We start from the raw sequence: 72,089 nt of genomic DNA on the forward strand, positions 1-72,089 counted from the left end.
GCTAGCGGGTAATACTCTGAGGGGAAAGAAAAGGGGTTGAGTATGTTGCACCCATCTAAGATGCAGCTTCATATCATCCCCAGCGTGGGCCACAGCTTCAGCACAGAAAAATACAGGTTTCCAATACTGTTTGTAAGGTGCAATTGTTCTTATTGTGAATCAGCTGATAAAGAAACACCCAAATGGAAACCAGCTTGAGAACCCAAATTCTGGATCCCAACACCTACAAAGCTTGGGAGTGTTTGAAATCCCACCTTAAATCCTAGTTAGAATTTTTTGCATGGCTCCTTTCTTTATAAGGGACCAAACTAATCATCGCTAAAGATTGGGGTGTTGGAATCTCGATCCAGATCTAAATGTGGTGGCTTGATTCCTTCTTTCCTGGTTAATAGAAATTACAAATACAAATAGGTTAATAGAAATTACGAACCTGCAAACAGTCGTGAAAATCAATGGGCAACTTAAAAACTTTATCACATTTAAAAAACATGGGTAAATAATGAGAGATGGGTCCGGATAATCGTTTTTTAAAAAAATTCTTCCTGTCCTACCATATTTGGCTTTTGCTCGCATGAATGGCCTGTCATCTAGGAGTGTTACTACATTGTGAAGTTATTAAAAAGCTAGAAATATTATTATTAATTTAGAACTGAGAATGGAAGATGTAATTTTGATCACACACTTATTCCACTTGTTGTAAAACTACGTGCTGAACTAGACTGAATAATATAATTATCCCAGATTTGCAGCCATGTAATTATCTTCTCTTGACAGAAGTCAATTTTATACATCAATTTGTAGCATTTGAAAAAGTGCTTTAAAACAAATTGTTTTATTAAAAAAAATCACCACCAGAAGAAAGGCACGACTGAGACAGAGAAAGTGAACTGAATAGTTTTTTGTTTTCTCTCTCATTTATTTTCTTTTCCTCTGTGCCACACAAAGCATAAAATTCACCCCTGTGAATTATTCTTTACTATTAAGGTTCCTATAGCACTCTTATTACCATGGTACTGAAGCGCCTTCCAGAAGTGTATTAAGAAGTGTGCTAAGACTATTACAGGGTTCAAAAAAGAACTAGATAAGTTCATGGCGGATAGGTCCATCAATGGCTATTATCCAGGAATGGGTGGGAGAGATAGATCAGTGGTTTGAGCATTGGCCTCCTAAACCCAGGATTGTGAGTTCAATCCTTGAGGGGGCCATTAAGGGATTTGGGGCAAAAATTGGGGATTGGTCCTGCTTTGAGCAGGGGGTTAGACTAGATGATCTCCTGAGGTCCCTTCCAACCCTGATATTCTATGCTGTCCCTTGCCTCTGTTTGCCAGAAGCTGAGGATGGATCACTTGTTGATTACCCGCTCTGTTCGTTCCCTCTGGGGCACCTGGGATTGGCCACGTTGGAAGACACGATACTGGGCTAGATGAACCTTTGGTCTGAGCCAGTATGGTGGTTCTGATGTTTATGTTCTTAAGCAAAGTAATTAGTGTTTGCAACGTGTGATTCTGCCCCATTTTCTCTCCAGTGGAACATAATATGAGGGCATTTGTTTGTTAATTTATTTATGTTTGCTGTGAATGTGTGTTTAATACTGAAGGCAAGGTCAAAGAGGGGAGGAGAATTAGATACACTGGAGGGTAGGGATAGGGTCCAGAGGGACCTAGACAAATTGGAGGATTGGGCCAAAAGAAATCTGATGAGGTGCAACAAGGACAAGTACAGAGTCCTGCACTTAGGAAGGAAGAATCCCATGCACTGCTACAGGCTGGGGACCGACTGGCTAAGCAGCAGTTTGGCAGACAAGGACCTGGGGATTACAGTGGACAAGAAGCTGGATATGAAATCTTGTTGCCAAGAAGGCTAATGGCATATTGGGCTGCATTGGTAGGAGCATAGCCAGCAGATCAAGGGAAGTGATAACTCCCCTCTATTCAGCACTGGTGAGGCCCACCTGGAGTATGCATCACTGTCAAACTCTGGAACTCCTTGCCAGAGTGTGTTGTGAAGGCCAATACTATAACGGGGCTCAAAACGGAGCTAGATAGATTCATGGAGGATAGGTCCATCAATGGCTACTAGCCAGGATGGGCAGGGATGGTGTCCCTAGCCTCTGTTTGCCAGAAGCTGGGATTGGGTGAAGGCCTGGATCACTTGATGATAACCTGTCTGTTCATTCCCTTTGGGGCACCTGGCATTGGCCACTGTCAGAGGACAGGATCCTGGGCTTGATGGACCTTTGGTCTGACCCAGTATGGCCATTCTTATGTTCTTACTGCGTACACTTTTGGGGCCCACACTACAGAAAGAATGTGGACAAATTGGACAGTCCGGTGGAAGGCAGTGCAAATGATTAGGGGCTGGGGCACATGACTTATGAGGAGAGGCTGAGGGAACTGGGCTTATTTAGTCTGCAGAAGAGTGAGGGCAGGATTTGATAGCATCCTTCAACTACCTGAAGGGGAGGGGGGTTCCAAAGAGGATGGAGCTCAGTTGTTCTCAGTGGTGGCAGATGACAGAACAAGAAGCAATGGTCTCAAGTTGCAGGGGGGAAGTCTAGGTTGGATATTAGGAAAAACTATTTCACTAGGAGGGTGGTGAAGCACTGAAAAGGGTTACCTTGGGTGGTGGTAGAATCTCCATCCTTAGAGGTTTTTAAGGCCCAGCTTGACAAAGCCCTGGCTGGGATGACTTAGTTGGGCTTGGTCCTGCTTTGAGCAGGGGGTTGGACTAGATGACCTCCTGAGGTCTCTTCCAACCCTAATCTTCTATGATTCTATTAAATTGTGTGCTTTGCCCCTGTCATGGAAAGTGGTGATGTTTGAGGGGGTTCTGAGGTCCTGTGGGCCTTTGTTACACAATCCTGGACCAGCTGTCTGAGAAACTTACATCCTACTTAAGCTTTTGAACGCTCAGGGAGCAAACACCACTGCCATAACAGTTTGGAGGTCTAGCTACAGGCTTATGAGAGACTTAATTGGTGTATTGGTGTTGTGCTGAGCCTGTGCATAGAATTTCACCCAGGGATTAACTGGAAAAGATAGGGACCACTGAAAAAAGTGTTCTCTTCCCATGCATCATAGTAAAACTCTTCTGATATGTATTGCAGGAGGTTAGGAGTGAGCTGGGAGCCTGGGTGCAATGGACTTAAACTGATTGCAACTTTGTGGCATTGTAAATTTCTGCATATGGCATTTTTCAATGTTTTAGATCTTCCAGGACCAAACTGCCTCCTAAAATGCCACCCCCCCTTTCTCAACAGGTGGGGGAACTTGATGGGGCCAGCAGTGAAAGGGGACAGTCCTAGCAGGAAAGGAGGGAAACACTTGCTGAGGTACACCAGGTAGCTCTACATGTGCAGGTGGTGGAGTCTCCCTCGGTGCGTCGGAGGCTGGTCCTGGCAGAAACCACCAGAGTCAGAGACCTCCTGGACTATGACGGGGGGACTGGGTGGCGCCCCGCGTGCTTGGTCGACGCATGGGGCTTTCCACTATTCCAACCCCAAGGCGCATACTCCAGGAGGTGGAGGCTGCCTTGTCACCAGATTCTCTCATTTTCCTGCAGCAAGCCCTGCGAGAGGGCGCTCCCCGCCCACCCCTCTCCCTTGGCCCTCCTGACATTTTTCTTCGGCCCCTGTTCCGTGAGCCCCCCGTACCTCCCCGCTCCCACACTCCGAGCTGGTTGCACACCCTGCAGCTGGTCCGGTTTCGAACCGCCCCCAGAAACCATCTGCACGCTCGTGCTCCACACACTGCACTTTCTCACCCTCGCGTCCCGCCCCGACACCAAATGGCAGGACTATCTTCCACCTAAAGAGGATGAGGAGCCCCGGTGGGCCAGCCTTTATTCCACCTTGGTCCCACGGCCCGCCGGGGACATCAGTTGGCGGCTCCTTCATGGGGCCGTGAGCACGGGCATGGATCTGGCGGCATTCACCCCTATATCCGAGGCCTGCCCCTTTTGTGGCGTGAGGGAGAACCTGGCGCATGCCTATCTCGAATGCACCAAGTTGCAGCCCCTATTCTGTCTCCTCCAGAACCTCTTGTTGAGGTTCTGGCTGCACTTCTCCCCGCATTTTTTCCTCTTTGTACACCCTATGCGTGGCCCCACAAAGTCGCGAGACCTCCTTATCAACCTCCTCCTGGCCCTGGCCAAAGTTTCCATCTCTAATACCAGGAGGACGATATTGGACGAGGGGTTGCTCTGCGACTGTGGGGCCTATTTCCGTTCCTCCCTAGTTTCATGCATCCGGGCAGAGTTCCACTGGGCAGCGTCCGCTGGCTCCCTTGACAGCTTTGAGGAGCAGTGGGCGCTGTCCGGGGTTCTCTGCTCGGTGTCCCCATCCGGTATCCTCATTTTGAACCTATGACCTTCACTCCGACCCCTGTTTTTCATTAGTTGTCTCCCGCAATCAGTTGGTCCCTGGGTCCAGTGGTCCCTCCTGCTAGGCTGGGGGAGGGGCCTTTAGAAGTGGGTGGGCTTGTGTCCGCCCACCTCCAGGGTTTTCCAATATGACACCAGGTAGCTCCCCTCTCCCCCCTTGGAGTCTCTGGCACCCATTGGCCAGCTGGGGAGGAGGAGGGCTGACTGGCCAGCATTCCCCAGCTCCCAGGATTTAACGTGGAATGGGAGCCATGTGGCACTTCTTTCAGTTCCATTCCAGCAGCCCCACCCTGATTTAGGAACAGGAGTCTGGCCTGACAGATCACCTGTGTAGGGATCGGGAAATAATATTTTCTGCCATGGGCCCATTGGCAGAGGACCAGGGAGCTTTTCTCCTTCCTTGCCACACCTTTAGGCTTCAGCGGGTTAAGCAGGAATGTGTTTGGTACCTAACTGAGATCTTTGGTGGAATTATTAATTCATCGCTACTTGCAGCCAGTTTCCAGAGCTGTTAAATAGATAAAATGAACAGTTCCCAGAGGCAGAAGACCTGGGATTTTAGTGATGGATCATGGGCTCATGGGATATGGTCAGACCTTGTGACCTTCATGAGCCAGGGTCAGAACTTGTGGCATTCATGGGCCGAGGTCCTTACCCTTCTGCACCTTCGGACCCCCTTGCAGAGAGGGTGGCTGTAGGACTGATAAGAGTGAGTTGAGTCCTTGGGGATAGGCTGAAGAGAGCCTAGTCTGAGTTACCGGTTATAAAGTAGGAGCCCTGGAATCCTGCACTGGAACTAACTAAATGCCTGGTCTAGGAGAGTATGGGTGATGGGCAGGTAGCACCTCTCTCCAGTGCAGAGGTGGCGAATCGGGGGGCATGACCCCACATGCCATCCCAGATTTGCTGCTTGGCTTGTACTGAGCATGCCCACACTGATTGAACATGCTCAGAAACATCTGCTGAAGCTGCTGCCCTCACTCTACTCCCCCCCCCCATCGGCAGGTATGGGTCGTCTCTGCCTCAGTGTTAATGTTTAATAAAAGTTGTGGCCTGCCACTTAAAATCCATCCATGAGTCTGTCCTCAGTTTGCTATTGGGTCCAGAGCAAATCCCCGATTCTCCTGACCTGCCATCTCATCTTCTTGGAGAGAGGGCCTGACACGTTGTGCACACCCTCCAATGTTTAAACTAGTAATCCCTTTGAAGCTCGTTTCAAGCCACTGTAAGATTTACCTGTCCATGTAAATTTTAGGGCTGAGTATAAAGAACAGAAGAGCAATATCATTTGGCAAAATTAAAAGCATCACTATTAATCAGCTGACCTGCCTGTTAATAACTGCAAGTCACTTGTGAACTGGATAATCTAAGCAAATATCAAAGCATGAATGTGAATTTAGCTAATGCCTTCATTCTTCACATCATCATCTTAGACACAGTCACCCTTTGGTCCCTGAATGTCTTTTTCATCTAAGTGCTGGAACTCTCCCTGTATGGATTATTTTAATGACTGCAAGACAAGGGAAGCTTTTCAGGCAATACTGAGCTTCTGTTTTCAGTTATTCCTTGCTTAGCTTTGGGAATGTGTATATATTTCACTAAAATAAACAAGGTATGTTACAATATCAAAGTTGTACTGGGTGAGACAGCATGCTCTAGTGGGTAAGATTCTGGACTAGGAGACAGGGAAGTAAATTTTGTTCCCAACTCTGCCACTGATCTGTCGTGTGACTGGGGCTGTCACTTCACCACTCTGGGGCTCTTTTCCCCTTCTCACTCTTTGCCTCTCTTGTGTATTTAATCTGTGAGCTCTTCGCGGTCGTGCCAACCTTTCATTGTGTGTAAATTACTTAAGAACTAAAGTGAAAATATTCCTAAAGCTAAGGCTGCACACACTCTTGACTCCACCCTCTAGTGAATAGATCTTAAAATAAAACTTTTAACTATGCAATCACAAGTGATTTCTTAAATATGGCATTATGATATCAGGTGCATTTTTTTGCAGCTTTAGATAAATGTGCAGTATTTTGTATTGCACTTTTTAAAATTGTTGTATTTTTTTGACTATTTTTATTGTCCCAGTGGTCCAATGTATCTTGGAGGGAAATTCCCCTCCCAACAGGAGAGAACCAGCATGGGGGGAAAGGAGAGGAGCGATGCTGCACTTATGTTCCCACAGAGGACTTCAGCTAGGCATTGACCTTTGGCTGGGAACTATATTACTAGGGAACTATAGACTGGAATATTACTCTTTATAGAGGGATTTTCCCCACATCAGCAGATAAAAATTCTAGCCCAAATCTAGCCTTCTGGTTACCTCACTGATTTCAGTGGTGTTACCTCCAAGATGAATTTAGCCAATTGTCTGAGGGCAGAGAATTACTAATCCATTGCATTTGATAAAAGTCATCCCTAAAGGAGAATTACTCTGGTTATGGGAAAGTTCAGATTTACAAGCATTTGATCATGAGGCAGTAAATATGACAAAATAGATTTTCTCAGAGTCTTTATGATAGATCAATGCTGAAAAAAGTGTTTTCTTTGTAGATGCCAAAAATGTTCATCTACAGATTTTATTAAAACTATCTAGCTGAAAACAAATACGGTGACATAGTCTTAGTGGATTTCACAACTACATTCTTCTGGAAGACTGAAGCAGTTAAAAGGATTAGAATATAGAATATTCTATATTCTAATCCTCTTAACTGCTTCAGTCTTCCAATATATAATATTATTTGCTTCTGACAAATCCTAAACTTCAGAATTCAGTGGGGTGGAGCAGCTAGATTTTCATGTAGAAGGGCTACTAATTTAGGAGCCTTAATCCTATATAAACTCTATTAATCTGAGAAAGGGGGTTGCTGCAAAAGCACCTAATTAGCCCCTGCTCAGCCAGCTCCAATCAAGAGAAATAGATTGGGGCTGGTGTAACAGGCATGGTGCCTGGCCTGGGGACTGGTTTCACCTGTGGGCCTGACAAGCCAGCAGTTATAAGGGCTGGGAACCTGTATGAAGGGGAGGGCTGCCAGGAGAATGGATAGTCTTCTGGCTGTGGGCTGACTGCTAGCTAAAGAGGGAACTAACCCTGTAAGCCTTGTAAATAGCTCAACATTGGTGGTGGGAAAACTGTGTGTGTAAATAAAGCCATGGGTGCTGCATAAAAAGCCTCTCTGAGCTTTATTGGGCAGTCAGCAGGCCCCAGGAAGAGGGGTGGGCAGAGGACCCTGTTACACCATCCTAATGATCAATCAGCACAGGTTACTGTGTACCTGGGAGGGACATACAGGGCTCTACTAAGCCCCCATAACTGGGGAATGAATCAGGACAGGGCATCTTTTCTTTCTGTGCTGCAGACAGGCGCAAAGGTGGGAAGTGTAGCAGAAGGACGGGAGTGGTAACTACACAGTCCACCTCTGATGTCTACAGGAGGCTATCTATGGGGATAGCACACAGGTGGAGTTCTGCAGAGTTGGTGGGAGAAGTGGCCTGCTTGCTCCACTTTGCCTGGCATGCTGCCTTCTAAATTGAGCAGATTTCTACTTGGAAATTTGCATGGGAGTGGAAGGAGTTTGGAAGAGCATTAACTAACCCTCCAGCACCCACCCCTCAGAAGGAAGGCCACAGATAATAGAGCGAGCTAATAAGAATAAGCCAGTTGGAGAGGCTCAGTCCAAAGAAAACAAAGGGAAAGAGTTAATGCTCTTCTGAGAGGAGGAGTTATGCAAAAAAACCCAAAAACCATTGAAAATAATTTGTTCTGGATTTTTCTTTCAGGACAATAGCCCTAGATAGCCTGTTTGTATATTTTGTTCTGCATTTTCCGTAATAAAGGAAATACAGAGCTTTCCCAAGGACTAGCAAAGAGCTAGTATCCGATCAGAAGTTATTCTGGTGTTGAGAACTCAGTCCCTGTTTTATGCCCTGTTTTTCAGTGGTGCTCTGTAGTAGGTGTTTCCCTGTGTGCTCTGCAATTTCTGCTTTTCATAATATGCTTTTGGTGTGTTTGCAATAATAAGTATTAGTGGTGAATGTTTTTTCTTAGATCTGGTGTAGATTGTTAACCATTTCACTGAAACAGAGGAGTGCTTACTCCTTAGCTGTTAGTAGGACTAGTTATACAGCCAACTACCACCACTGACACTAGTTAGTACCCTTGTTAGTACCTGGATACCTGAAGGTGGTCTCTTGGGATCAGAATGGGACACTTGGGCAGGGCAGCATGGAAAAGCCTGTGTGAAGCTGTCTGCAGTGACTCAAGAGCATGAGTACCAAACTTAGGGCAAATTGCTAGGAAGCAAGGCACAAACCCCAAATTGGTGGTGGGCTCTATACTGAGATTTCACCAACCAGTTACAATGTGTAAACTCCTCAGGCAATATAGCAGCCTTAACATGGAACCGCAAATAGGCAGATTGGGGTACCCAACGGGACTATCCTGTGACCCAAGTGAGCATACCTTTGTAATAGATGGTCTCTTACATCAAGAATCACGGCAGTATTCAGGTTACTTCCAGTCCCAGAGGACCAATCACTTACATCTGGCCATTGTTGCCAAGAAGGCTAACGGCATTTTGGGCTGCATTAGAAGGACCATTGCCAGCAGATCAAGGGGAGTGATTATTCCCCTCTATTTGGCACTGGTGAGGCCACATCTGGAGTATTGTGTCCAGTTTTGGGCCCCCCACTACAGAAAGGATGTGGACAAATTGGAGAGAGTCCAGCGGAGGGCAACAAAAATGATCAGGGGGCTGGGGCACATGACTTACGAGGAGAGGCTGAAGGAACTGGGCTTGTTTAGTCTGCAGAAGAGAAGAGTGAGGGGGGATTTGATAGCCGCCTTCAACTACCTGAAGCGGGGTTCCAAAGAGGATGGAGCTCTGCTGTTTTCAGTAGTGGCAGATGACAGAACAAGGAGCAATGGTCGCAAGTTGTAGTGGGAGAGGTCTAGGTTGAATATTAGGAAACGCTATTTCACTAGGAGGGTGGTGAAGCACTGGAATGGGTTACCTTTGGGAGGTGTTGGAATCTCCATCCTTAGAGGTTTTTAAGGCCTGGCTTGACAAAGTCCTGGCTGGGATGATTTAGTTGGTGTCGGTCCTGCTTTGAGCAGGGGGTTGGACTAGATGACCTCCTGAGTCTCTTCCAACCTTAATATTCTATAATTCTGTGAATTGCACCTTAGATCTTACACCAAAGACAACTTTTGTAGCCAGTCGTATAATCAGCCATATAAAAATTTATTTTGCAGGAAAAGCAAACAAGAGTTATTTATAAGGTGAAAGCAGGTAAACATATATGAACAAATGAGTTACAGTCTTAAGATTCAATAAGTAATAGTAGCTACTATAATAAGTGAGCTCTAACTGTCCTTTAGGGATAACCAAAGCTAAGCCCTGGAGATCTCTTGCTTATGCCTAGTAAACCTTGTCCTCCAGAATCCAAGCAGCATAGAGATAATCAGTTCCTTCTGCTTGCGTTTGTATCCTCCTCCTGCCATGTGTTTTGAGCTGCAAACACAGCTGATGGGAGGAATCCACTGGCACGACTCATCTTCATGGATGGGGGGGGGCAGCAGAACAACAAAGTATTTTGTCCTCTTTAATGTTCCACAATAGTTCATCTGATGTCAACAGACCTTTCCTGTTGCTGATCAGAACTTCACACCAGTTAATGTCTCCCTCCTGTCTGGTAATTTACATAGTCACAAAGGCTTACAATTTAACCGCTCAAATATTACCTTACAATATGGGATACAGATGTAATAAGTGAGATAAAGCACACAGCAACTCACAAGCCTTCAATAAAGTTTAAGCACTGAACACATTCTTATTCTAATACCCATTTTAACAATGCCAACATACAAGTGAACCAGACAGATCCCAGCTATGTATTTGTCAGGGTTCCATTGAGGCATGGGGACCTTGGTATGAGCTGGCACCTGGTCTGCCAGCATCACGGCCTACACTGCCCCTCTCCTTATACTTGCTCTAGGGATAGACAAAGAAGTTTAATTTCCTGGTCTGTCCATGTGGCACTAAGTATACACCAAACTACGGTAATTGATATCTGCTGGCAAATGTCTCAATAACTATGTCTGTGCTTTAAAGTGCAAATAAATCCAACCCCCACCTCTGCAGCTGGGGGGAGTCCTCTTGCTGCAGAACTGATGTGATTCTGCTGCACAAATGGTAGCTGGATGTGGGGAACTTTGCTGTGTATCCTCAAAGCCCTGCTCCATGCCAGCCCCTCTGCAATGGCACATAGGGTACAGGGTGGAGAGGGCTTGGGTGGGCCAGGGGCTCTGCTTCTTCATAGATCTTCACATATCTATTCAGGGGACACCATCATAGGGCCTAATCACATCAGCCACACTATCAGAGGCTCGTTCACCTGCACATCTACCAATGTGATATATGCCATCATGTGCCAGCAATGCCCCTCTGCCGTGTACACTGGCCAAACTGGACAGTCTCTATGTAAAATAATAAATGGACACAAATCAGACATCAAGAATTATAATATTCAAAAACCAGTCGGAGAACACTTCAATCGCTCTGGTCACTTGATTACAGAACTAAAAGTGGCAATTCTTCAACAAAAAAACTTCAAAAACAGACTCCAATGAGAGACTGCTGAATTGGAATTAATTTGCAAACTGGATACAATTAACTTAGGCTTGAATAAAGACTGGAAGTGGATGTGTCATTACACAAAGTAAAACTATTTCCCCATGTTTATTTCCCCCTTAATGTTCCTCACACGTTCTTGCAAACTGCTGGAAATGGCCCACCTTGATTATCACTACAAAAGTCCCCCTCCCCAGCCCCGCTCTCCTGCTTATAATAGCTCACCTTAAGTGATCACTCTCATTACAGTGTGTATGGTAACACGCATTGTTTCATGTTCTCTGTGTATATAAATCTCCCCACTGTATTTTCCACTGAATGCATCGGATGCAGTGAGCTGTAGCTCACGAAAGCTTATGCTCAGATAAATTTGTTAGTCTCTAAGGTGCCCCAAGTACTTCTTTTCTTTTTGCAGATACAGACTAACACGGCTGCTACTCTGAAACAGATCTTCCTGACCTTAGCCTCTGTGGCAGTACAGGGCTCTGTAAGTGTCTGCAGAACAGATTCTAGAAAGTGAGAACAGGCATTCGCACGGCATTTTTGTAGCTGGCATTGCAAGGGATTTACGTGCCAGATATGCTAAACATTTGTATGCCCCATCATGCTTCGGCCACCATTCCAGAGGACATGCTTCCATGCTGATGATGCTTGTTAAAAAAATAATGTGTTAATTAAATTTGTGACTGAACTCCTTGGGGCAGAATTGTATGTCCCCTGCTCTGTGTTTTACCTGCAGTCTGCCATATATTTCCTGTTATAGCAGTCTCGGATGGTGACCCAGCACATGTTGTTCATTTTAAGAACGCTTTCACTGCAGTTTTGACAAAATGCAAAGATGGTACCAATATAAGATTTCTCAATATAGCTACAGCATTCGACCCAAGGTTTAAAAATCTGAAGTGCCATCCAAAATGTGAGAGGGATGAGATGTGGACCATGCTGTTAGAAGTCTTAAAAGAGTGACGCTACAATGAAGAAACTACAGAACCCGAACCACCAAAAAAGAAAACCCCACCTTCTGTTGGTCTAGGGTGCCAACTTTCTACTTGCACAAATCTAAACATGCTTGCGCCACCCCAACCCCTCCGCTGAGGCCCCGCCCATGTCCCACCTCTTATCCGAGACCCCGCCACCATTCACTCCATCCCCCCTCCCTCTGTCACTCACTCTCCCCACCCTCACTTACTTGCTCATTTTCACCAGGTTGGCTAAGGGGGCTGGGGTGTGGGAGTGGGTGAGGGCTCGGGGTGGGGAGCCAGAAATTAGGATTTCAGAAGTGGGAAGGGGCTCCAGGCTGAGGCAGTGGATTGGGATGCAAGAGGGGGTGAGGACTCCATCTTGGGGTGTGGCTCTGGGTGGGGTCAGGGATGAGCGATTTAGGATGAAGGAGGGGGCTCCAGGCTGGGGGGTGCAGCTGAGGGGTTCGGAGGGGGATCAGGGCTGGGGCAGGGGGTTGGTGCACGGGGGGAGGTGGGAGGACTACAGCTGGGGGTGTGGGCTCTGTGATGGGGCTGGGGATGAAGGGTTTGGGGTGCAGGAGGGTGCTCCAGGCTGGGATCGAGAGGTTCGGAAGGTGGGAAGGGGATCATGCCTGGGGCAGGAGATTGGGAAGTGGGGGTGGGCTCAGGGGTGTAGGCTCCAGGCACTGCTTACCTCAAGCTGCTTCCGGAAGCAGCAGCATGTTCCCCCTCCGGCTTCTACACAGAGGTGCAACCAGATGGCTCTGCGCGCTGCCCCGTCCGCAGGCGCGGCCCCCGCAGATCCCATTGGCCGCGGTTCCCAGCCAATGGGAGCTGCAAGGTCGGTGCTTGGGGTAGGGGCAGTGTTCAGAACCCCCTGGCTGATCCTTTGCATAGGAGCCGGAGTGGGGACATGCCAGCTGCTTCCCGGGAGCTGCGCAGCATGGAGGCTAACAGGGAGCCTGCCAGCCCTGCTGCACGGCACCACCAACGCCACCAGTCAACGGCCTGGTCATCGGTGCTGATTGGAGCTGCCACGATCCTTTTTCGACTGGGTGTCCTGGTTGAAAACCGGACATCTGGTTACCCTATGTTTGTGGCATCTGACTCAGATGATGAAAATAAAAGTGTGTGCTTTGGATTGTTATTGAGCAGAACCCGTCATCAGCATGGTTTCTTGTGTGAGCCTTCTGCACACAATGTTAACACTACTCTGGCAACTCACGCCAGGCACAGGTCTGGATTTGGACCTAAAATCTTTCTCTCTATTGCTCAGTAGGTCTATTAATTGAGCAGTTTGTAGATCATTTTTTACACTTCTTGTTGTTTGGATTTCTGAAGAAATATAGTCTACCTCTGATGGACGGTCATCTAATTTTATCTTTTCCCTGCATCCTGAAGTCACTTGAGTGGTGTTCTTTGTTTAAATGCCATCACTGATTACAATTCAGGAAGATATGCACTGCATGAAGACCCTGTTCATATCAGTGCTTGAAGAATTAATTATGCTGGTAATGCCAATGATTAGAAGCAGATTTAGAGGTAAGGTCTTTTGCTGGGGCTACGCGGTAGTTTAAAGTGTGCAAAAGTTATCGTAAAATGCATAGTGTTTGTGCTGGTTTTGCTTAATTGTTTGCATAAAAAAATCTGAAAAAAGTGAAACATTTTGATTCTACATTTTTAAATGAAATGTTTCTACATTTTATTCAAAATTTCCTTCAATTTTATTTCTATAAAATTGCAACAAAAAACCCCCCAAACTTAAAAATGTTTTAAATTGAAACAAAGCATATCATTTTAGGTAAGAAAACCCTTTTAATTCAACCCTTTGTATGTGTGTGTGTTTATTTTATATATATACATATACATATATATACATTTACTTTTCTATTCACCCCCAAATCCTAACGTTTTCATTTTCAGTTTGACCCTGAACAATTCCCCTCCCCGCCATCATTTCTCAGACTTACCAGCAAAACAAAAAATCAGCTATTTGCACAGCTCTCCTTATGCGTGACATTCTCATACTGTTATTCGCGTTCAGTGGTGTCTTACAACAAAAGTAGCTCAACTGATTTCAGCGGGGGTACTTGTGGAATAAGGTGCTACGTAGGCTCTGTCTACACTTGGAGCGAGGGGTGCGATTCCCACCTCTCGTAGACATACTCGTGCTAGCTCTTATCGAGAGCTAAATATAGCCCAGGCAGTGGCAGCAGAAGCGGAGATTACACACCTGCCCGGACCCTGCGGGTATGTTCTCGGCATGCCTAACCGCTCACCGCTACTATTTTTAGCACACTAGCTTCATGAGAGTTAGCGTGAACATGTCTATATGAGCTGCGAATCATACCCTCAGCTCCAAGTGTAGACGTAGTCTTAGTGACAGTAAAGGAATTGGAATCTGACCCTTAGTGAATTTCATTTTTTCTGAAACTTGGTGGCATTTTGCTCCTTATTGTGTTAGATGATAATACTGTGCTTTACTATCATAGCATAATGTCATCAGCATTTCACTTATGCATATTACAGCTGCCTGAGCCTTTTAAGAAGGAGCTATAAAATTTCCGTGCCAAATCAGCCCTTGACCTCTGTTCACACTGCCATCAGTGATGTTAATTAGCACCACTCACTGTGGTAGGTTTTGCAATAGGTACCCTGTTAAAAGTATTCTTAATGGGCCATCATTTTTCATGGCTTAAAACCATCCAACTTTGTACTGGACCTTAATTTTAAATGACCATCTGAACACTTATTTGCTCTTCTCTGGTAGCACTGGGATCAGATCCTGGTCATGCAACTCCATTATAATTGTTTATAATAATAATAATTAATAATTAATAATGTCACTTTCATGTAAATAGAACCCTCCAATTTGATTTTTATAATGAGCCACAAAGCAGGCAATTTGGCTGCGCATCACTGCCTCAGCTCCCTGCTTGGCTGTATATTATTTCAATATCAAAATCCTCAATGCCACTCCAGTCGGCTACCATCAGCTGCCAGCCTTTTATTCCCCATCGATCTGCATTTTTTATTTTCCAGCAAAGCAAAATTATAAAGTGGTGTCTCCCTGTGACCACGCCCACATGCAGTTATTGTAAAGATACAGCAACATAAGAAATATAAGAAACATAAGAATGGCCATACTGGGTCAGATCAATGGTCCATGTAGTCCAGTATCCTGTCTTCCAACAGTAGCCAATGCCAAATGCTTCAGAGTGTATGAACAGAAGAGGGCAGTTATCAAGTGGTCCATTTCCTATTGTCCAGGTCCAGCATCTGGCAGTCAGAGTCTTAGCCATCTTGGCTAACAGCCATTGATCGACCTATCCTCCATGAACTTAGCTAATTCTTTTCTGAACCCAGTTCTATTTTTGGCCTTCACAACATCCCCTGGCAACAAGTTCCACAGGTTGACTATGTGTGGCATGAAGAAGTACTTTCTTTTGTTTGTTTTAAACCTGCTGCCTATTAATTTCATCAGGTGACCCCTGGTTCTTTTGTTATGTGAATAGGTAAATAACACTTCCTTATTCACTTTTTCCACACCATTCATGATTTTATAGACCTTTATGATATCCCCCCTTAGTCATCGCTTTTCCAAGATGAGCAATCCCTCACTTTTTAATCTCTTCTCATATGAAAGCTGTTCCCTACCCTGGATCAATTTTGTTGCCATTTTTTGTACCTTTTCCAATTCTAGTATACCTTATTTGAGATGGAGCAATGAGAACTGGATGGAATATTCTAGGTGTGGACATACCATGTATTTATATAGTGGCATTTTGATATTTACGGTCTTATTATCTGTCCCTTTCCTAATGCTTCCTAACATTCTTTTAGCTTTTTTGATGGCTGCTGCACATTGAGCAGATGTTTTCAGAGAACTATCCACAATGACACCCAGATCTTTTTCTTAAGTGGTAGTAGCTAATTTAAACCCCATCATTTTGTATATATAGTAGGGATTATGTTCCCCAATGTGCATTACTTTGTATTTATCAAAACTGAATTTCATAGGCCATTTTGTTTCCCAGCCACACAGTTTTGTGAGGCTCTTTGTAATTCTTCGCATTTTGCTTTAAACTTAAATATCTTGAGTAATTTTGTATTGTCTGTAAACTTGGCCACCTCACTGTTTACCTCTTTTTCTAGATCATTTATAAATATGTTGAACAGTACTTTTCCCAGTATAGAAACCTGGGTGACCCTGCTATTTACCTGTCTCCATTGGGAAAACTGACCATTTATTCCTATCCTTTGTTTCCTACCTTTTAAGCAGTTACTGATCCATGAGAGGATCTTATCCCATAAGCGCTTACTTTGCTTAAGATCCATTGGCGTGGGACCTTGTCTAAGGCTTTCTGAAAGTGCAAGTGCACTATATCAACTGGATCACCCATGTCCACATGTTCTTTGCACCCTCAAAGAATTCTAATAGATTGGGGAATCATGATTTCCCTTTACAAAAGCCATGTCAACTCTTCCCCAACAAATTGTGTTCATCTATGTGTCTGATAATTCTGTTCTTTGCTACCAATTTGCCTGGTATTGAAGTTAGATTTACTGGCCTGTAATTGCCAGGATCGCCTTTGGATCTTTTTTTAAAAAATCGGTGTTAAATTAGCTATCCTCCAGTCATCCAGGACAAAAGCTGGTTTAAATGGTAGGTTACATACCACAGTTAAAAGAAAAGGAATACTTGTGGCACCTTAGAGACTAACAAATTTATTTGAGCATAAGCTTTCTTGAGCTACAGCTCACTTCATCGGACGCATCGGACAAGTACTCCTTTTCTTTTTGCGAAGAAGATTAACACGGCTGCTACTCTGATACCACAGTTAGTAGTTCTGCAATTTCATATTTCAGTTCCTTCAGAACTCTTGGGTGAATACAATCTTATTTTGGTGACTTATTTGTGTTTAACTTATCAATTTGTTACCAAACCTCCTTTACTGACACCTCAGTCTGGGACAGTTCATCAGATTTGTAACCTAAAAGAATCTCCAAGCTCCAGGAATCTCCCTCACATCCTCTGCGGTGAAGACCAATGCAAAGAATTAATTTAGCTTCTCAGCTACACCCTTATCTTCACTGAGTGCTCCGTTATCATCTTGATTGTCCAGCGACCCTGCTGATTGTTTAGCAGTATGATATGGTAGCTGCCCCTCACTGTAGGTAAGGGGTTAAAGCTACCCTGTGGAGGCTACGTGGGAGGCAGCCAATGAGGAAAAGGCTTATAGTGCCAGCCAATCAGGAGAAGCTTTATTGGAACAGCCAGTCAGGGCCAGGCTGGCCCATATAAGAAGGGGCTGCTGAGCAGAGGAGGATACAGTCACTCCCTGATGGGTGAGGGAGGAGGACTGGCTGCTTAGAAGGCTGGAGCACCATGGACAGAGCAGAGCTGGGCAGGGTCAGCAGAGTAGGAGAAAGCTCCAGGCTGATAATTGGCTGCCAGACTGAGGCCCTAATGCAAGGGTGGAGAAGCTAGGGCTGCGGGGAAGCAACCCAGGCAGAGTTGGAGGAGGGGCCCCCCTCCTTTGCCCCCACTTGTCACTGATGGGAGTGGCTGGTAAATGGACCACAGTTTGCCACTGAGGCAAGTGGTTGGACTAAGGACTGTTGGTCCCCTGGAAGGTGGGAAAGGACTGACTGGGACACCGCCCGAGGGCTGTGTCCAGAAGAGGACGATGCAGTTCAGGGAGCGACGCGGGTCCTGGGGGTAGAGACAGATGAGATGATGGGTTAGACACCACCCGAGAAGGACATACTAGCAACCCCTGAGCTAATTCCCAGGACGGCCAGCAGGGGGCACTACGGCGGTGAGTCGTGCCCCTTTACAGGCAGACTTCCTGCTTCTGATGCACTTTTTTATTTTTTTGCTGTCATCGTATCTTGCTTGTTATTACATTCCTTGGAAGATATCCTCCATCGCTTGCCTGATTTCGGTGACTGACATATCTCTGGCACTTCATGCTACTGTTTGTTATGAAGATCATCAAACAGTAACAATGTCAACAGCAACAACGAAAGAGAATCAAGTGAAATCTATTGCCTTTTTGGGTATCTTTCTAGGGGCCTCCTGTGCTACTCTCTAGGTTTCCTGTAGAGGTGGTCAAAACTCAGAATTTCCATTCCATGGGAAATCCTGACATTCTGAAATTTGTTTTTGTTCTGAACCAGAAATGACTGATGTTGAAATGTTTTGCTAAATGAGCCTATGCACTGACTTTGTTTTGACAGTATCTAAATGTTGGTTTGGATTTTGACTTTTTTCAGATTGTATATTATAATTTAAATTAAATTCCAAAACAAGGTCATTTCAAAATGAAAATGTTCCAATTTTTTTTCAAAACAAAATGTTATCAAAATCAACATGTTCTCACAAAAAACGTTTCAATTATGAGGAAATAGCATTTTCTGAAAGAAAAATGTTCTGCTGGAAATTTTTTGACCAGCTCTAGTTATGTGTGTAAGGGGGTTATCACCTTCCTATGAAATCATACGTAAAATATAAAGGTGAGATTTTGGATTTTCAGACATCAACACTCTCCTGCCTCTGGACATCTCTTAATGGTGCTTATAATTAATAAGACCATGTTATTGCCGAGCTCTCAGCTGCTCCAACAGACAGCACTGGTACAGTGTGTTTTATAGGCAGTTAAGTTCATGGTTAGTTTAATTGCACTATGCTACAAAAAGCACTTCAATACCATTTTGAGAGACATCTAGTGCTTGACCATGTGGTTGTTCTGAAAGCCTGATGCTTATTGACGTCAATAAGAATTCTGTGTGCAGAAGTACCCATGGCTTCTCCCTCTTCTGCCATATTGCCCTTTTGTATGGGAAAACTCCCTGTCCAGACCTGTAAAGCCACTGCTTTCAACTCCTTAACAGACACCTCTGCAATGCAGCCTTCAAAACGATATGAGCTGGCAAAGACTGGAAGAATGGCACAACATTTTACTGTGAGCTCATCCACACGGGACATCCTCCCTTTTCGTCAGTTTCTCCCAGCTGTGGAGTCTTGTCCTAGGTTAGAAGGTGAGCCATGTGATGCATAGACTGTTGTTGTTGTTTTTTTTTCGGGGGGACAGGACGGCTGGGGAGATGTTCAGCACTTAATACAGTAGGGCCCCAATCCTGATTAGGCCTCTAGGTGTGACTGCAATATAATGTAGGCACCTTTTACTAGAGGGGCCTCTGAACTTAATTTGGAGTGTTCCAGTTGGGAAGAACCTGAGTGCAGCATTCCAGCATATTGGAGAGTACAGCTCCCATGATGCCTTGGGGAAGAGAGAGGGATTTCCTCTGAGGGAGTGCAGGGACAGTATGTGGTGGGTTCCCTTTTGGGAGAGGAGCTGAGATTGTTTGTGTGTGGAGCTTTGTCCAAACGAGGAGCTGCTGCTACTGAGAGCCTCCTGGGGCTTTGATAGAGCAGGAAGCCTCAGAGGTGGTTGGTGGCTTCACTGGAACCAGGGCAGGGACTGTTGCTGTGCCTACATCTGACTGAGCTGGGCTTGCAGCGAAGGCAGTGTGAGTAACCACCACATATAACCACCACCAGTATAATGGGGCCCTGATCTCAGCCCCTAGGCACTCCTGTAATATAGGTAATAGTAATAAAGTTAATAGAGGGGTTGGGTGCATGGAGAATTCAGGGCTGGGTCTAAGTGTGTTCCTTTCTTTCTCAGCTCATGCTGCAATACTAATAAAGTATATCTGCCAGAAAGATCTACAGGAGACATAGGTACAATGTAACCTTCACGTTCACTGGCTTTTAGCAACAGAATGCATGATTTAGCAAGGCAACAATTTCTATATTTGTTTTATGATTGATATGAGCCTTATGATGGATAGGTCTAGTTTGTTAATAATTTCTATTCGCTGAAGTAATATGTTCAAGCATACAGGACCAGAGTTGTCCCTATTCTTAAAAGGGAAAAAAAAGCCATCTGTTTTTTTCTTTATGATTTGCTAAAGATTACGCCATTTGCCATTATGAAGAAAATAGTTTTTGTGTGCGTGTAATTTATTGACCCAGGACAGCTCAGCTGAGATGCAGCAGCTGGTTGTTCAATGAAGTCTTGCATTTTACCCAATTTTCCAGCTGGGTTGACTAGAAAATATAAATCTAAACTTGATAGATACCAACCACAGTTCCTATGTCTGAGAAATTAATTTCCAAACTCCATTGTGAGATTGCATAGCAATCAAACACACACAAGCAGCAAAAGTAATATTGGTTCACTGTATTACACTGGCAGCAAGCAGCTCTCACCTCTAACTGTTCTGCCTACGATTTCATCTGAGGAATATGCAAATACGAGATTGTTAAAGTAACTGATTGCAGAAATATGTAATCAGTAGGCGTGTTAGCTTTGGTGTCCTGGCTAAATTACAGTTGAGGTAATTACTTTGTACCTACCTAAATTCCCCTGTTGCTTTAGTTGGACTATATTCTTCTTCACTTCTTAACCTATTGTGTAGAGTTATTGGTGCCATTATAATTGTTGTTACTAGCATGAATAGCAAGGCAAATTCTTCAGACATTCAGTGACTTCTAAATAGAATTTTGCTTTGAGTGTAGTTCAACCCGTCTTTATTCCCTTCCCTGGTGGAAGTCAAGTTTTGTTCAAATGAATATTTGCCAAGAGTGAGTCATTTCATCCAAAAAATTATTTTTTGGCTAAAAGAAAAAAACTTGTTTTGGTTAGAAGCAATTTATAGCACTTAAGTCACCCAATCAGGCAACAGGAACAATTGTCGTGTGACATAAGTGACCAGTCACCAGGCTTGAATGTTGAAATGCGGTTATTGGAGACTCAGGTTCAACTTCCCCCTCTGTATGATGGGGAGCAGAGATTTGACCATTAATCTTTCACTCCTCAGGCAAGTGCCCTAAGCACTAGGCTGTAGTACTCTCAATCTCATGTTGAAGCTGCTTCATTGTGTATAAATAAATATTCAGTGGTACAGGGATTTGGAATTCCCACATCCCATGCAAATGCCCTGCTCACTGGGCTATGGAGTCATTCTAATGCTCTTTCTGGCCCAGTGCTGGGTGGGAGGTTGGGCAGAAGAGTCAGAGCTCTCTACCTCTTAGGCCCTGGAGCTGCGAGATTGGTGGGGAAGCTGAGTACCCCTGCCCCTCTAGCAGGTGGGCCGGAAAACTCTTGTCAGCTTCAAGTAAAATTGCTGAAAGTATATGAATCTTTTGTCAACTTAGCTTTAGTTTCCATATTTCATACATAATTTTCATGTTACATTTTTTCTTTTTCACCACACTAATCATATAAAATACAATAAAACCAGACCTGAGGTTTTGAGCTTGAGCAAGCTTCCAGTAAAACCTATTTTCTGTGGCCTCGTTTTTAATTACCAAAGCAATCAGGTCTTTTATCCCTGGTAGATATTTTACAGTTGACTTACTTAACCTCTAGACCCCCTAATTCCAGCAAAATCAACTTTTCACATTAGAATATAGAACTGCAATAAATATGAGAACTAATTGGCTTGAAAGACTGCATTAGGAATATACTATCGGGTCATTAATCGGTGCCTGAGTTACTAGAAATGCAAAAATACTCAACTGACTTGTAAACCACATATGAATAATAAATAGTCTTGGCTCTGCTATGATAAAACTATCATGCACTTGCCAACCTGACATTTAAGGAATATGTCAACAATTTAAAAGCTTCCCATATAACAATGAGAGATTTAGTCCTTCATAATCTAAGATGCTGACACATTTTTTTATTATGCTCATCTTCTGCAGGTTACAGCTTCCTGTTTATTAGTTTAATCAGTTTAGAGTAAAATAAGCCTGTTCTCTGCATGCAGCAAGACCCTGCATTTTATTAGTCGGTAGCCTGTATTTTAAAATTTGCAACAGCAAAATTTGTCAGGTTTTTGGTAATCTTTCTTTTGTCTTCCAACAGAAATCATCGTAATAAAGAGGATTAGGAGATTTCCTATCACCAAGGTTCTGTTATTTTTCATATACGGTTGTATTTGGTTTGCTTGTCAAATGTACGTGACCCAATACCCCTACCTAGTAGGTAGATGGATACGTTTTCACCATCTCACTGTGCATTTTCAGTGTCCAACTTTTAGGGACAGCATAGGACTCGCAGGCTGAATTTTTTCATTTGGAAAATGTTCTGCTCAGCATACAGCTAGCCATGTTGTAATGTCCTGGCTAGTGCTGGACAAGCTATATGTTCATAGAATCTCAAGGTTGGAAGGGACCTCAGGAGCTCATCTAGTCTAACCCCCTGCTCAAAGCAGGACCAATCCCCCATTTTTGCACAAGATCCCTAAATGGCCCCCTCAAGGATTGAACTCAGAACCCTGCGTTTAGCAGGCCAATGCTCAAACCACTGAGCTATCCCTCCCCCCAATGAAACGGTCAGTTCATTTAGCTGTTTCTCCCACCTTCTGCTCTTGAGCTACATGCATACATTTTTTGTTTGTACCTGTTTGCCAGAAAATTAGCTTTTTGTTTTGTTTGTTAAACTTTTGTCAAGTCTGGAGTCCTTTCAATTATTGCTACAAAAACAAATGAACACATAACATAAATGTGAATATATTTCAGCCTTTGTTAATTTCCATTATGTACTTAACACTACTTCAGCTCAGGGGGGCTGGACTAGATGACCTCTTGAGGTCCCTTACACACCTACCTTTCTATGATTCTATGTTTTGGACTATTCACTGTACGGAGTGTGTGACTGTTATTAATAATGAATTGTTTTGTACAGTGTGGACAACTCTTGCGATTTTATCATGAATCTCATGATGTTTGGTGTTTTTCTTAAAGTCCCAGCTGCTGGAATCAGTTGATTATCAGAGAATCTCAACTTCTTTTAAATAAGAAAGGAAGTTTCTAGCCCCCATGGTTGCTGATAAAAACGTATAAGCATGAAACTTAAAGGCCCCCAAACAGAAGTCAAATAAAAAAAAAAGGACCCCAGATTTATTATTTGTAAAGTATCATGGTTTGGGGAGGCCTGAATCATGATTTTTGAATCTTTGGAGATTGACTGGAGGCCCTAGCTGACACTAGAGACCCACTGTGCTGGGTGTTGTATAAAACACAGGGGAAGAGGTACCTGCCCCAAATACCAAACTGACAAGAGGGTGGGAGGAGAAACAGAGGCACAGAGAGAGGAAATGGACTTGCCCAAGGTCACACAGCAGGTCAATGGCAGAACCAGCAATTGAATACCTCTGATTCCTGACTCCCATTCCAAGGCACTGTCCACTCAGCCAGGTGACTGATTACTTAGAAATCACATGGCATTCTTTCTGTTTCTGAAAGGAATGGCTAAAAGGTTGTCATCAGGGGTAAGCAATACTTTCATGCATAGAACTTCCATCATTCATGTGCAAATGCCCTTGGCAGCATGTGAATACCGGCATTTGCACAAAACCCAGCCATTCTGTAGTACAGGCATGAAAGGACAAATTCACTTGAGCAATTGTTCATGGAAATTACTGTTTACTTGTATTGTGCTGGCACCAACAATGTGCTAATCATATACAAAACATATAATAAAACAGTCTGGGTGCCAGACAGCTTGTAGTCTAGGAAGACAATAAACATATGAAGTGTTGGGGGGGAAAAGGATAAAACATACATTCAGTTATTTTATAAAGTTAACGGTACCTATCCTTCCTGGCTTCCGCCTAACCATTATTAGTTGGCAATTTCTTGGCGGGATCACACCTGAAGTGGGGCTTTGGAAGGATTTGTAAAAGGCAGGATTAGTTCAGAGAACTTTTTCCGGGTCTCAGAGGAAGCAAAGGAAAAGTGGACAAACTGATACTCAAGGCTGACATCACTGGTGGAATGGAAGAGGCAAGGAATAGAACACCAAGGGCCTGATCCAGTGCCTACTCTAGTCAGTGGGAGTCTTTCCATTGATTTAAGTGGATTCAGATCAGGCTGTAGGAGACAAGACTAGATAGCTGGGGTGAGAAGGAAAGACCTAGAGAGTGAGGACAAGAACGGATCTATAGGATAGTGATTCTCAGACTTTGGTGGTTTGGGAACCAAATTAGTGATCAGCATTACTCAAAAGAGCCACAGTAGGGTGCATTCATTGTTTCATTTACTATAGATTCATATTTAAACAGCATGATGGGGAAATATATAAATATAAAATTCTCACAGCAAAATGACTGACCAAGTATTATTATTTTATCAGCTACACTTGGTTCATACCATAGTGAATAGCAAAAGCATCATGATTGGTTAATAACTTAGATTGGTTAATTAAACCACACAGTATTTCAATATCGTGTGCTGCAAAGAGCCACAGGAGACACATTAAAGAGCCATTGCGGCTCAAGAGGTATAGTCTAGGTATCACAGGTATAGGAGTGTTTTTACCTAGGATTAGTAAACTACCTTAAATCGATGTATGACAGTAAAAGGGTAGGGCCAGGTTAAAATTATGAATGAAGTGTGATAATAGTGGGGTTTTTACTCATATACTTTCCTTCCCTGTGGGGTGGTAAAGTACTTTCTGTACAAACTCTGATACTGATCCCACTCACCTTACTCACACAAAGTCCCACTGAAGTCAGGCCCTATATATGGATAACACCATATACAGGGAGAGCAGCCATCAGGATAGCAGGAAGAGGAAATTTCAAACAATGTTGCTGGCAAAAAAACCCTCTACTCATACTGGAGAGTTTGTTGAATTGTTAATGGTCCACATCCAGCAGCTCTGGGGCTGATATTCAGCAGGTGTAAATGGGTGTAGCTCCACTGAAGTCAAGTTATCCCATCGGTTTACACGAGCTAAAGATCTGGCACGCCATCTGGAAAGGGGTCTTAGCCTCTTTTTACACCAAAGTAACTCAATTGACTTTAAACAAATTCCTGTTTTGTACCAAAGTACATGGGTGGTGGTGGGGGGGCAGGGAGTTAGATCCAAGGACTTCTTTATACTAAGCTACATTCAGCTCAAACAACTTACCACAGGAGGAGAAAGGACTGGTTTGGACTCTGCCAGTCTGTAGAATCAGGTGGGCAAATGCTGCTCTTCTTGACTCTGTGGTAAACCCAGAGTGGCTGTGTTGAGTCCAGTCCCATGACTTCAGATTTAGACTGCTGCAAATCAGAGAAGATTTTGGTCCTATGTATTTCATGTCAAAACTGACATATAAATCACTGACTCAGGCTCTGTAAAGTACATAGAGAATAAACATGTTTGATAAAATAAACCAAAAGCCCTAGCAGTTTAATGGGCAGTCTAAATTAAGCTCTGGAGCTCTCTTCCTAAACCTGAATCTGTTTTTCAGCTGAGAAATTCTCTGGAGTGAGGCAGGTCATCCATCACTGAAAAACTCATGTGACATAAAGCAATCAGAGAGTGGCTGTTGTCCTGAAATAATGAAGGAGACAGCAGGACCGATCATATTCATCCATAGCTGAATAATGAAATATAAATGGCTAAGGTGCTGGAAAAGAAAGTTGGATGATAAAGAAAAGAGCTTCCTGGCACAGCTCAAAGCAAAGGTGGTTGGCCCATGGGCTCTTGCTGAATGTGCCACAAGTACTCCTTGTATTTTTACGAAATTGTGAGTCACTGTAGCTTGCGTTCTTAACCCCCCAGGCCAGAGGAAACCTATACTCATAGATGTATTTGTTATAGGCAGTGCAGGTAGCTTCTGCCTTGTAGATCCTGTGAACTGAATGAGGAAGGGGTCACATGCAAAAAAATGATATGTGATTTTGTAATTCAGACTCTGTTATAATGCATAAGCAAAAAGGGGCTGAATTAAGGTGGCACAGACAACCTTAATTCTGGCACTTTGTAACTTTGTAATGTTTCACGTTGCAGCCTTAATGTTCTTTTAACATAGGGTTGCAGGGTGGGGGGGGTTGGTTTGGGTTTTTTGGGTGTGTAATTAATAATGTATTGAATAATGAATTGTAACACCTTTCATCATGAAGGTTCCTGAAGCACATTACAAACTTGTACATCTACTGTAATCACTTGGCTCACCACTGACATGCTGCCACCTCTGAAGGGGAACAGCAAAACAATAATAATAAGAAAAATGTTTAGAGAGCCTGTTCCTATAAAGTGTCCAGCCTGCTTCTAGACCAGAGGACTTTAGATATATTTATCTGCTTAGGAAAATTGATCCTCCAAACTTTTAGAGGTCTGGTCAGGCATCACTATTGATTGGGCCCTTGTTTTTTTGTGACAATATATGAGGGGTAGGGGAACATTTGTGAGGCAGCTATAGAATAGTTACTGTTGTCATTAAAACATGAATGATGTGTGGGGTGACAAGAATGATTGTCATCAACTTCTAGAAGGTTTGATTCAGATGACTGGCTTAAGAAAAAGACTTTGTATAAGCATAGATTTAAATTTCAGAGGGCAGATCTTCAGCTAGTGCAAAGTGACTTCAATTTATACTAGCGTGTGTTAGGGGGCTTATTCCTTCACCCACTTACTTCTCTGGTCCTTCTCTCATGAACAGAGAGCAACAATACCCAAAGTCCAAAGGTGCAAACAATTTGATGTTTGTTGGGGTGAACTTCCAGCAAGCATGATTCCAGTTTCCTTCCTTGGTGTCCCCCTTCCCAGCTCTGACACCACAGAGCCTTACCTGTGTCCTGTTCCCATTCCCCCCCCTTAGCAAAACATGATTCCAATTTCCCCACCCCCATTCCCTGTTCCCATTTCCCCCCACTTACTTCCTGATTGACTGCAGACTATATAGAAAAACTTTGAGTTCTGCTTAGCTATACCTTAACCAATCATTTTACTGAAATTTAACTAACCAATCCTAACATATTGTAACATGATTATTTAACCAATTATATCCTATCACCTTAATTAGTTTACACCCAGCAAAATTAATTATACATCCGACAGAAACAATCACAGAACCAGACAGAGATTATACAGACAAACAATAGCAAAGTGGGAACTATAATGACAAAACAATACAGAAGTGAGGATTTCACATCCCAGCTATTGATAAGTGAGTTCTTGCCAGACAGGATGCTATCAAACTAAGTTTCCTTTTACATCTTCTAGGCACTTCCCTTTCTCTGGAAGTGATTATCAGGACAGGAGTGTATTCCCAATAGCACCTTATTTCAATGTGACTAGTTTGGGATGTGAGGATGTGACCGGTCGCTTCCCAGCTTATGGCTGCCTCTGCTGCTTAGTCAAAAGCCTTAGCCTAAGAACAGGGCCTCAGACAGTCACAGTAAGAGAAGGCCCTTACACCGGCAGACAGTGATTTTGATTCTCTCTTTTATACCTCTAGAACTAGCTAAGTGATAAGAATACACCTACATTCTTAGAGTCTAGGCCTTTACAGACAGGCCTGAATATCTATATCCTAACAGCCTGCCCCAAGAAATCGTGCATTACATATGTCTGTGTTCCATGTGCAGTGCTCTACATGCACTCTTGGAGCTTAACAATAAATAATAATGACAATATGTTTTTGGTTTATTTTACAATTTATCTACTTGGAGCCAAGGGCCATTCTGTGGTTTCTACATGGCATTAGGTACTGATGGTATTCGGTAAATAATAAGCAACTGTCATTTTCAGATGGAAAGGGCTGCTTCCTTCCGACATGTGTGATTACAGTATGGAAGGATAGGCATTGTCTGAAGGACAAAGAAAATTGACCATATGTTCTAATATTAGGAATCTGTTGCAATTTTGAAGCACTGTAGTGGCCAGGTGCTTTGTTAGTTTTAAAATGCAATGATGTTATTCTCACACGAGGCCACTGGGTTCTTACACAATCCCATCTCTCATGATCTGGTGAGCATGTTCTCTTTGGTACACACTGTGTCGAGCACCATATTCCGCAATTAAGTGCTTCTATGAGTCGTCTTCCTTGGGAAAGACTCATCAAGGCCTCAGTCCTGTAAACTGCAGTCCGAGCCCAAACATCCACACAACAGTTGAACAGCCCAACCCCTGCAAGCGTGAGTCAGCTGGCATGGGCCAGCTGTGGGTTTTTAATTGCAGTGTAGACATACCCTTGATGACGGTACTCAACAGTACCCAGAGAGGTGGCAGATTTGTTATCCTGTTGCAGGCAACAAAACCATTGGGCACAGAAACTCATTTCTCCCCCTATCTCCAAAAATCTTCCCCTGCTTGGCTGATCAAGATCATTTCCCTTTGAGAGAACTGGGAGCCTTGGAGAAGTGTACAAATCTATTTCCTTATCTGCCTTTCTCTTGGTCCCTATCGCTACATGGTCAACTTTGATTGGGCATCCATTAAAGAGGATGTGATCATTTTAAAAGAAATCTTGCTGCCCTCCTCCCCCAGATCTGCCTGTTTAATTCCAAGAACTAGTGAGCAGAAAACACTCATTTCCTTTTTGGAAATATTACGGTTTTGTTTGTTACAAGCTATCACGAAGAGGCCTAATCCTGATGACCTTGCTCATCCAAAACATTCAATTTTACATTTGGGTGGTAAACTGCCAGGGAAGTTAAATGGCAAATTCACTGTTGGTTCCCACTGGGTTACAGGCACCTTTACGGCTCTTTCCATTGGGGATGGTTTTCTCCTTCTGCTTGAGTTTCAGTTTCAAATGCATATCCCAAAACTCAAAACAAAACTCTTCCCAAACCCCTTCATTTCTCCTAGTTTTTTTATGCAAAAGAAAAGGGCAGGTGAACTTCACTCAACTCCTTCACCAAACCTGGTCTGATCTGCCGAGTGCTAGCCTCTGCTAAGTCTATACGAGGCACAGCACAGAACTCACAGCCCAGGGGGAGGTGAAACTATGGCTGCTTAAAGCCACTGTTGAGCCCTCCCAACTCTGGGCTGCTCTGAAGGCTAGAAAGGCCCTCAGCATAACCTGGATAGCCCTGGGGACCTGTCTAAATTATAGCAGCTTCCCCAGTCTGTCCTGTGGGCTGGAGCACTGCCTGGAATCTCTGCACTGACCATGCCTTCGCGACCAGCTCTGGCCCTCGCACACTCACTTATGCAGGGACTTGTGAGGTGCTCCTCACGATACAGCTTGACAGCTGTTTGTTTTTTGTAGTGCCCGTCCCTGGAAAATCCCCCTCCCGCCCCCAACAGGAACTGAAAAGCCCTTTATGCTGCTCTGATCCTTTTATGTGCTGTAAAGGAGCCAGAGAGGGGGGTGAAGATTTCACCTTCAATATGTAACAACTAACAAATCATAATGGGCATGATTCTCCTACTGAGTCAAAATGGTAGCACTTTAAACCCATTTTGCACTAGGCAACGTGACTGACTAGTCAATTAAGCGCCAATCTGAGCAAGTTTTACAATGAAACTTTCACACAGCTCTCCCAGGTATTCAACGGAGGAGCCTGAAATAGGATACAGAAGCCTGGACCCTCATGTCCTTGTTCCTTGACAACAGAGGTAGTACTGATATCCCATAAAATGTGGTGACATATTAGAGCTGAGCAAATAGCTTATGACTTATCCGATGAAGTTTGATGTTTTTTTCTTTGCCATCTTAGTCTAATGATATAGCAACCAAATATTCAATAATAGATATTTTTGGTGCTACTTTTGGATATATTAAAATAACTTTAGTGTGTTTTTTCAACAATTTGTGTAGAGAACATTGTGATTCTGAACTGAAATCTTCCCAGGTAAAATGGCATCTCTCTGTCTGTCTCTTTTTTTAATGTGTTGATGACTGGAATGTTAATGCAATAATTTACAGTTGCATGATCTTTATGGTTGTATATTATAATAAGTTAATGGAGCAGAAATGCATCACCTGATGGACAGATAAAGGCTCTCTGTGAAAATTAGAGGGAGTAGAAGCAGAATCTTTTGGTGTATAGAATGTGCTGTGCTGGAAGTAGGGGTAGGTAGGAATATTATTATGATAGGATAAGATTTGTTTTTTCTATAGAATCTTTTATATTCCAGTTATCTCAAAATGCTTTAGAAAGCAATAGGTTAGATACAGGCAATGCAGTGACTGAAGGAAAATGCAGCGATCGTTATACGCTCAGCAGTAGCTCACACAAAGTCTTCGCTATTAGCACCTGTTTTAATGAGAGACAGAGCATTCACCAGGACATCAGAATTACTCCTCCTTTTTCAAAAAGGGCCACTGGATCTTTAACTTCTACAAGGGAAGCAGGTAGGATGTCACTTGAATGTCTCATTTGACAGGATGACACAGGTAAGACCATACACAGAATACTGTGTTCAGTTCTGAGCGCTGCTATACTGAAACAGTATGGACAAAATTGAGAGAGTTTGGGGAACCCAGCATGACCAATGGGACGTAGAGATTAACTTATGAAAGAAGACAAAATGCTATCCTATTATGGTTTGTATTACAGTCCCTCATACAAACTGCAGCTAAGAACGGTGCCCCACTGAGCCAGGCCCCATATACACATGGTAAGAGACTGTCCCTGTCACAAAGATCTTCTAAGCTAAATGTATAAGACAGAAAAGGGGAAAGAGGGGCACTGAGAGGTAAAGTGACGTACTCTAGGTCTCATTACAGGCCAGTGGCCGAACCGCGAAAAGAACGTAGGTCTCCTACTTCCCAGTCTGGTGTCTCCATCCACAGGTGACAATTGCCTGTCAATGCTTCTATCTCAGCCAAAACCCTCTAAAAAACAATGACCTCCAGTCCTCACTTCCATTTGTTGCCTTCTCCAATTCATGTCTCCTTTAATTATTCCATGCTGCCCTTATGTTTGGAATGGCCTCCGGGTACATTTTCACCAAGCCACTAAGCTCTGTTCATTCCAATACCTGCTCAAAACCCATTTCTCCTATGCCTACAATACATTGTAAAACATTTAAGCCAAACTCCAGCAGCAACAGCATAAACAACTCTATGGTGTTTCCTTCTCAGGGACTTCTTAGTGAAACAGGTTTGTTAGGATATAGATATTCAGGCCTGTCTGTAAAGGCCTAGACTCTAAGAATGTAGGTGTATTCTTATCACTTAGCTAGTTCTAGAGGTATAAAAGAAAGAATCAAAATCACTGTCTGCCGGTGTAAGGGCCATTTCTCACTATGATAGTCCGAGGCCCTGTGCTTAGGCTAAGGCCTTAGACTAAGCAGCAGAGGCAGCCATAAGCTGGGAAGCGACCGGTCACATCCTCACATTCCAACCTAGTCACACTGAAATAAGGTGCTATTGGGCTGTTAGGAATACACTCCTTTCCTGATAATGCCTATCGCCTCCAGAGAAAGGGAAGTGCCTAGAAGATGTAAAAGGAAACTTAGTTTGATAGCATCCTGTCTGGCAAGAACTCACTTATCAATAGCTGGGATGTGAAATCCTCATTTCTGTGTTGTTCTATCACTGTAGTCCCCATTTCCCTATTGTTTGTCTGTATAATCTCTGTCTGGTTCTGTGATTGTTTCTGTTGGATGGATAATTAATTTTGCTGGGTGTAAACTAATTAAGGTGGTGGGATATAATTGATTAAATAATCATGTTACAATATGTTAGGAGTGGTTAGTTAAATTTCAGTAAAATAATTGGTTAAGGTATAGGTAAGCAGAACTCAAGTTTTTCTATATAGTCTGCAGTCAATCAGGAAGTAAGGGGGGGATGGGAACAGGTAATGGGGGTGGGGAAATTGGAATCATGTTTTGCCAAGGGGGGGAATGGGAACAGGGACACAGGTAAGGCTCTGTGGTGTCAGAGCTGCGAAGGGGGACACCAAGGAAGGAAACTGGAATCATGCTTGCTGGAAGTTCACCCCGATAAACATCGAATTGTTTGCACCTTTGGACTTTGGGTATTGTTGCTCTCTGTTCATGCGAGAAGGACCAGGGAAGTAAGTGGGTGAAGGAATAAGCCCCTAACAAGGTCCCCTGCTGTATGTGCCAAATTCTGCCCTGGCATATGGTCATGAGACAACCCTTTTCCCTTGAAATTAGTGGGAGTTGTGCAGGACAGAATTTGGGCCTTTGTGTCTGTCTCTTTGACTGTAAACTCTTTGGGACAAGTGTTAGAAGGCTTTCTCTTCACCTTCTCCCTTGGTTCTTGTCACACAGACAGAAAGCAGAAGAGCAGAAGTCCGAAGTGCAGGCAATGTGATGTTTATTGGGGTTAGTTTCCAACAAGCATGTCCATAACTCTGATGCCACAGAGTCTTGTTTCCCAGTGTCCCATTCTCCCCACTCCTTAGCAGGCATAATCATACCTGAAATGCAGCCCTCAGTCCCACCCCTTACAATGTAAGGTCATGTTTCGTTTTGGAGGGTCATGAGTCTGAGGTCTTCATCCCACCTCTTTTGTATCCCATAGGAGGGGTAAGGAGTGAGGTTGTGCTATGGTCAGGAACAGGCATTTCTTTGGCCTTTTAGTGTTTCTTATACCTTCCCTGCCACCTCCATTGCCCCTCCTAACTGGTTGCTTGACCTTGCCTTGAGATAGGAGTTGAGCAAAGTGTGTGCTTGTATATTACACTCCCATCATGCCCGGTAACACTTTGACTGTTATCGTCTGTTCTACACTTTAACTCTTCTTATCTGTTCCCATTATACAACAAACCCATCTGGCCAGGCAAAAACAACATACACAGTGTCTTTGTCCTTTGTTCACACATATTAGTAAGAATATAAGTGTATCAAGAATCAAACGGGCAGACAAGACCCAAAATTCTATATCAGGTGAAAATATAGGCTTGAATCCTACATTATCACTAGCACTCCTAACAACACAGATTGATGTTTGCTTTTGCGTTTTGTACAGCAGCAAACACGCCGTTAATAATGATAAATAAGTAATTGCTGCTACTAATGCAGTAGTCTGTAAATGTGCATACAAACATCCAGAGAAACTAGAAGCCTGTACTGTCTCATTTCAGTTATATGGCAATCAAACCCTGTTGTTAGATTATACAGTATATGTGGTAGGGACATGGAGGCTATTAGACATTTCTATTCTTTTTTTATACATACTAACAAATCCAAAGAAAATGAGAGATGAGAAATGAACTCTGAAAACGTCAAAAGGAAATGCAGAGAAGTCGAGACATTTTCAACAGCTCTGAACTGGTGATTTAGAAACACTAATAGTAATACTCAATTACCTCTTGTATAGTGCTTGTCATCCATACAGATCAAAGTGTATGGATTTTACAAAGGAAAGAAAGTATGATTCCCATTTTATAGATGAGAAAGTTGAGATGTCCACATTCACACAGTAGATTATGGAATAGAACCCAGGTCTAAACATTCCTGGTTATCCATGGGAAAAAGCATTTTGGGAGGGGGAGGGAATCTATCCCTACTTTTCTTTTCAAAAATGTTTACTCTCTGAGCCCAAGAAATAAACGGATTAATCCAAACATACCATTTGTCAACCCCCTCCCCCACAAAAAAGGTCATATAACAATTCTCAAACTTGAATAGGATTGTCATAAATATAAAGGGAAGGGTATCCACCCTTCTGTATACAGTGCTATAAAATCCCTCCTGGCCAGAGGCAAAACCCTTTCACCTGTAAAGGGTTAAGAAGCTAAGATAACCTCCCTGGCACCTGACCAAAATGACCAATGAGGAAACAAGATACTTTCAAAGCTGGTGGCGGGGGGGAACAAAGGGTCTGTCTGTCTGTGTGATGCTTTTGCCGGGAACAAATCAGGAATGTAGTCTCAGAACTTGTTAGTAAGTAGTCTAGCTAGAAATGCGTTAGATTTCCTTTGTTAAATGGCTGGTAAAATACGCTGTGCTGAATGGAATGTATATTCCTGTTTTTGTGTCTTTTTGTAACTTAAGGTTTTGTCTAGAGGGATTCTCTATGTTTTGAGTCTGATTACCCTGTAAGGTATTTACCATCCTGATTTTACAGAGGTGATTCTTTTACCTTTTCTTTAATTAAAATTCTTCTTTTAAGAACGTGATTGCTTTTTCATTGTTCTTAAGATCCAAAGGTTTGGGTCTGTGTTCACCTGTACAAATTGTTGAGGATTTTTATCAAGCCTTCCCCAGGAAAGGGGGTGTAGGGCTTGGGATATTTTGGGGGGAAGACATCTCCAAGTGGGCTCTTTCCCTGTTCTTTGTTTAACACGCTTGGTGGCAGCATAGGGTCCAAGGACAAGGCAAAGTTTGTACCTTGGGGAAGTTTTTAACCTAAGCTGGTAAGAATAAGCTTAGGGGGTCTTTCATGCAGGTCCCCACATCTGTACCCTAGAGTTCAGAGTGGGGAAGGAACCTTGACAAGGATGAAATAAGAAGTCTGAGAAATATGAACATTCATATATTATGTTGAAAGGTGCTAATGGCTCACCATCAGAGATCTTGGATGCAAGACTGTAATGGGGTGCGTAGCCCACACTGGCTTTGAAAGGGTTAATGCAGGCCTGAGGGGCCACTTAGGGCACTTGGCTGCACCTGGTGGGAGAGCCAGGCCTAACTGAACTAGAGGCTCAGTGGGGCCAGAGTAGGTTGGATTATAAAGCTAGGGAGTTTGCAGCAGAATGAGGCTGCAAGGAAAGGCTGCAGTCACTCTCAGGGAGTGGAGCGGAGAGGAGGTGAAAACCCAAGAAAAAGAATAAGCTCCAGGATTCTAGTCTTAGTAGAAGGGTCAACCCCAGAGGAGATGTGTACAAAAGGAACCCTGAGAGGGCTAGATAAGAAGAAGCACAGGAAAACAACAGCTGCTTATTATATGGTCCTTGGGCTGGACCCCTGGGTTCCCCTACCAGCCAATGGGAAGTGGCACAGGAGCATTGGAGAGGTGAGCCACATAGCTGGTCTGGAGAGACTTTGTTACCCCGGAAGTGGATGACTATAGTGGTGTGGCTAGAGGACTGAGTCATGAAGAAGCACCCTGAGTCCTGGAGAGGGGGGGGCATGGTGTGAGGAAGGGGGCATCTGACCTAAGTGGGGCTAATCCCCAGACATGGCCACAAGGAGGCACCCTAGAAGTCAGTGAACCCCATGACAAAAACAATCACAGACTACCTTAAAATGAATGTGTATGCCCAGAGAGACAAGGTGGGTGAGGTAATAACTTTTATTGGACCAACTGCTGTTGATGAGAGAGACCAGCTTTTGAGCTCATACAGAGCTCTTCAGAGAAATGTACGCAGGGTGTCACAGCTAAATATAAGGTGGAACAGATTGTGTACTATAAGCAATTAACACACATTTCAAGGGACCATTCAAGGCAATGCACCCTGTTAAAATCCCTCTAGTCATGGAGTGGGGGAAAGGAGGAAGGCAGCTTAGGGGGTAGGTTGTTAGTGGGTTTCTTAGTGGGTTGTTAGTGGGATTGTTGTAATAAACCATAAATCCAGTGTCTCTGTTCAGTCTATGATTTTTAGTATGTGCCAAAACATTCTCCTTTGTACCTAACAGTAGGGGGAGCCGAGACTCTTTTGTAGAGTTGCAAAACAGCAGGACACAAAGGAAGGGGCTGATGCCAGAAGCCAAACCCATGAGGCAAGGGTAGTGTGAAGCTAATTGCTCTTAGATTCCAAATGCAGGGAGTAGGAGTTGGTTCCAGGCTTTGTGAGTGTGTGAGCAGAGGCAGCTGTATAAAACCCTTAAAGGAAGCAGAGGCAGAGAAAGGCACTTCTTGTGGCCAGGGCTGAAGTGTCTTGTTTGGGTTTTCTGCAAATGCTTATTGCTATACGTTCTTACTGATTTTCAGGGAAACAGGACTTGTGTATGTTTCTGTAAATAAACCGATTACACCAAGAGTTATCCTGACTCTGTGTTACCATTCCTCATCCAAACAGAATCACTGCACAAGGCCCCAGCCTCCAGTGTTCCGCTTGGCCAGAGAGGGAACTACCTAGACATTTAGATATTGATATATGTGTATTCTTAGATTTCTATCTTGTGAGAGAGTCTGGGGCATCTAGATTTAGATCATCTAATTCATGAGAGGAGTGAGTAAAATGAGGTGAATTTAGCACTTAATGACTTATTTTTTAAACATGAAAAAAATTCCTCTCTGAACGCACTGAAATCCTCCCACAGTGAGCCTGGGGCCAGGAATCAGAAAATGCAGTAGATTTCCCAATAGACCAGCATAAAGTGTCAAAAAGGAGCTATCTCCTGGGCAAAGCACTAGACTTGGCAGCTCTTCCACACCTTTAGTTTGGAAGTATCCAAAAACATTGTACTATTCTGGTAGACAGACTTATCTACTCCCACCACTGAGGCTTGGTCTCCTGCCCTACATACTTACCTTGGTATAACTACATTGCTCAGGGGTGTGAAATATTTACACATAGCTACATCCTCTCACGGAGCTCTCTCCCGTCAGCTTACAGCATCTTCTGTGGATGGGCTACAGTGGCGCAGCCGCATTGGTGTAGATGCACCAGTGTAAATTTCTAGTGTAGACCTGCCCTGAGATGCTTCTGCTTTTAAGATGAAATGCAGCAGCTCTTTTAAGAGCATATAGTAATCAGCATTTTAGGGGAGGGTTTGGAGACAAGCCCTCCAAGAAACACATAGTTGTTTGCTGGAAGTTGTCCTTGCAGTTCAGCAGATGCCAGTAAAATGCATCCATGTGTTGCAAACAACAGACCCAATGACTCGATAACACTCACAACCATGTGGGCGTGGGACTAGGACCCTGCCTCATTCTTCAGCTCCACAACTACAGGCCTCTTGAGCTATAGGAAAGTAGGTCACTCAGCCAAGGGGAGTAGTATTGCATCTCTGCTGCTGTGAGTAGGAAATATGTGTCAGGACCAGGTTATGGCTGGCCTGTGGGCACGGAACACTGCTTTGTACTGGATCTGGAGGTCAGAGATCAATCCCGGCCAGGCCAGGTCAAAACTGCAAAGTCAGAGTCCATTACCAAATTGAGAGCATGAAGTGAGAATTGGGGTTGGGTCGGGCCAGGGTCTTTCACGAGGGTCAGTAATAGCCTTAAGCCGAAGACAATAAACCAAGATCATGGTTGGGGGGTGAGTCTAGATCTAGAGCTGGGAGTCTGGGATCTAGGTGAGTGACAGCAAGAAATGGCAAGCAGAGTCTAAGGCAGAAGCGCATGGGAGGCCGGGGGCGGGGGGTGGGTGGGAGGAGGGGCTGTGTTGCTCAGACAACCTCCAGAAATGGCTTCCTGATTTATATGGGGAGGGCCAGCCAGTCAGGGAATCACAGAGCACTGTCACTCATGCCCCTGAGGGCAGGACTTCCTGTAGGACTTAGCCCCTCAGTTCCTCTTGGAGGTAACCCTGCCTGGGCCCCTGGCAATGATGAGAAAGCAGCTCCTGCCTGAGACCCCGATTCTAGGCCCATGGGTTCTTACAATAGTGCAGTCACGTTAATTACTTGCAGGCATTTGTAAAGGTTTCAGTGCTGACCGCTGCAATATGTGTGCGCTTCACAGAGACAGATCTGTGTTAGATCTAATTAATTAATGTTTCCAAAGTGCTTTGAAGTGCACCTGGGAGCAAACATGAACCAGCGCTGACACCACAGTAAGAATGTAATATACTTCCAAGAAGAGGCATCACCAAGCATGTGGGCTACCACATTCTTCACCAGCTAACCTTGTCAAGGGACCTACAGGTGACTCTCCAAGTAAGAGCACCACTGGGGCAGATCCCCTCATTCCACCAGCCAACTATCATGACCTATTTGCTTTCTGGGTAGGGTTTCGGCCAGGCTTCTTAGAGGACGGGGAAGACAGGGTTGATCTGGGGAAATTAAAAAACAGGGAGCATGGAGATGATGCCAGGGGAAATATAGCTAGCAGGCTCTGTACCTTTGAGATGTTGCGTGGTATGTCTCAGATGTTGCTTGGTATCTTTGAGATGTTTGTCTGCCTACTTCTGTTTGGCAGGATTGCCTGCTTAGAAAGTAAGCTCTCTGGCACAGGGACTCTTACCCTGTTTCCTGGTATGTCTGCCTTTCCTTGGGCCAAGAGGAGAGTTTGAACTGACGACCTACTGAGCTAAAAAGCATAAGCCTCTTCCTCTTGAGAACTAAGTCCCTTAGCTGGAAGCAGTAGCAGATAAACAAGCCTCTTATGTGCACCACCCACTAGAGGCAGACAAAGAGCCACATCAGTCCAGTGTGGGTTACAGTAACACAATGAGGCAAGGTGGATCTTTTATTGGACCCACTTGTGTTGGTGAAAGAGACAAGCTTTCCAGCTACACAGAGCTCTTCTTCAGACCTGTCTCTGAAGGCTGGTCTCTTTCACCAACAGAAACTGGTATAGTAAAAGATATTACCTGACCCGCCTTGTCTCTCTAATATCTGGGACCAACACGGCTTAACAATACTGCAAATAGCAAAGTGCATGACTTTCTCTTTCTGATTTCTTTTCCCTACTTTGTCACGGTGTGAAAATTTCTCCTAAAAGGCATGTAGCTCAGCAGCACCCTCAAAGGAGTCTCAGTTCCTCCAGCTCCTGAACATACACAGTGAAAGGCCCACTCAGCCCTGCTATCTGCTAGTATTTGACTACATCGCTCATCTGATTTGCAGTCTCTTTCTACGATCCACTTGAGGGATATAAGCTGGAGTTAGTTCTTCACTGGAAGCAGCCTGGCTTTTTATGTCTACCTCTCAAAGGTGTGTACATGCCTGGAAGCTTGGCAGGGACACAGTGAAAAACATGTTCCCTTCACAAAACATAATCACACTATTAAACTATTTGGGAGCAAACGCTGCAGACATTTTCACACTCTTCCAGTCCAGAAATCCCTACACTGGGAATCCTTTATTTTAATAACTACATGGCAGGCATTAAGCCACTGAAAGACTGAACCTTTCCTGTGACATTGAAATTCTGCAGTAGTGAGGAGACAGGAGTATAGAGCAATAATTATACGCTGTTTCTCTCTCCTGTATTTTATTTATAATTTATCTAAATGAATTTTAATCTCCCATCTGCCGATCTCGTAACATTTCAGAACTTCTGTTTGGAGAGGTGAATTTGGAATCTCCTCCTGGAAGAGCAGATAGAGAATAGAAAAAAGAAAGGATCAGAGGAATGAAAGGAGGGTGAACATACGTTTTTAGCTCTCTTTTGTGTCTCTTCCTACCGCAGCTTGGGCATGGGGATGGGGAACTAGGAGCAGGGCTGCTTTAAAAGCCATAACCTTTAGAATTAAAATGAGTTCCCAGCACAAACTGAGCAATAAAAAAGCAATCATATTGCTGGGCTGGTGGACCTTATTATTTTAACATCAGTATGATGGGCTTTAAAAAGCTTTTCGACATGCTGAGAAAGTTAAATACTTGTGTTCCATTTAAAAATTGACCAGCATTTAAATACGGAGGCACCTGCCACTACCAGCAATCAAGGGATTGCTCTTTTGATTTATAAATGGAATAAAACAGCTCAGTAGAATGGCATGACATCTGTGTGGATATTTGTTTAGTTGCGTGTGGTGTACTTAATGTAAGGGATTTAGAGTATTAGGTTCAGACAGTATGCTGCAGACTGCAGTTCCCCATGGTGACTTGTCTATTGAAGGCAAGATTTAAGTAGTTGAACAAAGTGGAAATTTTGTCTGGAAAAATATAAAAGGGGAGTGTGTGTGGAGAGCTGACTCATATTCCGGTTTTACGTTACTGCAAGGAATCCATTAGCTCTGCTAGAGGCAGAAGCAGTGCTATGCAGCTACCTCCTAAAACCTTGGAGTATTTCCCCGGAAAATTATCATGAGTTATTGCCTCATCAAACACTTTTTTTTTACTGATACCACTGTCCTCCTCTTCCATACTCTGCTTCCACCATTCTGCTCCTTCAACAGAACTATTGCACTGAACTCTGCAGAATGTGCTTTCTCAACCTGTCCTTCATTTCCAGGGGCATCATTCATTTCAGTCCCAGAGGTACCGTGTCTCCCACTCCCCAATGGCTTACAGCAAAAACAAACCAGGACACTGTGGTGAAAGAGTCATTTACAGTAAAGGAAGAGTCTCATGATGGCCTGGCCCTGAAGGGTGGTAACCTCCCTGGGGGCAGTTTCTTGTCTGATCAGGTCCGATGAGAGGAGGGATTCATCAATCAATTCTATTAATTTGGAGAAAGCTTTGTGATGGGTTGGGATCTTATGCACTCAAGCAAACTCCAAGTCCATAGGATTGCTGGAAGAGCCTGACTCCATTAGCACTTACAGGTGGACCTTTGACATGGTGTAGGTGGAGTGGAAGCTGGAGATGCATCAGGCACTGGTAAGATGCCACCAGAGTACAAGTGGATAAATGTAGGTGTCACAGGCAAGAGGAAGGGGAGGAATGCCAGCCCAGCCTCGACCCGTCTATCAGGGCTGGGGGCTGGCATTTCCCAGCTGAGATGCAGATCTGGCCTTCACAGAGTAGCCTGAGTTGACTTGTCCAGGTTCCCTGCAGTATAGACATAGATCTGATGCCCAATGCTGGTTCTTCTCTGTGTCAAAGAGACAGGCCCAGGCCATGGGTTCAGGCTGCAGGATGGATGTGGGAGGTTGTTTGGCTGGTGCTGTTAGGCCAGACAGTGGTCTGGAAGCCTTCTTCTTTTCTTGGCAGCATTCCAACAGGTGGTCATTGGTCTTCATACATACCTCAATCTAGGAATCCGGACCAGTCGGGGGCTGCACCTGAGCCAGCTCATCTTTGACCTTGTCACTTAAGCCAAGCCAGAGGCAACAGCATTGCACAACCTCCATCAGTGTCTGCCACCAGATGCCGAAATTCAGTGGTGTAGTTACCACAGGACAACTTCTCATCCTCAGTGACTGCATGGGCTTCTGCCACATGTGTATGACTTGGGTTGTCAAAAATCATCACCCTGGCCTGGCTCTAACTGGCCCCAGGAAGTGACTAGATATCTCCAGGGCAGGAGAGGCCCAGGTCTCCTTTCAATAGACTGAGGATAAGTCCCACTCTGGACTGGTTGGTGGGAAATGTCTGCAAGTCCAGCAAGAACAGGAGACTGTTAGTTTCCAAACCCACAGAACTTAATTGTCGTCCCCTTTGAATGTGTCCGGCAAAGGAATCTTTGGTTCTTGGTGAGCCTGGCTCATGGGCAGCATGGCTTGTGCCTGCAGCCTTACATTCTGCACCTGCCAGGCTGTGAGCTGGGTCTGCAGGTTCTGCCAGGCGCCCACTAACTCCAGTAAGAAGATGTTAGCATTAGTGAGATATACCCAGTAGTAGAACTTGTCTCTTCTCTTATTATTTTGGTTGGCTGCTCAAACAACCAGCAACTGGGAGATGGGTCTCTATTTTCATCATTTTAAAGTGTACTCAGACTTAGTGCAGCATTTGGGGCCCATTTTCTTGCCCTGCTGTTGTTTTTGTGTTGTATACAGTGTACTGTGTAGGGTTCTTTTGGACAAGACCCTAAACCCATAGTCCTGTCTTCTATGAATGGACATTAAAGATACCATTTTTGTTTGTTTGTTAGAGACAAAGTTTGCCCCAATGTCTGCCTATGGCAAAATTTCCCAATCTAGTGTGGTGTCCTGTTTGTCCCAATTTGCACTCTCCACCAAAGAGTGAAGGTGGGATATACAGAGATGGAGATAACTGCCATTTGGTGCTATCTGGAGCGATTGCTTTATGAACAGCAGGTCCCTTGTAAAGTGCTTTGGGGTCCTTTGGAATGAAAGGCCCAGCATGTGTGTAAGATAACGATGTTTTTACAGCTGGATGTGCAGTCTGCATTAAAGCTTCATAAAATTCATGCAGAAAAAAATATCCCAGAACAGAAAACAGAGCAGTGTGAAAATTTCCTTAACAATCAAAGGGCTCGACCGAACAGCCACTGAAATGGATGGAAAGACTCCCATTGCCTTCAATGGGTATTGAATCAGCTCTAACCTTGTGAATGGCTAAGAAGTATCCCCAAAGCTGCCAGCACAGCTGCATAAGTAGCACACAAAAGCAGATATGGCTGATGAAGGAAGAGCCTTTTCAGCTTGGCACCTGGGTCATTTGACAGCCTTTACTAAAGGAGAGGGAGGAGTACTGCAAAGTGCTATGGCAATTGACATCTTCTTCCCCCATTACAGTGCTTTTAAGATAAATGGTACTCAGATATCTCCCTGCCAAATGAATACATGAGGCATTAGGATATAACTCAGGACATTTGGACAAAGAAACACAGGCCTCAAGCCAGCAAGTAAAGCAACAGCTCTGCTAACTCTGTCAGTTTAGGAAAATGATATACAAATGAACAAGTCTGGTATTTTCCATACAGCACATGGCATAAAATAAGTACAAGCAAAGACCAGTTCAGCATAGGAGCCTATTGTCTTTGCCATAACCTTCCTGTAAACTCAGCTGCTAGACTATAAGCCATAAATGCACTAATTCCTCATCCCTACAGATAGTGGACAAGTATCTCTGTCAACTGGATATATCTGCTCTGCTGTCTGCCCACCAGTCGGCACCCCTGGAGAGGACCATGGTTCAAAACCACACAAACTAGGGATTCTCTACCCCTTAGTTACTGCAGAACATCTGGAAAACAATCTGACAGCTGGGCACCTATGTTCCAACTATAAAGTTCACAATAGGTGTGCTGTAATTCTATTATCTTAAAAATGTGATTATAACATCCGATTAAATTAGTGAATCTGACTTTGTAATTAAAATGAACAGTGTTTTCAACTGAACTGCAAAACTGGAGGGTGGCAAGACGGATGACTCGGAGATAATGTGATATGGAGCCTTTCACTTCTCTGGTAAATTCTGCTTTGAATCCAGCTTGCGTTAATGGTGTCTGGGAAGCTATCATCTGATGGACTTTTCACATCCTCTGTGAAATGATTCAGTGGTCTTGAATCATTTCCAAATGGAGAAGATCACACTAAACCCTCCACAACTGGCACGTCTAGGAATCTTGGGTGGTAAAGAGATCTGCTTGAATTGTAAATTCTTTGAGGCAGGGACTGTTTCTTACTAGATGTTTGTACAGTACCTAGCACAGTGGGGTCCTGATCTCAGCTGGAGTTTCTCAGTGCTGCTGTCATGACAAACAGACCAAGTTTTGAGCTGCCATGGAAAGTGACATGTGCTCCCGCTCCAAGTGGGCAGTCTTCCCCTATATCACGCAGTCAATGTATCTCAATCTTGACCAAAAGGTACTGTTTCTATAGGATGAAAAAGTTATTCTGTCTTCATGCTCTGTCAGTCCCTTCTCTGTATAGAGTGCTAACCAGTGTGCCAGCTGTGATGGTAGGTTCTGGTGTATATTGTAGAATATGTGAAAGTTGATATTAAAATTAAGGAATCTTTAAAAATGGAATAGATGTGAAATCTGAAAGGGGAAACCAGGGGCTTACAGAACACCCTATCATTTCAAATGATTTGCATGAATAATAAATATCATTAGCACATTTTCCATGTGCAACACCCTACAAGCTGTTCAATTGCTATTTCTCCTTCATCTGCTTGGAGGGATGGAATAGAATGGTGCTAATTTGTTCATATGTTATTAATGCTGTTAATTCTTAAGAGACTCCATTAATGCCATGCGAACGTGCCTGAACACTCGTAATAAACAACCTAGGACCAATGTGCGTCCTTTGGAGTGAATTTGATCTGAGCTTTTTTATATGTAAATAGCAATTATGCAAATTAAATCAAACACTCCACTCCTACTGCCAGTGCTTGCTTCTACTACCACTTCAATTGCTTCAAAGTACATAATACCCGATAGAGTAAATTTATTCAGCCCCACACTCAGAGCGATGGGTGTGGGATGTAGGGTCCACGCTTTCTGATGACCATTTCTTTGTATCAGCAGGACCTGTTTTCCTAAACTGTTCTTTAGTTTTCTCCTCATCATTACCAGCAACACTGTTTTTCTTATAGTCCCTCGCTTACCCACAGGTGGCCTGAATTCCCTTCCCCCTCTCACAAAAGCGTAATTTCATGAAGTTACACCCACGTAAGTGGAGAATCAGATCTTTTGTGAAACGGTGATAATGTTAATGTGCAATACAGCCCCTTTCCCAGACACCCCTTCCTTAGGACTACCGCAGCCTCACTAATCCACTTCCCCTTAGGGTTGCTTTTTATAGAAACATTTTTCCCCCAGCATGTTATTTTGAAGCTGGGCACAGGCATACAGCTAGAGATCTGAAGTGGCTATTTTGTAACTACCTGCCGTTCCCTCCCTCTGTTTTTATCTTGCTGGTATGTTTCTCTTTAGCTTTTCCTTTCCTGTTTCTGAGGAGATCGTGGACTTCCACAACTCCCATTTGTTTGAAAACCCACTCCACACACGCACAACACTTCCAATGCGTGAAATTGGGCCTGAAATCTCATAATATAACATCCTCTTTTCCATTCTATCCCTTCTCTGAAATGCTTCACAGTTAGGAGTATATTTACTGTGTTAGCCCGCTTACCTGAAATGCTCTCCTCCCATGTAGTCTTCTGCTCTCCCTCCCGAACAGAATCACTTCCTCTCTTTAAATCTCACCTTAAAGCTTCCCTTGCTTGCCTAGCTTATAGTCAGGGGAAGGTGTGGTCTCTTATGTCTTGAGCAATGCACGGAGAATCAGGACTTTTGAGGTGAAATCCTGGCCCTATTGAAGTCAATATGAGCTAGGGTAGCCAACACTGTATTTCAAACATAAGGGACTGTTTTCTTGGCACTCCCGCCTCCATCTTACTCCTGATATTATTATTATAAATAATAACACATAATAATAAGCTGTACTCACCTAATTCATCAGGGTGTTTCTTTCTGCATTTTGCAGCACTAAGCAACTCATGGTTTTCTTGTACAGAGATGAAAAAATAAGGGACATCCCTTGTAACAAAGAACTGTTGGTGACCCTAAATAGGAGCTTTGCCATCAGTTTGATCAGGGCCAGGATTTCTCCCCTAGGTTCTATTCTCGCTCCTGTCCCTGGCTCATGAAGTAACTTGCCCTTTGCCAAGTCACTTACTTAACTTTGCTGTGCCTCAGTTTTTTGATCTATAACATGGGGATACTAATGTTTACACCAGACTCACAAAACTATTGAGGTGATAATGAATAAATCGTTTATACTATGCTTTGGAATCCTCACATGTAAATGTATGCTCTAGAAATGTAATTATTATGACTAGGTATAGGCTCTAAATATCAATTTTGTTAAAAAGAAAAAAATATAATAAAATATGAAGAGATGCTTTTCATGGCCTAAAAATAACAATAATACAAAAATGATTAAGACTTTATCAGTGTGGATTTAAATCCTTTTCTTTAGTGCTAGTATATGAGACCCAGAAAGCAAAAATAGAGTAGAAATAAGTAAAAAAGCCAATTCTGTTTCACTGCCTTGAATGATGGAAGTCCACTGAGTCAACAAGCATCTTAACATTGGATGGAAACAGAGCAGGTCAAAATCCAAGGGGAGAAATGACAACATTTGTGGTAATATTTTTCCTGCTTCCTCTCCCTGCTCCCCTCATCAAAATGTGAAGCTGTGACAATTCAGCTCTAACAGAACTGTTATGAAAACCTGTAATTTAAATGGCATCAAAGATGCCTAAAGTAATGGATAGACTCTTTTATTAACCCAAATAAATGAGTTTTGAACTTTTACCTGTGTCCAAACCTGGGTTTATCTTCTTCAAGGCTTTTTATACCTACTGCCGTCAGTGATAGCTGTGAATAGACCTCCCCCCCGCCATCATTCTCATAAGCAAACTAGGGAAAGGTGGTCTAGATGAAATTAGTATAAGGTGGGTGCACAACTGGTTGAAAGATTGTACTCAGAGAGTAGTTATCAACAGTTTGCTATCAAATTGGGAGGGCATATCGAGTGGGGTCCTGGGTCCGATACTATTCAATATCTTCATTAATGACTTGGATAATGGAGTGGAGAGTATGCTTATAAAATCTGAAGATGACACCAAGCTGGGAGGGGTTGCAAGCACTTTCGAAGACAGGTTTAAAACTCAAAACAACTTTAACAAATTGAAGAATTGGTCTGAATTCAACAAGTTGAAATTCAGTAAAGATAAGTGCAAAGTACTTTACTTAGGAAGGAAAAATCAAATACACAACTACAGAATGGGGAATAACTGTCTAGACCAGTGGTTCTCACCCTGCGGCCAAATCGGCATGAAGCTGTGGCCCATTTGACATCTTCAGGGCTATACAGGTAGTACTGGATTCGGCCCACAATAGTAAATAGGTTGAGAACCGCTGGTTTAGACAGTAATACTGATGCAAAGGATCTGGGGGCGATAGTGGATCATAAACTGAATATGAATCATCAAAGGGATGCAGCTTCAAAAAAGGCAAATATGATAGTGGAATGTACTAACAGGAGTGTTGTATGTCAGACACAGGAGGTAATGTGGAACTGATGAGGCCCCAGCTGGAGTACTGTGACCAGTTCTGGGCACCACAATTTAGGAAAGATGTGGACCAATTGGAAAGAGTCCACAGGAGAACAACAAAAATGATAAAAGGTTTAGAACAGCAGACTTATGTGGAAAGGTTAAAAAAACCTGGGCATGATTACTATTGAGAAAAGAAGCTGAGCGGGGATCAGATCAAAGTCTTCCGATATGTTAAGGGCTGTTATAAAGCGGATGGTGATCAATTGTTCTCCATGTCTCCTGAAGGTAGGACAAGAAGTAATGGGCTTAAGCTGCAGCAAGGGAGATTTAGGTTAGATATTAGGAAAAATTTTCTAACTATCAGGGTAGTTAAACTCTGGAATAGGGTTTGAAGGGAGGTCAGGGAGTCCTCCTCATTGGAAGCTTTTAAAAACATATTGGAAAAACACCACCAGAGATGGTCTAGATTTACTTGGTCCTGTCACAGAGGAGGGGGCTGGACTTGCTGATTTCATAGAATCATAGAATATCAGGGTTGGAAGGGACCTCAAGAGGTCATCTAGTCCAACCCCATGCTCAAAGCAGGACCAATCCCCAACTAAATCATCCCAGCCAGGGCTTTGTCAAGCCGGGCCTTAAAAACCTCTAAGGAAGGAGATTCCACCACTTCCCTAGGTAACGCATTCCAGTGTTTTACGACCCTCCTAGTGAAAACGTTTTTCCTAATATCCAACCTAGACCTCCCCCACTGCAACTTGAGACCATTACTCCTTGTTCTGTCATCTGCTACCACTGAGAACAGTCTAGATCCATCCTCTTTGGAACCCCCTTTCAGGTAGTTGAAAGCAGCTATCAAATCCCCCCTCATTCTTCTCTTCCGCAGAGTAAACAATCCCAGTTCCCTCAGCCTCTCCTCATAAGTCATGTGTTCCAGTCCCCTAATCATTTTTGTTGCCCTCCGCTGGACTCTTTCCAATTTTTCCACATCCTTCTTGTAGTGTGGGGTCCAAAACTGGACACAGTACTCCAGATGAGGCCTCACCAATGTCGAATAGAGGGGAATGATCAGGTCCCTCGATCTGCTGGCAATACCCCTACTTATACATCCCAAAATGCCATTGGCCTTCTTGGCAACAAGGGCACACTGTTGACTCATATCCAGCTTCTCGTCCACTGTAACCCCTAGGTCCTTTTCTGCAGAACTGCTGCCGAGCCATTCGGTCCCTAGTCTGTAGCGGCATATGGGATTCTTCCGTCCTAAGTGCAGGACTCTGCACTTGTCCTTGTTGAACCTCATCAGATTTCTTTTGGCCCAATCCTCAAATTTGTCTAGGGCCCTCTGTATCCCTACCCTCCAGCGTATCTGCCTCTCCTCCAAGTTTAGTGTCATCTGCAAACTTGCTGAGGGTGCAGTCCACACAATGCTCCAGATCATTAATGAAGCTGTTGAACAAAACCAGCCCGAGGACTGACCCTTGGGGCACTCCACTTGATGCCGGCTGCCAACTAGACATGGAGCCATTGATCACTACCCATTGAGCCTGACAATCTAGCCAGCTTTCTATCCACCTTATAGTCCATTCATCCAGCCCATACTTCTTTAACTTGCTGGCAAGACTTCTGTGGGAGACTGTGTCAAAAGCTTTGCTAAAGTCAAGGAACAACACATCCACTGCTTTCCCCTCATCCACAGAGCCAGTTATCTCGTCATAGAAGGCAATTAGATTAGTCAGGCATGACTTGCCCTTGGTGAAACCATGCTGACTGTTCCTGATCACTTTCCTCTCCTCTAAGTGCTTAAGAATTGATTCCTTGAAGATCTGCTCCATGATTTTTCCAGGGACTGAGGTGAGGCTGACTGGCCTGTAGTTCCCAGGATCCTCCTTCTTCCCTTTTTTAAAGATGGGCACTACATTACCCTTTTTCCAGTCATCTGGGACCTCCCCCGATCGCCACGAGTTTTCAAAGTAAAGGCCAACGGCTCTGAAATCACATCCGCCATCTCCTTTAGCACTCTTGAATGCAGTGCATCTGTACCCATGGACTTGTGCTCGTCCCGCTTTTCTAAATAGTCCCGAACCACTTCTTTCTTCACAGAAGGCTGGTCACCTCCTCCCCATGCTGTGCTGCCCAGTACAGTAGTCTGGGAGCTGACCTTGTTCGTGAAGACAGAGGCAAAAAAAGCGTTGAGTACATTAGCTTTTTCCACATCCTCTGTCACTAGGTTGCCTCCCTCATTCAGTAAGGGGCCCACACTTTCCTTGACTTTCTTCTTGTTGCTAACATACCTGAAGAAACCCTTCTTGTTACTCTTAACATCTCTTGCTAGCTGCAACTCCAGGTGTGATTTGGCCTTCCTGATTTCACTCCTGCATGCCTGAGCAATATTTGTATACTCTTCCCTTCATTTGTCCAATCTTCCACTTCTTGTAAGCTTCTTTTTTGTGTTTAAGATCAGCAAGGATTTCACTGTTAAGCCAAGTTGGTCGCCTGCTATATTTACTGTTCTTTCTACACATTGGGATGGTTTGTCCCTGTAACCTCAATAAGGATTCTTTAAAATACAGCCAGCTCTCCTGGACTCCTTTCCCCCTCATGTTATTCTCCCAGGGGATCCTGCCTATCAGTTCCCTGAGGTTGTCAAAGTCTGCTTTTCTGAAGTCCAGGGTCCGTATTCTGCTGCTCTCCTTTCTTCCCTGTGTCAGGATCCTGAACTCAACCATCTCATGGTCCCATTTCTCAAGGTCCCTTCCAGCCCTTCACGTTTGTGGTTCTATGAACACCTCTCACGTCAGAGCCTGGCCAGTGACTAGGAATAAAAGGATCAGCAAACAAGGCTTTTAAAAAGCAACCTTCAGGCTGCTAGGAAATTACATGTAGAAAAGTTTTCAACATTTATTTTGTCTGGAGCGAGGGAGGAGGGCTGGGCAGTAGTTTCTATGATTTTTTTTTAACCTTGAAAGCAGCAGTGTGTAAGTACTATGAGTCATTCCTGTCTGTGTGAGGTGGGTGTGTGAAGACTTTCGCGCTGAGTTCATAAATACATATATGCTTCTCGATGGAACGCTGTGTTTGAAAGTCTTTGGCGTGCAGCAAGCACTGCTCCATATTAATGCAGGGGGGACATGTTGGGATGCGGGTAAAGAGTGGAAAGCATTTATTTGTTGTCTTCTGTTTGAAAGCTGTCATTGCAAAGTCCTGTTCTTCCGTGCATCTTTCATTTGTGGAGATTTTTCTCTTCCCGGTATGTTAAGTTTGTAGTTTTCAAGCAAAAAGCTCAGTGGAAAAATCCTGGCCTTGGAGTATATTCTAAGTAAATGGACCTGCAGCGGGGTGCTCTATGGGAGGTTGTGGGGGGAGGGGATTCTGACAGTGGACTCAGCCCACTGCACCTCACCCCTGGTTTGCAGAGCGAATTGCTGGTTGGATTCCTGCTGCCTCCTTTCCCTGCCCTGCTCTTCAGCCCTCCCGGTCCCTTTGCAGTGCTGTGAATGGAGAGTCTCAGGTCAGTGATGTGGCTGCCCCCTTCCTTTATTGAGCAGAGCTCCATCTTTTTTGTTCCATTCAGGGCCTTCTGCAGCCCTGGCATGGACCAGAAAATTTTTGCCCAATTGTGATTTGCTCAAGTGAGGATTTCTTGACACGTGGTCATGAAACTACATGGCCTACTCTTATAACTAGATGTCTGGGATATGGGAGATGAGTTCCAAAGGAAAACCAGTTGCAGTGAAAATGATTGCTCTGAGGGTATTCTGGTTTGTGGATTACTGATGCTGAAAGAGTCTAGACTTTATGGATTATTTTAAGGACTGGGTCTGCCATTTGCTTTGGAGCAGGTGGAAAGTCATGGGCATGGCTCCTAGAGTTCTGCTTTGCTGTATACAGCACATTCTAAGTTTGGTCCTGGTTCTACAGCCCTTACTCACATGGGTAGTCCCATTAAGTGCTGCTCCTCATGTCTAAGGGGTGCAGAATTGGACCTTTATTATTGTTAGTATTGTAACCCTTCTGCCAGGTGGACCCAGTTGTAACAAGGGCCGGGTTCAGTATCTAGGGGTTCCTTTTCAACAATACAACACAAAGACAGCTCGAGCCCCCACCCAGTGACCTGGGACAATTACACACCACACCCTGGGTGCCTCAAAGAGGCAGTACTTCCCCTCTTGCAAGCACAGAGTCTGAGTGTAGCAAAACTTTTAATAAAAGGAGGGAAGTAACTCAGCATTCATTTGGGAAAACACCACAACTAGGGCTCATAAACACAAACCATGAGCAAAAGACCCACCCCCAAGTAAGTTGAGCAGTGTCCTTTTCCCCTCAGGTTCTTAAGTCCAGCAACCCAAAAGTCCCTTTAATGTGCCCGTCCCCTCTCTGTACCCCACTCACAGTTGCTGTCCTTGGCCAGTGCAGCCCCAGAGTTCAGAGGTTCATCCACAGAGTTCACCTCCCACCCTGTATGTGTGTGTGTGTGTGTGGGGGGGCGGGGGCGGGGGCGTAAGGAGGCACCTTACACGCTGCACTGCTCAGGCAGTCAATAGTCACCCCAATTGCTGATTGTTGCACCTCTGCAGGGCTCTGCTCTGGTCCTCTCCACCAGCTGCCCTGTTGGCCACTTGCCATGCCCTTCCACCAGCTGCCCTTCTGGCCACACCTCTCCGACAGCGGCCCTGCTGGCCACTTGCTGCACCTCTCCACCAGCTGCCCACTCACCAAGATGTCTTCAGGCTCCCCCCACTTAACACAGCTCTCAGTGATTTCAGCTCTTAGTGGGGGAGCCTCACTGCTGGTGCACACTGGACAGTCTCTTGCAATAGAGACACTGTCCCAAAGTAGGTCTTATACTTAGACCTAGATATCAGTGGTTTCAGCTATGCAGCATATAACAAGACTCTTAATTGAATCTAAATTAGCTCTTTTATTATATCATGGAGAGAGGAAGGGTCAAATGATGTCTAGGACCCTTAAACAGAACTCACCCTTTTTCAACTCATTGGGCTTTGGGACCCATGTCCCCTGCTTAGAGAGTGCCATTCAGTTGAGGGTGACTCCCTCCATTGGGGTATGCCAGGTACAGTTGTGCTACCCTCAGCAAGGATAACAACCCTCTGTTACTCCTGCCCCGATAACAAGGAGACTGGGGATCCAACACCAGCCACCAGTGATCATTTGGGCAAACAATCCCATCATGCTTAGCACCTAGGTATGGTGGGTGTGTCCATGCAAACGAGATCAGCTTCTGAAGTATTTTTGCACAGTTCACCACTAGATGTCAGGGGAGAGCTCATTCAGACTCTGCTTACATCATTATTCAAAAAAAAATAAAATTTAAAGTGCATTAGAAAATCCAATCTATGCAGCATAAATAGCTGAATCAGCTCTTTATACATTTGAGGATATCATCTGTAAATGGTACCTATCAAACAGTCATCAAGAATCTTGGATTATCAAGAGATCAAGATTGTATAATCATAAATTCATATAAATGTGGGTCACAGCCGAAGAATGCTCTGAATTGCCCATGTTGGTTCAACAGGCAAATGCATCTTATGCAGCTCCTAGAGTCTATAAAGTGCTGTAAAATTCTTTGGATCTCAGTGCAGAACTGGGAACGTGGTGGGGAAATGTTTCCAACCACAGCAGAAAGACATAATAGATCATGTTATACATGCTGGAATACCAAGCTGGAACAATGCAATGTTGGGTGTTCCAGAGTATATACTGGGCATGCTCACAATATCACAGCATAGATCTCCTATGATCAAACATATATTTGAAATTTAGTGAGGGGATTAGCAGAGACACAAAGGGCAGTTAGGAACCCAGTTCTCCTGGACTTTCCATGGGAGTTTGGAACTTAACTGACTGCCTCTTGTGCCATTGATAGTCTCCCTCTTACTGAATGATAAAGAATATGGTAATCCTTACAGGGCTATCGAATCAGCCCCCCTGTCCATGTACAGATTTCCAGATCCATAGAGCTCCCTGTGCAGTATCTGGGGACAGAGAGATTGTAACCTCTTTGGGCAGGGACCATCTTTTTATTCTGTGTTTGTGCAACGGGGTCCTGATCCATGATAAGGATTTCTAGGTGCTACTTCAACAGAAATAATAATAAAAAGGGAGGATAGTGCCATGGAGAACAAATGCAGGGCAAGTGATGTACATTTACCTAGCATCCCAGAATATATGGTATGCATGCTGAACACAGGTCTGGCTGCTAAGAGCAGGAGGTTAGACAATCAGATGGATCTATAATCCTCCCTCCTAAGAATGTTCTGTACATTATCTCAGATCTATTTGCTCATGACAAATAATGTAAATTGAATTTTTGATATGATTTGAGATGTTAAATAAAATATTTAAATCTTAAAACAAATCTTCTTTGTAATCAGACTGTAGGAGGATTACTTTAGCAAGTACTTTAGCTATTTAGGAAATGAGAAAAATATTTGTTTTTCTTTTCTTTTTTTAAAAAAAACATTTGAATTATTTATTCAAAGTGCAACTCCCTAATGAACAGCTGTGGTTGAAAACTGACACCACTTATATAACAGGCACTTTCATGGATACTGTTTTTATTTTTATTTGCAAATTCTACAGTCTAAATTATGCATTCACACAAATGCAGCACTTTAAAAGACAGATTGCATGACAGATAACTTAACTTTGCAAATAACACTATAAGCAAAATCACCTTTTTTGTGTGTATTTCCTGATTTTGTGTGATATTCTGTATATATTTAAATTATATATTGCTGTGCAAATTACTGTACAGAGAAAAATATATGCAGCAAGAATGCAGATGAAAACCACAGTAAGACATCAAAGTGACTTCTTGGGATGCCCTTTATTCACACACAGAGAATTTTTTTTTTCAATCTCTGAAAACTCCCAATGGGAATTTTACCACTGATTTACCAGACCTCACTGGGAGAGCGAACAGATCTCAGAATTAACATGTTCATGTCAGAAATTTTTAAAAGTGAGAGTGATTAACCATTAGAACTAACCACAAAGAGAACTGGTGGATTCTTCATCTCTTGAAATCAAGATTTTGATACCTTTCTGGGAGGGAAGTTTTAGCCAAAAAAACGTATTGGGCTCAATACAGCGGCAACTGGGTGAAATGTAATGGCCTATGATAAACAGGACGTCAGACCAGATGATATAATGTTACTTCTGGCCTTAAAAATCTATGAATCTCCCAGGAAAATGAAATGAAGTAGTGAGAAAGAAGACAGAGATGAGAGGAAATGGAGGTCTGAAATCTATTTGTTATTCAACTGCAGGAACACATTTACATCCCTCCCTGTTATACAATGTGCTGTTTTTTAAAAAAGGAGATTCACCGAACTACGTACGTGATTAAAACAATAGTGTATCTGGTCATGCATCTATTCAAAGTAAACCTTGCTAATTATACTGAGAATCTTTTGCCATTGTACAGCATCTTTCATCTGACGAGCTCAAAGATCTTGGTCCCAGTGAGGCAGGTAAATGAGATGTACTATGTACTAAGCTTGTAATTGCAAAGGGGAATACTTGCACATGTGGGTAATATCTTAGTGGTAAAAAGATAAGAAAAAAGCCTTAAGCTGCACTCACTGTAGTCACCTCTGGAATGGGAAACAGCAACTGCTCAACAGCACACAGCCACATTGCAAAATGGTGTACACTGGAAATGAAGAACAATACCAAATCCAATAGAAACTACAAGGGGAAATTAGATAGATCAGATTATATTTTCATGAGATGGGAGTCTGGAGTTCTCTTGCTTACTCTTAAAAATGCCATAAAAGCTTTAATGATCACAAGGCAGGACTTTGATGTCTCATCTCATACTTCGATGTCTCATCTCATACAAAAGATGGCACCTCCAGGAATACAATGCCCCATATACCTTACCGAGGCATTGGTTCAGAGCTTTCTCAGAGAGAAGATTGCCACCTACTTCATCAGCATCATGGCTGTCTACAGCACATTGGTGTTCCTTGGAGTTCCGTTGCTCAGCCCTGCTAAGCATGTGAGGACTGAGAAGACCACACAAGCACTCAGATATGAGGCAAGACACACAGTATACATGCCTAGATGCATTAGATAGCATAAGGCAATATGGGTACAGATGTTTTAAATCCTGGAGACACCAGTTCTAATTTTGTTTCGGATCACAACTACATAGGGGAACCAGTTCAGAAATATGAAAGGCACTGTCCTCCTCCCAACTAAAATTATCTCCCAGATCATGACCTATTATTTAGAATCAAACCTGCATAAAAGTTCTGAAGAGCCGAGGTGGTTTGTGGCCTGAAAAGGAAATGTCGAAATAGTACAAAAAAGGCAGCTTCTTGCAAGATATCCAGCCTGATTTTGCAGATGTAAATGAATGGCTTGTCTGGCTAACTATCCAAACGTGTGAATTCTTTTCTGAACCTAGACTGAACTCCAACCCTTCACTGCTCACTCATCTGGGGGTGTCTTTTGTACTCCTCACAACCCACTCATGCAGTCTGCAATAATTCAGCATGACTGGCAGTTAAGAGAGGTTCAGGATAAGCTCAGGTCTAGAACAGCAGGTCAGGATTCAGGTACATCAGTGAAGCTCTGTCAGGAAGTCTGCAGAGTGGCTATTTTCTCTGCATGGTGCTCTTACCAATTGCCTTAATCTCTCACTTTCCTAAGCACTAAATTTATTCCAACTTTACATTTCAAAAATAGAGAAATAAATCCTGTAAATCACATTGCTGTAAGTAACTGTACTGAGGAAGAAGAAAAGGAGTACTTGTGGCACCTTGGAGACTAACAAATTTATTTGAGCATAAGCTTTCGTGAGCTACAGCTCATTTCATCGGATGCATTCAGTGGATTGGCAGGGAGAATTGAGAAGGTGACTAATTCTCAATTCTCCCTGCCAATCCACTGCTATGGGGCCAAAAATATTTTCAAAGAAAAAAACTGACATACTAAAACACAACATCAAGCCCCCCCATACACACATTCATCCAGAAAGTTAGTGGACAATGGGATTGTTTACGTGTACAGAATTCTGCTACAGACTGTTCACACCTGTTTGTGCCAGATAGAGACAATACCAGGATTCAAAACTCCTTAAATTCATAGGGTTTTGAAGATTCAGATCCAAAAACAAACAAACAAAAAACAAACAAATATAGAGTCATGGTCAAGGTCTCAGCCCTTGACTTCAAAGTGCTCAAGGGTCTGGGCCCAGGACCCCTGAAAGTTCAACTAAAATTCTGGGATGAGGACTGGGGTTGACAACTCTTCTTCTTGGGCATAATGGAGCTTTCTATTACACAGGTAAAGCTCATCTATGCAGGTGACAGAGCTTTCTTGGGGTCCAGTCCCAAACTGTGGAGTGAACTCCCCCTGGAAGTAAGGACCATCATAAGCCACACCACTTTATGTTCCAAGTGCAATGAGCACATCTTTGACTTGCCTTCACTAGCATAAACACAGAGCACTGTAAACATATAATTTGAATGGACTATAAGGTGGATAGAAAGCTGGCTAGATCGTCGGGCTGGGGCCGGTTTTGTTCAATATCTTCATTAATAATCTGGAGGATGGTGTGGATTGCACCCTCAGCAAGTGGGCAGATGACACTAAACTGGGAGGAGTAGTAGATATGCTGGAGGGTAGGAATAGGATACAGAGGGCCCTAGAGAAATTAGAGAATTGGGCCAAAAGAAATCTGATGAGGTTCAACAAGGACAAGTGCAGAGTCCTGCACTTAGGAAGGAAGAATCCCATGCACTGCTACAGACTAGGGACAGAGTGGCTCGGCAGCAGTTCTGCAGAAAAGGACCTAGGGGTTACAGTGAACGAGAAGCTGGATATGAGTCAACAGTGTGCCCTTGTTGCCAAGAAGGTAAACGGCATTTTGGGCTGTATAAGTACGAGCATCGCCGGCAGATAGAGGGACGCGATCATTCCCCTCTATTCGGAATTGGTGAGGCCTCATCTGGAGCACTGTGTCCAGTTTTGGGCCCCACACTACAAGAAGGATGTGGAAAAATTGGAAAGAGTCCAGCGGAGGGCAACAAAAATTATTAGGGGGCTGGAGCACATGATTTATGAGGAGAGGCTGAGGGAAAGGGATTATTTAGTCCGCAGAAGAGAAGAATGAGGGGGGATTTGATAGCAGCTTTCAAATACCTGAAAGGGGGTTCCAAAGAGGATGGATCTAGACTGTTCTCAGTGGTACCAGCTGATAGAACAAGGAGTAATGGTCTCAAGTTACAGTGTGGGAGGTTTAAGTTGGATAATGTGAAAAACCTTTTCACTACGAGGGTGGTGAAGCACTGGAATGTGTTACCTAGGGAGGTGGTGGAATCTCCTTCCTTAGAGGTTTTTAAGGTCAGGTGTGACAAAGCCCTGGCTGGGATGATTTAGTTGGGGATTGGTCCCGTTTTGAGCAGGGGGTTGGACTAGGCGACCTCCTGAGGTCCCTTCCAACCCTGATAGTCTATGATTCTATGATTTTTAAAAAACCCACCAAAAGAAAAGCACTCTGCTACACACATTATTTTCCCCATGAAGAGTGTCTGAGAAAAAGAACCACTCCAGATGTTAGTCATATCACTTTTAACACTACTTGGAAGGGCTTAGATACTACGGTGGTCAGTATAGGAACCTGTATAACTATTATTTATGTGTATACAAGTAGCACCTACAAGTTGCAAACAAAATCAGATCACTGTACAAACACTGTTGGAGTCAGTGCCTACCCTGAAAAGCTTCCAATCTGATGATTTAGTTGGGGAGTGGTCCCGCTTTGAGCAGGGGGTTGGACTAGATGACCTCCTGAGGTCCCTTCCAACCCTGATATTCTATGATTCTATGAAGGCAAGACAGACTGGGAAGGGAAACCAGCTCTGAAGTGATTTGCCTAAGGTCACAGAGCAGGCCAATGGCTGAGCTGGTAATAGAACCCCATTCTTTTGAGTCACACTTCAGTGCCCAATCCACTGATCCATGCTGCAGTAGCTGGAATTGGCTCTCTATATCTGCTCATAATATCGAATCCGAACCTTGTTCTGATTTGTCCTTAAACTCAAACCCTGAACCATAGCCTAAACTTAAGAAATCCAGATATACATGACTGAAGTTTTACACCATATCCAATTTATTTAGGACACTTAAATGTAGATTGATTATGATCTAGTTTTCTCTAATGGTTTATCGACACCGATGAGCTATTCAATTATGCATTTTCAATGCAGCCTCACATACTTAAGATAACCAGATATGGTTATATTTAGATTTGTTTTCTCTCATAGTCTTTCTCAATAACATGCATTTCAGTGCAATTCCTTTGATACTGGGAAGTATTTCTGAGAAATTCAAGTACCACACTTTCATCTTTAACATTAAAACACAATCATCTTCTTAATACTTTATTAACAGGCTGATATTGATGCACCTGGGACTTTCCCCTATTAAACTAGATCTTAATATGTTTTAAATAAATACTTTCACATACCCAGGCTCCATCACAGGCTAGTTATTCAATAATATATCCAGGGTCGCACAGTACTGCATCTAATGTCATGACTTGTATGTAATGTTTCCCTCTTCATTTCTCTCTTTTAAAGTGAATTTTCTCATTCAAACAGATGGTTTTCATTAATCCCCCCTCACTAACTATTATTTATTATTATTATTTGGGCAGTGCCTATCAGAGATCTGGGCCCCATTGTGCCATGCACTGTACAAACAGGTTAGCCAAACACCTGTCAGGGATGGTCTAGATATACTTGGCCCTGACTTAGCACAGGAAGCTGGACTAGATAAACTCTTGATGTTCCTTCCAGACCTACATGTCTATGATTTTATGAAACATAAAGACTGAGACAGCCTCTATCCTCAAGGTTTTTATCTAAATATTCAAGATGGACAAAAGGTGGGAGAAAAGAAGTTTTTTTATCACCATAATACAGATGGCACAGGGAGATAAATGACTTGGTCAAGGCCATACATGCAGTCTGTGGCAGAGCTGGGCACAGAACCAAGGTTGTCCAAGTCCCCATGAAATGCCTTAACCACAAAACTAGAGTGCCCCTCAGATTTACTGAGGAACCTATTTTGCTGAATATGATATCATAATAATCAGCCTTATAGCTATGTCACTTGGGGATAGGCTAGAAGCTGTGGCATCAAAAGGTAGTTGCAAACATATTTTATTTATGTCTGGTTTTATAAATGAAGACCTTTATTTTTAGCAATTCAATAGTGTCAAGGTCAGTACTATGGCTATACTAGCCATGGGTTCAATGAATACATTACATTTACATCTGAGCACTTTGCCTAGTAAGAAACAGGCTTATGCTATATCTTTAAGGAACAATAGAGAGGTCATTTTGTGGTCAGGGAATGAGTCTGAGATCCCTGTCCATTTCCTCATGGGAAAGGAAATGTCTAGCAGAGGGTAACACTGAAATTTACATCACATGTTCAAGATTAATGTTACACAAACTACACATGTGGCAGAGTGGATTAGCATAAAGCAGAGGGGATGAGACAAATGCATATGTAAACATGGTTTTTGGGAGATGAGATTGCAACTGATAGATTAATTCATGGGCAGTGTTTAGTTCCCTTCCATTTTGGTACCCAGATGTTGCTGAAATATGTGCACACCCCATTTTGTTTTGCTGTGAGGTCCATCCTTGTGCCTATGCAGTTCATTTTTCTTATGAGGTTCTTAGCTCACTGGAGACAAGGCCAACTGGTGAGATATGTCCAAGAGTTCAGTCACGTGCTGGATGAGGGTCTTCTTTTGGTTTAGAGGAGGATCCAGAAGCAAGGGAGGAAGTTTTGCCTCCAAGAGGGAATGAAGATTTACTTAGATCGTAAACCCTTCAGGCCTGAGGCCATCTTTATATCATGTGTCTGCACAGTGCCTCACACAATGGGGCCCTAGGTCCTGATGGGAACCTCAGGGTGCTAGTGTAATACCAATAATTATTATTAATCATAATGATAATGTGAAAGTTAAAAACAAAACAGAAAAACCCTCAGAGTAAAATTATCAAGGATTAAAGAACAATGACTCAACGATGAGAGTAGAAGACATTACAATAGAAATGAAAATGGATTACAGGGCTAAGGCCCATCAAATCACTTTCCTCCATCCTCCCCACCCCTGCTTTTTGTTGTTTGTTTGGGGGCAGATTTTTTCAAGCCCTTAGATATGTGTTCATGATGTGGGGAGTAGAGTGTGGAATTAATCCCTCCCACTCTTTTGTAGCTCCCAGGCAAGGCCCTGTCATAGTTGCATTCAAGGAAATGAAGTTACAGCTCACCCGTGCACCTCAACAGGGACAGGGAGAACCGGGGCTTTGGTACTGCCTGACCCATGGGCCTCACAAGCTTAAACACAAATTATTTTGGGGACGTTCTCTGGCCTGGGCTGTATAGGAGGTCAGACTAGATGATCCCAATGGTCCCTTCTGGCCTTGGAATCTATGAATCTGTAAACCAGGGCATGCAGTAGAAGCAGGCTGGATTAAGGTATTGGCACCACAGACCTCAGGTCATCAGAGCGTCAGTTTTTCATTAAAAAGTAAAACAAAATTAAGTTTCTGGACCTTCTGGTTGGGAAGAAACATTTGAAAATGTGAGTCAAGTGTAACCAATGTAAAGACGTCTGTCCAAATCTGTGGACAGCCTGAAATTATAGCTCTGAGCAGTGCATGCATATCCGTGAGGCATAAAAGTCCTAGACCAACTAATGTCTGGGGCTCTGCCAACACTTCTTAATAGAGGATTTGTGTGGCAGAAGAAGACTATGTCAGGTCTTGCTACTTTTTCCAAGCAGATACTCTGGCTGCTGGGCTAAGTAGAGGGGGGCACGCTTACTGCCAGGTTAACCTGTGGGGGGTGGGGAAGGGACCCTTGCTGCCACCCCTGAGGGCAATGAGGTCCTGCTGCCATTCCTAGGAGAGAGAAGTAGGGACCCATTTTGCTGCCCCTGCCTCTGTGGAATGGGAAGAGGGACACTTCCACTATCACTCCAAGTAAGGGGAGGAGACATGGGATGGGGGGGAGATTCTTTTAATCCTGATTCTCTTAGCCCCTCTCTGTGGACTTTGCTACTTGAGGGACAGTCCCTCCCCAAGTATCCCATGGGATGGCTAAACTAGTCTCCATCCTCTGCATAAATCAGTGGCCCAGATCCTCAAAGGTATTTTGGCTGCTAACTCCCATTGATTTCAGTAGGAGATACACTCCTAAATACCTTGGAGGCTCTGGGCCTAAATGCCCCAAATTGGCTGCATTACCACACTTCAGAGCAGGGCTACAACTCTGCAAAGCCCCATTCATGCACAGTGCTACATAAATCATTTTTGGTCACATTATTTAAAGCACAAACCAACAGTTTCAGAACTTTCTCTCTCTCTCTCTCTCCCTCCCCATCCCCCCAGCTTCATTTCCTTTAGAAAGACTTACCCTTCATTCTATGTTGCTCCGGCGTTACTCATTTTAATAAACACACATTTGATTATGTGGAGGCACAAGGGTCAGCTTGCCTTTGTTGATATTCTTTGTGGCATAGTTAAATGTTATTCAGATGAAGTCGCTTTCCAAGAAAATTCCTCTCCGCGGGGGACTGAGAGTGGCAAAGTTTAAAAAAAACATTGGAAACCATGCAGTGTTTCTTGCATGTGAATAGCTGTACGCAGGTGGCTATGGAATTTTAATGCTTTGATTATAACTTCTGTTTTTATAAAGAAGTACAGTTACTACAGTTTGAAGTAAATTGTCATTTTTATTTTGTTTTTTTTAACTAATTGCACATGGATTCTCTTGAAACAATAACATGCTTCAGACACTGATTTCTTACACTTAATATACAATATACATGTAAATCTTCAGAATAAGTTTTCAGAATCAAAGAAGAAAGCTAGCGTTAAAACAAAGTCTACTAGGTTGAGGGTTTTTAATCTTTAAATGTGGACTGTAATCTGTTTTTCATGGATTAGGAAGCAGAATGGAAAAACAACATAATAAGAGAAGGCAGCCATAGGACAGAGTAATGGATTTGCCATCAGTAGGTTCTAGCCTGAGCCCTACTTGGACCAGTTGTGTGAGCTTGGGTCAGTCACTTCACCTCTATTTCTCCTCCCACCCTTTGTCTGCCTTCTCTCTGTACAGAGTCAGGTATTCAGGGCAGTGATGGGCTCTTTCCCTGAGTTTGTGCTGTCTCAACATGATGGGGCGCTGATCTTGGTTGGGGCTTTTAGGGAAGAGAGAAAATAAGCATTGAAATCTCAGTCCTCACTTTCACTGGGAAATGGCTGAGATTTTCAAACAGCAGAGACTGACCTTAAAAGCTATTCCAGGTGCTGTGGTCAGGCAAGCTGGTGCTGCACAATGTGGATGGAGAAAACTTTTTTCAGAGAGTCTCCAGATTTGTCATGTGGTTTTCAACAAGTGTCATGGAATACATCATGAACAGAGGCCAGCTCAGCCAGTACATAAGCTCATTCCAGGAGAGGTGTCTGTTGTTGATTGCTGTCTGCTGGGCCAGATGTCAAGGATTTGCAGACCCAAAATGCCAACCGAAGCCAAAGGGAGCTGTGAATGTTCATTACCTCTGATAATCAGTCCCACTGATTGGAGAAAACCTACTCCTACCGACTTAAATGGGAATATTTTCTTAGTTTTCAACGGGATGTAAATGGGTCCTTCATTCTATATCAAATTTTCTTAGTCATACAATACTTAAGTGGTATCTGAAGTCCCAGGATTGATAGCAGGAGCCTTTCTTTCCTAAGAAACAAATGATTACTTCATCAAATATAGGAAGACGTTAAAGCATTCTACAGTACACTAACAGACAAGTCTTTCAGGTATGACCTTAGTGAAGAATGTGGTTGCTTAAATGATGTTTCACACAGCCCTCTCTATGAATGTACAAGCTTAATTTTGTTGATCTCCCGGGCTTTCTTGGTTGCTATGCTAATTCATGGATAAAGATACAATGGTTTAGGGCAAAACACGATGGGAAAAAAAAGATGTATTGACTCGAATTGGATAAATGTAATTGATGTACAAACAGCGAGGCTTTAAAGGTGTTTCACTGTAGAAGTGACAGGTGAAACCTAAGAATAGGTAACTCAACAACTTCTGCTAACAAGATGCTGCAGAGATCAGTTATGGTTTGGAAATGCAGGGGGAGGAGTGGATTTTCTACTCAAGTAAGGTTGACTGAATGGAAGAAAATAATATATTTATATTTCTAGATTGGAGATGAGAAGATCTTGCCTTTTTCCTCAGAGACTTTGGAAAATAAATTCTACAGGAGAACTCATGGGGTCTAGCATAACTGTACTTTTCTGTACTAAAATCCAAAATCAGAAAAACACTTGAGCACGAGTAATATCCTTTACTTTGATTAAGTTACATTTAAAGATAAGCATACACTTAGGTGCTCTGCTGAATCAGGCCCTAATGTAGTAAATGAGACAAAATAACAAGGCTGCCATTGTCAAACATTGGTGCCTAACGTTTGCCCTGTTCAGATGCACTGTCCTGCTGGGTTATCTTAGGCAAGTTACTTAATCTCTCTGTACCTCAGTTTCCTCATCTGTAAAATGGAGAAAATGACCTCTTTGTAAAGCACTTTGAGATTTCCTGATGCAAAGGGTTATATATGACCTACGTATTAATTATTATTATTATTAATTCGTATTATTATTTTATTTATTTGTATTTATATTTATTATTTTTTCAAGTGTCTAATATTAGACCATTTCATTTGAAAGTTATTGGCCCATATATCTTTAAATATACTTGGTTGGAGATGGTAACTCAACCTCCAATCCCCATCCTGAAAGCCCAAAGTGAAGTATCTCTAACCACAGTATGAAAGGGAATAATAAAGGCCAATCTGGAATTTAAAATATCAGGATTGATGTAAGCTTCTGAGCAGAGCTGTACGAAAGCTTCATACATAAAGTGAAATGATTATTAATTATGATTATTCATATGTCACACTTCTTCAGCACTATTCACTTGAAATGATCCTACAGTGCTTCAGAACTATATATAGAGATTGCAGATGATGTCACCACAAAAACATTCATCTCTGCCTAGAGGATGACAGCCAACTGGCACAGGGTGCTGTGTGCAATATTGGGCAGAAAGGGAAAAAAATTAAACCAAGGACTCCAGGCAAATCCCTACTCACAGGAAAAGTGCCATTAGTTCTTTGATGTTAACACAGAACAGGCAAGATCTTAAACTTGTAAATGTGAGTAATTAAAAAAGTTGCTTTAAAATGAAATCTGTACAATTGCTGAGGTTGCACCCAGATGAGAAGAGCAGTTCTGGCCTGTGCGTTTACACTGCATCCCTCCTGTTCAACTGTAGTAAGAGGAGGCCCTGAAACATAAATTCTTGTATCAGAGGCCCAGTCTGAGGCCTGAAGCCTGAACCAAAGTAAAGCCTGAACCAAAGTACTTCTAGGCAGTGATAAGCAAAGCTGGGCTGGGAGCCAGAGGCAGGTCCCACTCTCAGAAGTTGGCAAGAAAAGGTTGTTAGAAGCATGTGCGCACACACATAAGTGCTAATGAGAGGAACTTGTGCCAAGATGGCATCGGAACACTCCACAGACATAACAAGCAACAAGCAGGTGCATCTTAAAGACAGGGTCAAAAGGACAACATGATGGATAGATTCGTTTGAACTATGATTAGTAATCTGTCCTGCAATGGTATAAAAATAGGTTCTGGAGCGCATATCTTTGTCCAGCCTAGGGGGCAGTGGAGTGTCCCGCCACTGACTGAGCTGTGTCCATTGCCAGGGAGCCCAAATTTGTAGTATGCCCTGTAGAGTCTATAGGGAACTATTACTGTGCTTCGTTTGACAATAAACCTGGCTCGGGTTCCTTCGTACCTTACTAGAGTTTGTGGTTTTTGGGGGTTCTCTCAGGGTCTGCTGTGTTAGCTACCTGCGCAGAACTGGGGCAGCACACAGAGGCAACACGTACGCAGCCGACTGTTATCATCATTGAACAAGAGTGGAGCACCACACCGGTAGCTACCGGCAACATCAACAATCTTGAAAATTGTGATCTGTTTCATGTGATGTGCAGGGCAAAATTTCTTTGTGAGGTAGCACCTCACCAGAAAGAATATTGTGACATTATTTAGGCAGGAAATCGGAATGAGTGGAGATATTGGCCCCTGATTCTCATTTACAGGCAGGCCACTTTATATCATTTTGGTAATGGAGAGGGCCCTTAATGTGGAAGTGTGAAGATCCCGAAGGGAGAACAGAAGGTTTAAAGCCCAAAATGAAGCAGTTAAATCAACCAATTACATACGTTTGTGTATAATAAAAATATACCGAGTGAGGTCTTTTACAAAAGCTAGTAATGTTCCATACTCAGTCATCCTTATGAGAAAGGGACAGACTGTGGATATGAATTTGTTTATACAGAAAACTATGTGGGCTGGTGAAAGCCAGGGTGAGACCTTAAGTTTGAGGGCTGGCTACCTGTGTCAGGGATCTGACCCATAGCTCCACAGGACAATGGCCCACAAAGTTATAGGGCAGGTGGGACAGAACTCCTTACGGGGCAGGGTGGTTCCCAAAACATCACAGGAAGTAAAATTACATTTACTGATAAGGGGTGAAATTCTACACCCACTGAACCCAACGGCAAAAGCCCCATTGACTTTAGTGGAGCTGGGATTTTAGCCATAATCATGTTTATTGCTGCCACTTTTCCCTTTTCCAATAGGTACAACAAGAAGGAAAGTCTTCTGCTTCAAGTACCTGTGTCAGTATCAGTGGAACTGCAGTCAGAGGGTCTATATTCCCCGGAGGGACTGTTATTGTGGGGACCCCAGGAGAACCGGGAATGCAGGGAGTTAGGCTGGAGGCAACTGAACTTAAAGTCTCAATAGGATAAAAATAATAAAAGTTGGGTGAAAAGAACGATTTTTGCCCCCATTGTACAGATGGGGCCCAGCGAGGTAAGGGTATGTTTACATTGCAGCAGCTGGGTGGGGTGAAGGCTGCTCATGTTGACATACCTGTACTAGCTCACTAAAAATAATGGTGAGAATGCAGCAGTGAGTCCCTCAGCACCAGCAAGTGTGAACCCAGGGGTTTCAGGTGGCCATGTGCAGCCGGCACAAATACATCTACATGAACGGTTCAGACCTCTGGCTGCAATATAGACATAGCTTAAGTGACTTGTCCAAGGTCATACAAGAAGTCTGTAGCAGAGACAGGAGTTGAATTCAGATCTCCTGAGTCTCAATCCCGTGCCTTAACCACAAGGCCAAACTTTCTCTAGGACCATTTGGAAAAGGAAACAGTTGCAGCTGAAAACATCAGTCCTTGAAAAAAGAAAAAAGAAAAAGACAAGGGATTCAAATGGGGAACTAACTGAATTAAAACACAATAAAAAATAATGGCACATTAATGCAACTATTCCCCTTCACTGAGTGGCCTGAAAGCCACTGACTCGAATTCAGAAGCATCCACTATTTCCTGAAATTTGCATTTTCTCCTGGATGACCGACAGAACACCGTGTAGACAGTTCTCATTGAGGTTTTGATGTCTCTTATTGGCTTGACCGCTTTCCATGCATCGGAAATCTCCAAGTCTTCCCGGTGTGCAACACAATGTTGCTGGACTAAGTGTGGAATATCACATTTCAGTCCCATCCAGCCATCCAGATTTAAATGAAGTCGCTGTTCTTTTACGCTTTAGACCACTAGACAGTGACATTTTGGGATTGATTTTTTACCAGATTGGTTTATTTAAAATTAATACTTTTATTATATGGCTACTATTTCAATGCGCTTAACAGCGTGACTCGACAAAAGGGCAAACGGGAGATCTTCAGACCAGGATACCGGAAGTTTGTGCATAGCACCAATCACGTCCATGTATCTGTGGCAAAAAACCGCGGGAAAATGGTAAAACATCACGAGTAAATGTATGAAGTCCAATGCCTTTGAAAGATTTCAGTCACGAAAACAACACTTACCTTTGTTCATTTCTGGGAAATCTTTGCAGTTCCTTAGCAACTATGGCAAGGCATTTTGACTTATTCGCACGTACTTGAGTTTGTACACAACCAAATGAACAGACTACAAGGAGATGTGTGGGTCCCCCAATCCCGACCGTCCCGACTTGATCAACTTTCCATGTTCGAAATGCTGGCGGGAGGGGTACGATTCATTGCCCTCCATTCCCTTTCCCCCCATTACCAGCTACTAGAATCTGGCTATGTTGATAGATGGCGGGTGAACAATGTCAAAAGTCACCTGTAAATAGGGTGACCAGATTGCAAGAGTGAAATATCAGGACACATTGGGAGAGCAGGGGCAGGGAGTGGGGTAGAGAGCCACACAGCTCCCCTGGCCTGCACCCCTTGAACCCACTATGCCCAGAGCCCCCCCACAACTCCCCACATTTGACACAAATGCACAGTGCTGTGAACACCACCACCCCTGCCCAGTGCCCCCCCGCGCACAGCCCCACCACAGCTGCCCAGCACCCCACACAGAACCCCCCCACTTGCTAGTTTCCCAATACACACCCATTTCTCCTCTCTCCCTCCCAGTGCCCTTCCCCACAGCCCCACCACCACAACTAAACAGTGCCCCACACAGACCCCCACTGCTTAGTGCCCTGACACACACAGATCTCCCCCACTACCCAGCACCCCCCAACAGTCCCCCACTGCCTAGCACCCCAAAACACACAAACCTCCCCCACTGCCCAGCGCCCTCCACACCCTCACAGCCCAGCACCCCCCACCCTGACACTCACTCCACCACACCCTGCCCCCTTCCCTGGCCACACTCACCAGCCCTGCTGGGAGGTCTCTGGCTCCTAGGGTCAGAGCGGCAAGGGGGGAGGTCTCGACTCTCTATGTGCTCTGCCCGCCACAAGCGCAAGCTCCGTGGTTCCATTGGCCGGGAAAAGCGCCAATGGGAGTTGCCGGAGCCGCGGAGCAGGGCTTGCAGGTCCCGGCAGCACGCAGAGACCTTAGAGCCAGCAGGTCCCTCTGGCTCTTAGGGTCGGATCTGGTCGGGTCGGATCTGGTCGGGGGGGGTGGCGCCTGCAAGCCCCGCCCCTGCAGCTCTGATTGGGCAGGAGGGAGCCGCCCGCACTGCGGGCTCCTCCTGGCTGGCAGGCGCGCCACCGGGAGCTGCTCCAGGAAGCGCCGCCATGCCAGCCCTGGGACTTTGGCAGTGGTGGTGAGCGGACGTTCCGACTGATGTGCAGTCAGGACGCGAGACAAATGTGCAGGGTGTTTCCCTGTGTGCGCGGGGTTTAGAATATGTGTGCACGCGCACACGGGCACAGCTTAGAGGGAACAGTGATAAAGACTGCACAAAATCTTACCAAGCTCAAAGCTAACTAACAAGCAATACATGAATAACAGAAGCAAGTTGCAGCTAAAGGAAGAAAGTTAGGAACTTCCACAGTTTAAAATAAGAATAGAGGGAAAAAAATCATTTTGAAAGCCTAGGGAGGTGGTGGAATCTCCATCCTTAGAGGTTTTTAAGGCCAGGCTTGATAAAGCCCTGGCTGGGATGATTTAGTTGGTATTGGTCCTGCTTTGAGCAGGGGGTTGGACTAGAGGACCTCCTGAGGTCCCTTCCAACCCTGATATTCTATGAATTCAAGAAAAGGGAAGAAAATACAGCAAACAAACAAAAAGAACTGGAAAGAGACCAATATTCTCCTTAAAAGAGGACTAGAACAGAAGACATAGGTACATTTACTCTCTAAAACTAAACTAGACCTGATGATAAAACAAGGGGGGAGCAATTTTTTTGAAAGTTTTGCCGTCTTTTTGTCAAAATTCAAACATTGGACACTGTTTTTCATTAAAATGTCAACATTTGGAGAATTGACCAGCGTTGAATGTAGTGGAACATAGAAATGTAATAAGAAGTCAAGAAGTAATAAGAATGCAGAAATGTCAAGGAAACCTCAATGCTAAAATTAAATCAATGGCTTAAAAAAATAGGAGGGAAAAATACTGTTAAGAAGCAAACAAACAAACAATAACCAATGTTCTCGCCGGGGTAGCTGTGGAGAAAGAGCCTGTGAAAAGAGAAGAGAGGAAAAGAGAAGAAATATGTCAAACAAAGAAAACTTGTAAAATGGGAGAAAGGAGGTTGGTTGATGTCTGCAATAATGCTCAAAAAGGATGCGGATTCAAAGTCTATTGAAATCAGTAGGAGTTGTTCTCTCGATATGTTGGGGCTCTGGATGAGGCTCAAATGTGTGCGAGCTAGCTGCAGAGTAATCTTTGGCTACTGTTAGTTGGTCACTGAATCTTTCCTCTTTCCTATGTCTAGTTGGCAGCCGGTGTCAAGTGGAGTGCCCCAGGGGTCGGTCCTGGGGCCGGTTTTGTTCAATATCTTGACAAATGATCTGGAGGATGGTGTGGATTGCACTCTCAGCAAATTTGCGGATGATACTAAACTAGGAGGAGTGGTAGATATGCTGGAGGGCAGGGATAGGATACAGAGGGACCTAGACTAATTGGAGGATTGGGCCAAAAGAAATCTGATGAGGTTCAATAAGGATAAGTGCAGGGTCCTGCACTTAGGACGGAAGAACCCAATGCACCGCTACAGACTAGGGACCAAATGGCTAGGCAGCAGTTCTGCGGAAAAGGACCTAGGGGTTACAGTGGACGAGAAGCTGGATATGAGTCAGCAGTGTGCCCTTGTTGCCAAGAAGGCCAATGGCATTTTGGGATGTATAAGTAGGGGCATAGCGAACAGATCGAGGGACGTGATCGTCCCCCTCTATTCGACATTGGTGAGGCCTCATCTGGAGTACTGTGTCCAGTTTTGGGCCCCACACTACAAGAAGGATGTGGATAAATTGGGGAGAGTCCAGCAAAGGGCAACAAAAATGATTAGGGGTCTGGAACACATGACTTATGAGGAGAGGCTGAGGGAGCTGGGATTGTTTAGTCTGCAGAAGAGAAGAATGAGGGGGGATTTGATAGCTGCTTTCAACTACCTGAGAGGTGGTTCCAGAGAGGATGGTTCTAGACTATTTTCAGTGGTAGAAGAGGACAGGACAAGGAATATTGGTCTCAAGTTGCAGTGGGGAAGGTTTAGGTTGGATATTAGGAAAATTTTTTTCACTAGGAGGGTGGTGAAACACTGGAATGCGTTACCTAGGGAGGTGGTAGAATCTCCTTCCTTAGAAGTTTTTAAGGTCAGGCTTGACAAAGCCCTGACTGGGATGATTTAATTGGGGATTGGTCCTGCTTTGAGCAGGGGGTTGGACTAGATGACCTCCTGAGGTCCCTTCCAACCCTGATATTCTATGATTCTATGATTCTCTGAGGACCTTATAGAATGTGGTTTCAGAGTAGCAGCTGTGTTAGTCTGTATCTGCAAAAAGAAAAGGAGTACTTGTGGCACCTTAGAGACTAACAAATTTATTTGAGCATAAGCTTTCGTGAGCTACAGCTCACTTCATCGGATGCATGCAGTGGAAAATACAGTGGGGAGATTTATATACACAGAGATCATGAAACAATGGGTGTTACCATACACACTGTAATGAGAGTGATCAGGTAAGGTGAGCTATTAACAGCAGGAGAGTGGGGGGAGCGGACCCTTTTGTAGTGATAATCAAGGTGGATCATCTTCAGACTGAGCTCCATTGATTGGTCACCTAAGTTACATGATCTTGCTTCTGTTATGGATGACCAGACTGTTTTAAGCAGAAGAATTAAGAAAGACACATCACAAATAAGAAATAGCCTCATTCCCATGTGGATATTAGTGTTTGATGAATCACTGCCCCCTCACCAACATTTCAAATGAACAGCAGCCAGTTGTGAGGATGCTCATGGAAAAATGAACAGGAAGGGGCATGGATAACACTGAATGGAAACTGGAGATGAGATTTGCATCTGTGTCCACAGACGCATTTTCCCATGAGTAAAAAGACAAAGATAAAAGACCCTGTATTTCCAATCTGGAGCTCAGGCTCCTAGACTACACCTCAGTTTGCCCCCCTCCACCCCCTGCACACACACACCTGTTGCCACTGTATTTATATATACTACAATGCAGTTTGTTCCATAGTCTGTGTTATAGAGAGGGCCAGACTGTAACCAGATATTGCATTGCAGGCAGAGCAGAAGGTAAGACACAAAGATCCTTCCCTCCCCAGTCCCCCAATCTCCACAGGGCTGGGAACACTCCCTGAGCACAAGGACAAAGTGTGGCCTACATTACTAGGGCAGGAAATGGAGGGAGGCAAGGCATGACACTCCCCTTTCCCCTGCTCTGCAGCTGGCAAGCCTGGCCAATAGGGGGATGATACACTGTACCCTCGCTAAGAGTGAGCTGGAAAGATCCGTGAGATATAATGCTCCCAGAATTTCCATTGGGGCAGCAATGAGGCTGTGCCACACTCTCCGAATGTAGACACAGACATATAGGGCCTGATCCAAAGTCCATTTAAAGTCAATAGGAACCTTTCCCTTGACTTAATTTGGCTTCAGAACATTATTATCACTAATTATTGGTACTGCAGCGGCATCTAGGAGCCCCAGAGATGTGCCAGAATCCCCCTGTGCTAGGCGCTGTACAAACAGAGAACCAGAAGATGGTTGCTGCCTCAAAGAGCTGACGATATCAGGCTCATAAGCCACAATGGAGCTCAAAGTTCTTGGCATTTCAGTTTCTCTGAATGCTCCGGCGCATGGGTTGATTTACATCACCACTTCTCACGCTACCTGTCGTGCCTTATGCAGGAAGAACAAGTGAAGGAAGTGAGCAGCATTATGGCCAATTTATGATATTACATAGCCCTTGGAATTTGAAATGTACAGAGTCAGCTCTATGCCCTGCCACACTTCTTGGGAAGGGAAGATTTGTGTTTGTGCCCATGTATATATATGTTCCCAATGGCTTCTTTAAAATGTTGTAATTAATTGACTATTTCAGGATTTATATTCCTAGTCCTCATAAAACAAGTCATGAATAATATTAAACAACGAGCAAAAGAGACCAAAGTCAGGGAGCCAGTTTGCACAGGGCTAATATAGTATGGAAAGGGTAAAATGATAGTTTGGAAAGAAGCAGTCTTTTTCTGGAATAATGATTTTCTTACATCTCCAGCAGCCGTTTAATGCTACTGATAAAATCTCTTTAAGGCGGGGGCTGTCTCTTACTATGTGTTTGTACAGTACCTTGCACAGTTAGGCCCTGCTCTTAATTGAAGTGTCTGGGTGCTACTGAAGGCACATTTGCATTAAAAAACAACAACCCAAAACACTCCTGTCAGTGACTCAGGGGGTCAATTGATTTGGGCTCTTGGGGCTTGTGCTACAGGACTATAAATACTAGACTTTCCTGCTTGGGCTTCAAAATCTGGTGAGATGGGAGGATCTCAGAGCCCAAGCTCCAGCCTGAGCGGGAATGTCTACACTGCTGTTTTTAGCCCCATAGCGTGAGCCCTGCGAGCCTGAGTCAGTTAACACAGGCTCTGAGACTTGCTCCACGTTTTTTGTTTGTTTGTTTTTGCAGTGTAGATGTACCCTGAAATACAGTATAGTATTAAATACTATATATTACAATATTTAATAAATTATATATAATAAATATGAATTATATATAGTAATAAATGATATAGAATACATATACTATGTACGTATAGTATATATATATATACACATATTATGTACATACATGTATACTATATATACGCAATAATACATATAGTTTACAGTATATTACTATATATAAATATATGGTAATAAATGTATTACAGTATAGTAATAAAAACCCATGAACCTTTTTGCCTCAGTAGATTCACAGGGAAA

The sequence above is a fragment of the Natator depressus genome, chromosome 2, assembly GCF_965152275.1.
Source record: "Natator depressus isolate rNatDep1 chromosome 2, rNatDep2.hap1, whole genome shotgun sequence".
NCBI lineage: Eukaryota > Metazoa > Chordata > Testudines > Cheloniidae > Natator > Natator depressus.